Genomic DNA, 72,089 nt, shown 5'->3' on the forward strand with positions numbered 1-72,089 from the left:
TTTGCCTTTGACCAAAGATTGTCTACGAGTGTGTTATAAGAGCTACTCCAACGCATACTCCATCCCAGTTGCATCTCCTCCTAACTGTCATTTTGGATCGCCAGATCCACTTGAATGGTCTCCAATGCTGTTTCCATCTCCTTTTTGGAGAATCAAGCTTTTGTCCTCCAAAGTGAAGGATATGTTCAGGTTCTCCATTTTTTGGCTCCAAAAGATTTCATCCCCCAACCACTATTTTGGAGAATCATTTTGAATGTTTTAGGGTTTCCAACGCAGTCGTCATCTACATCTTCATTTTGGGTTGAATTAAAAAAGTATTACAAATATTTAATTGATAAAGCATTTTGGATTGCATGGCAGAAATGTAAATCCCTTGAATCTAAAATGGATATCATAATGAGATTGGTCAGCCATTATGGAATATTATTATGTAGTTTCCCCTTAGAGTTGCCTTAAGGGCAATTGTTCATGTCCATTGGCCTTCTTTGCCTCTAGGTTCATCCATTTTGCACTCCTAATCCCTATCGGACATCACCTAAAGACAGAGGATTAGTCAAGCACCCAAAGGCTTTACATACCATCTCATGCATTACGCGAGTTATGGGAGCTTAAAGCCATAGCTCCGTTTTGGTTGACACATTGCTATGCAACTTTGAGGTTATGGATTCAAATCTCCCGCCTCAATTATCGAAAAAAGAAGGAAAAAAAAAAAAAGAGTAATGGTCCAAACTATTGGCAGTGCCAGTTGTCTATTTTCAAGCAAAGCTCAGCCTCTCTTTTTTAGGTTGGCATAACAAAGAAAGTGCCAAGAAGTACACATACCCAGCTCTAAAAATGTCTACTCTAAATGGACGCTCCTGCACACATAAGCCAGAACATGACTACACTGCCTATATAATGTCTTCGCTCCTGACGGAACTCCACTACAAATAAGGAGGCTGAAAAGCGCCTACACACGCTTAGTAGCAAGCTCCGGCCCAACAAGGTAACTTTCAATAAGGTGAACTTGTGCCCCTCAAGTTGTAATGTGTTGGAGTCATCTTTTCGTAGGTACCAATTGTTCATTTTTGACCCATTAAATCAAGATGATGATGAATTAGGTTAGGTTGTGTTGGTTTATGGATCATTATCGAAATGCTATCTGTGGGTGTGCGTGTGGGTTATCCTGACCTTGGGTCTGAAGCCAAGCCCGAAGTTCCCAAACCTATCAGTCCTGAGCATAGCCCGACCAGCAACCATGCTTGCCCTTGTATATGTTGGCTGGTAACATTTGATATTTACTATTACCTGACCAACTTTTACTAATGCCACACTAATTGTTTTTACTAGGTTCTTCACAGTCAAAGACCCTTGAGAGAACAATCGAAACACCAAAACTTACAGAACTACCAAGAAAGAACTAAAACACTAGTAAAAATAAGAGACGCTTGGAACATTTGACAAAACAAAACCAACACAAGATTTTTCATACACCTATCAAATTGAACTATGAAGTACAAAACCGACAATTACACAACTGTGGATATAACAAATCTGCAATCCTCCTCAAGATCTGAACTCCTTTGATAGTAACCTTGAACTGAGTTAAATTGCACCAGGGTGTACCGACACCAAAACTCTCCAATGCCCAAGTCAAATTCCCAATGAAGTGAGTTAATGAAAATTGGTCCCTCATTCCATTGTTTTTTCCCTTAATTTTAGTTACTCACAGAGCTTTGGGATATTCCCTAGACATCTCTGATTCCAAGCTTTGGTCTGGTTCACCGACTCTGAGCATTTGATTCATTACCCAACCCCGAGTCCAACCACTCCTCAATACTTAACCAAGAATACCACTATTGTATTTCGGGAGCGAATTTCAAATCCCCTTGACCCCCCTTAACTAAGATAGTCCCACACTCTACCGTAGGGCCCTCGAACAAATGAGCGGTGATTTTTATTGACTCTTGGACATGATATAATGGGAATTGTTCGCTTTGATGTTGGACATCAAATCAACTTGGCCGATATGAGGGCACAATTTCAATTGAATAAGTGTCTTGGAAACGACCATCATTTTACTCTTACCAAATGGAGGGGGAAAGAGCCACTCTTCTGATTTGCCAACTTAGGCAAAAGACTGATTCCTATACCCGATCAAGCTTTGGGAATTTTCTCCTTTTCTCACGCAGTTCTTGAGAAATACAACCCCCAAGGGTTGGAGAGATGGCCAATACCACACCTTATAAAGCGGAGGTCAAATCCCCCCTTAGGGGCCATCCTCAGGGATTTATCCCAGAAATTACCAGGTGTGCGTGGTCTAAGGATTAGTCAGGTGCTCTAAGAGGACCGGATACCTCGGTTCCAAAGAAAATAAGTTCTTGAGAGAGATGATGACCCAAGGAACATTCTTTGAACCATTTATCACCAATAGATTGATTCCTTGAGAGTAATAAATGCATATCAGATGGTGAAAACAAAAGCAAATTTGAGTCAATGTGGCTTTCCAAGAAAGGATCCTTGATCAGAGGCGAGATCGATTGCTGACAACCATATTTGCTGAGTAGAACAAATTCTTTCACATTCTCCTCCACTATCCGTTAACTCCATACAAGAACTGCAAGAAACTACCATCCCATAGCTGTTATATAGAGTTAATTCCACAATCTAATGCTGCAAAAATCAAGTCTAAACAACTTGTGCAAATCATCATTGAAGCTTGGAAGGCTTGAGGTATACAAATGCCAAAAGTCAAGATAGATGGGATGCTTGTTTGTATATCTTAAGATAATAGAGGAAACCTGAGGAACAAAAATCTGCTTTGCCTTCCCCCAGTAGACGTACTACTATGTAGTAGCCATTTACATTTCAAATCCTAAAAACAAGTTTTCTCTCCCATCTGTGGGGATAATAAGGTATAACACCAACTATTTTCCTTCCTTCAAGTAACGGCAATTCATCGCTATTGGGGATCTTCTCGTGCCATACAAATTCATTTTCGTACTCAAGTTTCTTGAGCATCTCACCAACATTATCCATCTCATGCTTAAAAACCACACGCCATGACTCATCACCTGGAATTGTTCCCTTTGCATTGTCTAATGCATGGTGAAGAACTCCGGCTGCAATACCTACTTGGTCGACGGCCCTGAGACCTTCCGCTAGGTTCTTCCGGCTTTTCAACTCGTGCAAAGCTCTGAAAGAATATATGAATTCCTGTAGAAGTCACACCCACATCTGTAAGTATTTAGCTCCAAAAGAGAACTAAAACAAAGTCAAAAAAAAAAAATTGCGATCGCTATCCCCTCAATCAAACAAAGCATTGGAAGAGAAAAGAAAAGAAAAAGATGAACACTTTGAAGGCCTGGCTTAAATTTATTGAAGGATAGCAGTTCCAGTACTATAATAACTAAGTAGTTGCAAGCAAGTATTCACCGGATCCTTTGATGCATGAGAAGTGTTGATGTTGTTTAATGTTAACCAACCAACTACTCCAAAAGACCAAACTGTCGGACAGAGAGGGGGGGAACTATGAATATAAGAGGATCATGGGGCTTAACTGGTGTATTACACACCTGAGAGTGGAGGAAAATATACACTCAACACTCCCCCTTACCCTTAAGGGTGGAAATAATCGAACCTGTAACCTTTACCAACCTAACACTCTGATACCATGTTAACCAACCAACTACTCCAAAAGACCGATCATTTGGAGTAGTTGGTCAGTTAACATTTGATACAATGAAAGGCGGTTTTAGGGACTCGAACCAGCTAGTTAGAAGAACACCATGACAGATGGTTTTAGAAACTTCTTGGACCTAGAATAGCAAAGTTTAGAGGAATATCATAAGGGTGGTTTTACCACTTAATAAGCCCATACCAGTGAAATAGAAGAAATATCATGCAAGGAGGGGCAAAATTCAAGAAGCATTAGTGAAATGTGATTTTGACAACTTGCTGGACTTGAGAAAGAGCACCCCAAGCAAGTGACGTTAAGAAGAACACCATAAGAAGTGATTTTCCAACTTATTCAATCAACACTTCCAATTTTCACGTTTTTGCTGTGCCGACATGACATGACATTCTTGCTAAGACACTTCATTCCTCCCCGAACACTTGCCTTACTGATAGAAGCAGTTTTCCCTTTTTCTTTGTCAACTGAATTAAGATTAAATGTCTGAACCATGTACTCTAGAAATTTGGGAAGCTATCCAACCCCAAGTTTCCTTCACGTACCACAAATTACTAATGTACTACTTAGATGATTTATTGTACTTGTAACACGAGTTAATAATGTACAACCATGCCACTGTATTGAAAGTTTGGAGGTTGTCATGCCAAAAACCTACGTACACCTTGACACTTAGCACATGTGCCACATGTCATGGTAACACTGAATTTATTTAACCCAGACCGGTGAAGTCTAGGAAACCAAGTTAGAGGTGGTATTTTAGCAACTTGATGGATCCTGCCCAGTGAAGTTAAAGAAACATCGTGAGAGGTAGTTTTTAGTAACTTGTTGGACTGGGGGCAATGAAATTAAAGGAACGTCATGAGAGGTAGCTTCTTAGCAATTTACAGGACCCAAGTGGATGAAGTTGGGGGAAAAACCATGACATGTTTTTTTAGAAACTTGTTGGACCCAGCCTAGTAAAGTACAATCCCCAAGATCATTCAAATGGTGGATTGTTATTTCCCGGAATTTCACCATAATTCGATATGAAGCTTCTTTGAATCCAAACAAATCAGAGGAAAGCTACAATGCTCAACTAATCAAAATGGGGATGTTGTTGATTGCCTTCCAAAACAAACTTTACAGCTTCTAAACCACCTTGAGCTATCTCATTCATTGAGGAATTAATCGTTTTCTTCATATATCATAGGCTAATAGCTACTTACATTATGGATAAAAAGGGAAAGTACTCCAAAACTACAAAGAAAGCAAAAAATAACGAATCTTGTTTATCGAGGAATTAATTGTTTTCTTCAATGATTACACAGAAAGTATACATACCACAAATCGCGCTGAAATATGTTTGTACTCCCCTATTGATGATTGTAATATACAAGTGGCCTCATCAATAAATTGTTTGATGCCATAGTGCAATTTCGCCAAAAGACCACTAGTGCTTCCCTTCTCTTCAGCTTTTCTTAGAGTTACAACCTAAGCCATTTTTATAATTGTGGAATCAAATTCAATCAAAATGGTATGGTAAGCTTCACACACAAAAAAAAAAAAAAAAGAGAGAGAGAAATTAAGTGGTATCCATGTAAAAAGACGCTTCATTTTTCCAAGAATTTGTGTTTGACACCGTGCCTTATGTGTATGCTAACACACCTCAAACAAAATTTTAATTTACTTAAACATTTTGTTTTCAACTATTATTTATGTATTAGATATATAAATTTAATCAACATTATCCAATTTAAATACACTTTCTTACATTACATTTCAAAATGAATTGAATGGGTGCATTTGCATATTGAGTTTGTCAAGTCAAGAGAGTATGACACTTTGTACTAATACGGCATATGGGCACAGACACACATCTACGTCACTTTTACATAGCTTCCAAGAGACAACAAGACATTTGACGACATGGTGTAGTCAATGATTTTGATCAAAACCCTAAAAGGCCACAATTGTCAAAGAAGTAAAGCACTAACCTGTGCCTCAGCCAAACAAATAAGACTCATAATGGAGGAAATGGAGGAGGCAGCCTCTGGTGGCCTTTCATGAACCAATCTAGGCTCTATAGAAGGAAGTAACTCATGAGCCAAATACTGATAAACACCTGCTGCCTTCCTATAAAGAGTAGCAGATTCAACTAAATCTGCAAGGATGCATGAAAAAAACATAAACATCATCTTATATCAGTATAAATAACATGTGAATTGTATGAACAATAGTGCTATAGTACCTGTAGATAGAATTTCTAAGGCCCTCTCTCGTAAAATTGCACCATAAAGTGAGAGGGTCATCCCAAGCTCAAAGTGTAAATCATCAATGCGGAAGAACTTGGAACCCATAAGATTAATGATAGGTGTTGCAATGAGAGCACTAGACCACCTTATATTAAGGTTTGAAGTCCAACTGACGATCTTGGGATTGTTTTTAACCAACTCAAGATGAAACACTAAGTTTTCCAATAACGGCAAATACATTTCCAGCTTTTGCAGATCCTAGAGCATCATTTTAGCAACATAAGCAAAACTTGAAACATTTTGCTACAAAAAGAAAAAAAAAAAAAGAAATATAAACAAGGGCAATGAAAGGGAGGATTACTTGTTGATATCGAGAAGTCAACCCTCCCGACATTTCCCTTGCAATAGCCTCTGTGATAAAGCTGCTCTCATTAATGGACTCCTCAATCACTCTACGTCGGGAACTTAACTCTTTCAGCTGCTCTAGTGTGCCAGGATCAGGTGTCATGTAAATTTCTTCGAATACGACCTGTCAAGGTTGATTGTTGTAAAATCGATGCATTCGAAGACACTTAAAATCATCCACCCTAAAGAATATCTAGACGGATACAATAACAATTTCCAAGAAATATTAATTCCATGTGTTTGTGATTATGGTTTCAATGTTAACACACCAACTCAAAGGATAATTCATCTGTTATTACAATCAGAACTTTGGGATTTGCAAATAATGAAAAAAAAAAAAAAAAAATCAAAAGAAACAGGAACCTATGTATTTATGGATAGAAGAAAAAGTTAAGATCAATTTCAACTTTCCACAACTCATGACAAAGACAATCCTTTATATCAATCAACCCATAGAATGAGAAGCACAATAATTTTAATTTCTAACCATAATTCAAAATATCATAATGTATCGGTAAATCCGTATTCAATATCATCCTTTTAGTGGTATTCCGGCTCATCTCGGCCCCCATTGACACCAAGTCGACTCAACCGAGATAAACCTTTTAATGCGGGTTGTAATTATTTATTACTATATATTTATATGTAAATAATTATAATCTTTTTATAAGGTGGATGCTTAATCACAACATCATTTTTTTATTAAATTATTTTAATCAAAGTTTCGAAAATGTTTGGATCAATTCGGTATCAATTTTTCACTTGATCGAAACATTCTATCGAGACGAGATTTTTAAACCTTGATTACAACTACAGAATCATAAATTTCATAATTTACTACAAAACTAAATTCCCAAATTGACAAACCAAATCAAGATTACCCATAGAATGAGAAAAGCAATGATTTCAACTAAAGAATCACAAATTTCATAATTTATTACAAAACTTAATTCCCAAATAAACAAACCAAAAAAAAAAAAAACCCAAGATTAATCTATAATTAAGCCAGAACAAGATTGCTTACCCTCTTGGTTTTTAGTTTTGCAGGGTCACTGAAATGCAGCATCTTCAATAACAAATCCTTCAAATTTCTAAAAGAATTCTCCCTAAATTCTGTCTATATCTATCCAAGTAAAAAAAGAGACTGAAGAAAATTCAAATAAACTCAGAGGAATCTCTTAATTGTTTTCTTACTTAAATAATCTCTCTCTCTCTCTCTCTCTCTCCCTCTCCCTCTCCCCAATTATCAGCCTCGTTTCCTTCTCTCTTAAGGCTATCCGCCAATTCTTGATTGAGTCCCGTTCCTATAATAAAGTTAGGTGTCTACGTGGCATATTTCTGTTGGGCTTCAAACGCATCGGGCTACGTGCACGGCTTGATTAAGAGCTTAAGTATTTCAATCTCCAACAAAAACATGCCAGATAGACACTTTAACTTTATTGTAGGAAAGGGACACCGTATTGGATCTCTGTCTTCTTGATTTCGTATGAAAGTCGTACAGATTTCAAGACTTTGGGGGTGAGTGTGGAACCTTCCAAGTTCCAAGTCAAACTATTAATTATTTCGGTGGTTTAGAAATGAGAGTTGTTATTGCCACATCAACTTTTACCAACGCCACCCCAATTGTGTGCAATTCTTTCTTATTTTTGCATAGGAATTGGTGTGAAATTAGTAAAATTTGGTGTGGCAATAGCATCTCTCTTTAGACATATCCCTCAAATTTTTGGATAATATTTGAGATACTCTGATCAACGGATCATATCGTAAATCAAAACCCAAACTTGGGATCTTAATAGAGGATTTGGATTTTGGTAAGAATCTGATCCAATCACCTATGGATCGAATCCGGATCAACCTTCTGCCAATCTAATAAAACGTGAGAACTTCTATTGGCACCCCAACTTTTACTTGTTACACTCCAATTAAAATGAAAAATATAAATCACTGATCAAGAATAAGGGAAAGTTTGGGTGTCAATAAAAACTCTCTCTCTTTTAGATTTCTTTTTTGCTAGATTTAGGACTTTATCAATCTAATCCTAATTGTAAACAACTGCCGAAGTTGTTTAAATGTGTTACAAATACATTGTAATGTTGAGGTAATAACTTGAACCGTAATGTTGGAATGTTGTATTTTAATATTTAATTAGGGTTTGATTAAAAATTTAAGAAATTGGAGATGTCAAAGTAAAAGTTGGGGGGTGCAAATAGCAACTTTCTAAAATTTGATTAAGTATATATATTCTATTTCATGTATAAAGTTTATTTATATCTTATATAGCAAATTGGGTTTTGTTTCTTGAACCGTGTGGGGGTGTTTGGGGTTCGTTTATAATTTCCACCACTCTTCCCTTGAGATGGGTGTCAATGGCGAACTATAATCTTTACGAAAATGCTAAAATTCTCTTCTAATGATTCTGGAAAACCATTCTTCGCCTATAGATTCTAGGTAAGTGTTTTTGTTCAAAAATGAGAATATATTAAACACCCCTTTACTCTCTGTTTTACAACGGTTTATGAGATTTGGTACTTTTTCTCATATCTAAGTAACCCATTGCACGGGTCAGTCAGATAGAAACTTGACTATTTAATTGTGAGTGTGCAAAACTCAAACGAAATAAAAAAATGTTTATAGAAATTGTAATAATGTGGAAAAGTATAAGGTGGTGTGTGTGGGATGAGTTTAATTCACATGGGACAGATTGCTCAATAGTACCCTATCAATCACATTTTAACTCGAATAAGCTAATCGCCCAATTTTAGAACCATTTTTTCCAGACCCATTATTCATGTCAATGATGAGTAGGGCGGGTTGGTTGGGAATGGGTTGAATAATATCCACTCACCCAACTCATCTGACTAAAGTCATTAGGTGGGCACATTTTTTTATCTAATTAAGAACTCGGGTAAAATTACTTGTAATTATTTTACCCAAAATTTGTTTAGGGTATGATGCAAATATGTGTTATATCCAACTCGAATATCTTTTTATTCCAATTTAAAATAGTAAATTCATAATGAGATATGTATATAATGCAAAACTAAAGTTCTTCCATCCTTCTCCTAATGACTAATATATATCCAATGGATACTTACTTGAAATTCATGTATGAGTTAGATATGGTTATCCTTTGAAAAGTTTGGATAACCATTGCCAACTCTAACTGTAAGTACAAATTGTGAAAGGATAATGTCTAGATAATAAAATAGAATGATGGAGCCCACTCATTTTACAATTACGTGGGGTTATAAAGATTGCAATAAAGGAATGGAATCCTCACAACCATATTATTGTTTGTGAAGCTTGATGGTACTAGTTAGGAAAGAGTATTGTTCATCATTTAACATAGTGGAGACGTCGATCAAGCTTGGCGTTGAGCTTGCTAAGGGGTTGGAGAGGATCAATACCCTTATTCAGAAGTGGGGGTTCGAGGGCGGAGCCCTCAAAAGAAAATTTTCCAATGGTATTATAATAATTTTCACTATTATTATGTAAAACCTAAAACCTTAGTTAGGTTTTCCAAGGGTGTAATAAGTAACTGCGAATTTTCTCTTCACAGTGGAATCAATGTGATTCGTGGACGTACCTCAATCTTGAGGGAGTCACATAAAAATCTTTGTGTTTTGCATGTGATTACATCTTGATTCTTACTTTATTGTTCTTGGAACAATTTCTTTATAAACCCCGCTTTATTGCCTTTCTTCTCTTCCACCACTTTTTCAATAAAGAAGGTGTTTTGTCTGTCGGCATGGGCAAATTCTACTACCATTAAAATATTACTTACTCTAAAATAGAAAAATATTATTTAATTTCAAATATATTATTAAGGGATGTTCGTATTTATGTACTATAAACTTGAAAATCATGGTAGGCTCTTTAGCTTTAATATTTTTTTTTTACCATCACACTCTAAAATAACATAAATGAGATGAACATGGTTATGACCAACCTAATTGAAATATATATATATATATATATATATATATATATATATATATATATATATATATATATATATATGAAATGATGTTATCAAAAATTGAAAAATATTTTTAGGTGATTTTTTTGTTTATTATTTGTAATTCAGGAAAATCTAATTTTAAAAGAACTTGTCTTGATTTTGGACTATTAATATGCAGATGGTAGAATCTTAATAATGATAGGCATTTTTTGCCTCCAATATCAATGGACAATAATTGTCCATGTATTTCATCAACAAATTTTTTTTTGTACAAATGAGGTGGGACTGAGTTTGATGATAGTATACTTATAGACAACTAAGATGATAAATCGTTCAATTTTGCTGAAAGAGAAGAAAATGCCCAGATGTAAATGACATGTGATATGAGTCGACGATCTTTACAAGAAGACATTCAGTTTTAGAGATCCCCAATAGTTCTAAAGGCGAGGTTAAGAGATTTGGGATTGCATCTGGGACAACAAAGAAAAATGGAAGATTATTCCAAATTTTCAATATTAGGGATAATCATTAATTGCAAAAGGGAAAGAGAGAATTTAAAAATGTCAAACAAGAATTGAGATGAGCAGAAAAAAATGTAAATGATGTTTCAAACAAATGATTGGATCCTTACTTATATAAGTCAAAAGAAGTCATACAGAAAAAATTGAAAGGATCATAGAATGGGAAAATTTATTAAATAAGGTTGGCCGATTAATTATAAAGTTTTTTCTCTTCAACTCAGTCTCATTTCATGCAACCAAGAGTCTATATTTTCAGATTATGATGGATTTTATTGTAAAGGCAGGGAGTGGCATCAAGGGTTTTACACCATACAAGTTTAGAGAAAAATATTTGAATGTGGAAGTAGATGAGTTAAGAGATTATATCAGATCCCTTAAAAAGAAATGACCAATACATGGTTATACCGTAATGTGTGATGGGTAGATATCAAAAAATAAGATATCCATCATTAACTTTATGGTATATTCTGGTAGAAATATGATATTTCACAAATCAATTAATGTAATTACAATTACTAAGACATCAGAGTACTTACTTGGATTGATGGAGAAGGTAGTAGATGAAATTGGTGAAAATAATGTTATTTAGATTGTGACAGACAATGAAGTGTCATATCAGGTTGCAAGTTTGGATTTAATTTTAAGAAAACTTCATCTATATTAGACACCTTGCGCCTCACATACCATCGACCTAATTTTGGAAAATATGAGAAAATTATCATTATTTACTCGTGTTATTTCAAATAATTGACAAATAATAGGATTCATATATAATAATAACAAACTGATGAGTTTGATAAGAACATTTATTGAGGGACGTAAATTGTTACATCTTGGCATCATACGGTTTGCTACGCAATACATTACTTTTTAAAGTTTTATTTAACATTAATCGACTGTGAAAACCATGTTTGCATGTGATGAATGGTTGCGAATGAGACTTATGAGAGATATAAAGAAAGGAGAGTTAGCAAGCATGGTTTCAAATTTGATCATGCAACATGAATTCGAGGAGTAGGTAGAAGAGGTCTATAAAGTCATGAAATTTTTGGTTAAATTTTTGAAAATTGTTGACCAAGATAAAAAGCCCACTATGACTGTAATTTATAAAGGCATGAGAAGAGTCAAACAATTAATAATAGATTCGATATGATATCATCAATCGTATATCCAATTGATTGAAGAGAGGTGATCAGATCATCTTAAAACAGATTTCATATGACAAGTAATAATTATGTATTTTTAATATAATTTAAATATTAATATTTTATTAACATTGTGATATTAAAAAAATTGATATTGTCATTTATTGCAACGTACTATTTAAATCATCAATTTTAATATGATAACTTCTTAGTGGAAAGCAATGAATTTTTTCAAGCAATGAAAATGATTATTAAAACATTGAAACCAGATATGATTAATCAAAGGAAGGCGATAGACTAAGTATCAATACATACTATTGTTAAAAAATTCAAAGTTATTTTAAAATTTTTATATGTATAATTTAATTATAGTATATAAATTTTTTTATCGTTTTTGAATCATTCTTTGCATTTTAAATAGATTAAATTGTTTATTAATGTAACGGGGGAGTTCGGTGATATTCTAACTAAAAATGAGTAAAACTTCTTTACTAGGTAATATATAAATAATAATAATAATTTATACAATAACAAATACTAAAGTATTTAACATTTTTCTTTTCTTTTTATCAGCTAATTGGTGGTATAATTATGATCATGATGCACCTGACCTAAAAAAAATAGCGATTAAAGTCTTGAGTCAAGTTGCTCATGTTCAGATTGTGAAAGAAATTGGAGTACCTTTGCTTTAATACACACTTGTCATTGTAATAAATTAAAAATAGAAAAATTAGGGAACTTAGTGTTTGCACATTATAACATGAGCTCGCAATATAATGGACCATAGATCAAAATATAATTATTAAAATCCTATTGATATAGATTCCATATTTGAGTATGATGACGTATTAGACCAGTGGTTGAGAGAGACAAAAGATCATTTGATGGATAATAACGACTTGTCTTAGTTGGATAGGGAGATTGGTACCCAACCCGATAGATGTACGAATAGATCTCCATCTCTGAATGGTGGTAATGATGATGATGGAAGTGGTGAAGAGACACAAAATAGAGCATGAGATGTTTGTGAACCTGATAACATGATTACAACATAAGATACTGATCATAATGCTAGGCCATTTAATGAGAGACGTGAGAGATTGGCTAGATTGACAGAGTTTCATAGTAATGATGATGAAACTCAGACTCAATATTATGGTGGTGGTGATAGAGGTTATGATCAATATAGATACCTTCAAAAGATGTAAATGAGAATGATGCATCCAACAATTATGGTGTTGAGTTTGGACATGATAGTTTTTATTATGGTTATGACCAACCTACTGGTGTATATGGGTACGGACGTTCTTATTCATACTGTGGACAAATAAGGTCAAACTATAAACAAAGAAAGTATAGTCATACTAACACGAACGACACCACAACTGACGCTTTTACTTCTTTTTTCTTCCCTAGAGACTATCGATCTTATTCGCATTACGAGGAATAAGAACGGTACGTTGATTTAAAATTACTTTTATGTTATTGTATTTTGTATATGTGATTTTATTTTATTATCAAATATATCTAATTAATTATTTTTCATTTTATTTTTTTGTTCAAAATATCTTTTGTAGGTGAGTGGGTTACATGTTCTATCAGACATCGATACAAATTTCAACTCATGTCATTGTGATACTTCGCTTTCATGATTTTTATTTTTACAAGTCTTTCTTAGTTAATGTTTGCATTTGATTCCAATTACCCTAAACTCAAACTAAGTATTATATTAGTATTTAAATTATTTTTGCATGTATGAACCTACTTATTATCATATATTTGTATTTTATCGAATTGAAATTAGTGTTTTGATTGATATTTTTGATGGTAAATTTGGTGTTCTTTAAATGTTATGTTTGAAAAACAAGTTTGGTGTACTTATGCAATGAAAATGAAACATACGTAATAATGTAAATATTTAATTAATTAATTAATTTTGATGTGTATATTATACATTTTTTTAATTTTATATATTTTTTACTTCATTTTTAATAAGAATCATTTCTAAAAATTTTCAAAATTTTTAAATAATTAAAAACCATTGTCTCAATGTTGAACAAGACAACTCGAACGAGACGAGGCATATCATCCAAGTCAACTTGGTATCGGAGTTGAGAGAGACGAGACGTGATACTAACTTTAAAAATCATAATCTAAACCGAAAAAATAATTATTCAAATTATGATAGAGGTTGGCTATAGAATTAGAAATTAATGGTAGGGTTCCACACAGGTGAAGTATTGGAATAATCGTATCTTAACTGAGATATTCACAACAATCATGACCCTCAACTCTTTATTATAGTATTCATTATTTAATGTTATATTATGAACAATTATTTTTCATATCTTTAATTGTATTTCAATTTCCTACAAAATTTGATGATATTGTTTTTCAATTATGTGTTGAATATTAAATATGCATGATTTATGAATTCTTAGAATGTTTAAACTGCATGTAGGATGCTATTATTTAGAATTATAAGATTCCTTTACAAGGTAACTTTTTTGTTACTCACCCTTACGACATCACAAATTTCAGGCACACCTGGTCTAGATAATCTTTTCGAAGAGACTCAATACCATACCTTTATAAATAATTAGTCCAAGTTAGTAAGAGAAGAACATAGGTAGTATTGATGAGTCTTGAACTAGAGTTAGACTTAAGTCTTTCGTTGTCGTTTTCTTTTGTAACTACGAACATAGTATTATGTTGTTACTATTTATTATGTCGAATGTGCTGATGATTGATGATACATATTTGTTTTGTTGGGTAAAGATCATGTATGACATAATTATTTATTTGTTGTTTACGTTTATATATTGATTATCATAATATGAATTATATATCATGCCTCTAGATCCAATTTAGGAATAATGGAGATTCAAGTAGAGTTTTTAGGACACGATATATATCGCCGAAGTTAACTCGGTATCTAGGCTAAACGATACAAACTCATAAACCTGTTTGATATGTCCACATATCGCGAGATAAACAAGACATCTCATCCGAGTTAAACGATACATAACAATATTGTAAAAATTGCGAGACGTATCAGATTAGGTTTTTAAAATCTAGTTTGAGTTAAATGAGACTAACGATATAAACCCTTTCACCCAAATATTCTTTTACACAAATCGATTTTACTTTATGTTATCAACAAAGTGAATTAAAAAATAAGATTTTGGGAAAAAACTTCATTTACTTCATTCGATTTAAGACGAAATCGAAGTGAATTTGCTTCATTTTCCTCCAAATCAAGTAAGTTTCATCTTTTTTCTTTTTTTTCTTCTTAAGATTTTTTTTCTTTATTTTTTTAATATTATGTGTAATGTGTATTTTAATTTTTAATTTCTAATAGTTAAGATATGAAAAAGTATTCTATTTTAATGGATTTTAACTTTGAAAATGATATGTGAAGTAGATGAATATGTGAGATGGGTTAGGGTTTAGGGTTTAGGGTATTTTTTTATGGATTAAAGTTCATTAATTTTTTTAAAATTATAATTTGAAGTGTTTAATTGAGTTATATTTTAATTTGATAATTGAAATAACATATTTAGTTGAGAAATTGATTTTGTTAGGAAATAATATTTTCAATAATAATGGATAATCCTTATTTAAAAAATGATTATTCCAAATAAAATATCATTATTGAATAATGTATTGGAAATTCTAATTTTTTATTATACGTGGCATTATGTTGTTGCATTTTACTTATATTGATTAATTTTACAATATATTTTATCTATATATTTGTTTATAAATTATAAGATGCCTAGGAAAGATGACATTGGTTGGCAGCATGGTACTCCATTTGAGAGGAATAAAAAGAAAGTAAAATGCAATTATTGTGATAATGAGTAAGGGCATTATACGTCTTAAAGAACATTTATCTTTTAAAATAAGAAAAGTGATGGTTTGTTCAAAATGTCCAAAAAAGACTTGATTATTAATGATGAAGTAAATGATAATAAAATCGAAATTATAAACAATGAAAAAATAAAAAAAAAGAAACATCAATGAAAAGATTACATGAAATGTCTAAAAGTGGGAATGCGTTTAATAATAGTATACCTATAAATGATTTAGATGACAAGTTGCTCGATTTTATTGAAAGAAAAGAAAATGCCTAGATGAGAATGACATGTGATATGAGTCTATGATTTTTATAAAAAGACGATCATTAAAGAAGACATTCCATTTCAAAGATCAATAATAATTTTAAAGGTGGAGGTAGAGGACTTGACATTTCATCTGAGACAATGAAGAAAAATGGCGAAATATTAACCAGATTGATAAAGTTTCATAGTGATGATGATGATGAAACTCATACTCAATATTATGTTGGCGATGTTAGAGATTATGATCATTATGGATACCTCTAAGAGATGAGTATAAACGAGAATGACACATCCAACAATTATGGTGTTGAATTTGGACATGATGGTTCTTATTATGGTTATGGTCCACTTACTAGTATGTATAAGTACGGGCTTTCTTATTCATACGATGGACAAACAAACTCAAGTTATGAACAAAGGGAATATAGTCATATCAACATGAGCAACACCACAACTGACACATTTACTTGTTTTTTTCTTCCATGGAGACTATGGATCTCATCCGTACTACGAGGAAGAACAATACGTTGATTTAAAATTATTTTTATGTGATTGTATTTTATATATGTGATTTTAATTTATTATCAAATATATTTAATTAATCATTTCCTGATTTACTTTTTTGTTTAAAATATCTTTTGTAGGTGAGTGAGTTACATGCTTTATCGGACATTGGTGCAAATTTCAATTCATGTCATTGTGACGTTTCATTTCTATGATTTTTATTTTTACAAGTCTTTCTTAGTTAATGTTAGTCTTGGATTCGAATTAAGCTAAACTCAAATTGAATGTTATATTAGTATTTAATTTATTTTTGCATACATGAACTTACTCGTTATCGTGCATTTGTATTTTTTCGAATTGTAATTAGTGTTTTAATTGATTCCTAACGATTCAATGTTTCCTTATGTTTACATGAAAGTCTAGAATGATTTATTTGAATGTTTGATAGTGCCTGTGTGTTATTTTGAGAAAGTTTAAATGGATCAATGTTCTAGCATAACTTATTTGATGGTAGTGCTTTGATATTTTTAATGATAAGTTTGGTACTCTTTAAATATTGTGTTTGAAAAATAAGTTTAGTGTACTTGTGCAATGAAAATAAAATATATGTAATAATATAAGTATTTAATTTATTTATTTTAATAGAAATATTATGATTTTTTTTTTAATTTTAAATTATTTGACTTAATTTTTAATACGAATCATTTTTAAAATTTTTTAGATGGTTAAAAATCATTCTCTCAATGCCGAACGAGACAACTCAAACGAGACAGACGTATCGCCCGAGTTAAAGCCGAGTTTTAAAAGCATGATTAGATAATACAGAGATAGATAAAGTGGTTTTGCTGGAGAGAGAGAGAGAGATAGATGGGGTCTGGAGAGAGAGGAGGGTCTCGTTGGAGCGTCTTTGATGGTGTGAAGGCTTTCCCTTCGACACCAGAAACCCTAATGTCTCAAATCGATTCCTCCATCTCTGCTCTCGAGTTCGCCCACGCCACCACTCTCCTTCACTCCTACATCTCTTCTTCTTCTTCTTCGTCATCATCGTTCGTCATCGTCATCTTCATCCATAAAAATCTCAGATGTAGAAGAATCTCAGACCCAATACGACGCTCGACTAGCAGACGAAGCCTACAAGGCTGGCTGTGCTGCGTTAGCTTCTCGAAAACTCGATGAGGCTCTTCATTCTCTGCAGATCTCTCTCTCTAAATGCCCACCTGACAAGACTTCTGCTATTGCCAAGCTTCAATCTCTTATCTCATTAACATCGAAGCAACTTCAGAAACCACCCGGATGACTTTAATTAAAATGGTGAGCGAGATCCTGCGTTGAATTGAGTTTTTTATTTTATTTTAATAATTTACTTTTGTTTTGATGTTTTGGCAAATTTCTTTTTGAAATAATATTTTGATTTTGTTGATTAGATTGCATATTCTTATTAGTAAGAAATAATTGTATTTTGACGGCTGTTTTTATTTACTACTTTGTCGAATTTAATTCAAGAGAATGTGGAATTAAGGAGAATGTATAAAGCTAATGACATAGAACTTGAAACTTGGGGAATGCTTTATAGTAATGGGTTTGAGAATAAGTAGGGTTATGACAAGGTATATGGTGTAAAACTTTACTAATGAAACTCATTGAGAAGAAGGATTAGCAAAGATCGATGGTCGGAAAATGCCCAGAAGAAAGGGTTATACTAATTTGCTTTTATTATTGCTTACTTAGGATGGAGAGATTGAGGATCACTACCAGTGTTGTTAAATAGCATATGCGACCTACATAGGCTACGTGCATATGACAAATCACATATGGCATATGTGGTTGCATATTGGTCAGCATTTTTTTTTTTTTTTTGAAAAATCAGAAAAAAAAGAAGAAGAAATAAATCATAAAAAATCACAATAGTTTATGTAAGGCTCATAAACATGTATATAACATAAAATATCAACAAAAATTTATGAAATTCAAGTAAAAAACTTTGAATCTTTATTAAAAATGTAAGTTAAAAATTTAAATTAAAAGCATAGTTTTTACCATATTTGATTTACATCATATTCCACACAACCATCATTAATCCATTGGGGAACAACATCTGCATTAGGGCCGCCGCCTTCGCTATCATCGCTTCCATTCCCATCATCATTTGAATCGTCACCTTCTTCTACATGCATCTCTTCCTCTTTTGTTTCTTTATCATCTGATCTCACTAACATCACATCTACTCCCAATGGTTCTTCAACTTCCTTTTCATCCTCTTCCTTTTATATCTCTTCTTCATCTTGTTATCTTCAGCGTCCTCCCTTCTTCTTTGGCTTGAGCTTTCTTAGGTGCCGGTGCAAAAGCTACTTGCTCAATTTGGGCCCAAGTTAAGTCTCTCCTTTAAACATTGGCTCTTCTCTTGCATTGGGGAGCTATGGATGATCTCTACTCAAGTCTTCAGTGGAGATAGGGTCGTAAAATCCTGGATTCTTGATGCAATTTTTAATTGTATTGTATGAAAACCAAACCATTGAGCTTCTTCTGCTCAGGTTTATTTCTCTTCTTGATATGAATCTATTCAAAGCATAACAAATTTTAACTTAAGTTAGTAACTACTAACTACTAACTAAAACAAGTAACAAGATGTGCTCTAAATACGTTCGCATCCTGATGCCGAACATGTTAGGCCAAGTATTCTAATAGCCAATCTCTTCAAGGTCAGATCCTTTGTAATTGGATCAACTCCATAAGTGGATCACCAATTGGCTGTATGAAGGTATGTTGTTGGTAACTTATAAGTTATAAGTATTTTAATTTTAAAATACAAAGTACAAACATGGACAAAATATATATTTAATTTTTTCTAATTATTTACACTTATTTGGAGTCTTCGTAGTTCTTTGTCTCCTTACAATCTCCCTTTCGATAATACCTTCGTAGTTCTTGTATCGATCTAGTTGCAACGAGATCCTATTTTGTTCTTCCTAGGTTGGAATCATCTTTTCCAAGACATCAAGGAATCTAACCATATGCGTTGAATCTGCTTCATCACGATTGGAGGATTGAAAGTAATACGGTTGGATTAAGGATGTAGGCAGTCGAATATAAGGTAGATGACATTTGGTTTCCCCATCTCTTTTGTATAATATCAACTACTTTATTATAATTTCTTTCTTTATATTGATTATTTTCGTTAATTTGTCAATTGCTTTTTTCATAGAGTTATAAATATAACCCATGGGTGGCTTTTTATTGTCATTTACTAATCTAATCACAAATTAAATACATGAAATCTCTAAGTGCATTAACAACACCTGTCCAAAAGTTTTAGGACAGGATAATTTGGGCAACTAATTTGCCTTCAGGCTTTTTAAACCAAGGCCCATTGTTCCAATTAGCTGACACTACAAAGCTTCTAAGTTCTACTTTTTTCCTATGAAGGCTTTGTAGTGTCAGAAAGACAGTAGCAAAATGTGTTATTGCAGGTCTAAGTAAATTATCATTTATATGAACATGCATTCTTTGTAAAATAAAGCATGTTTATACATAAAAACAATTACTTTTCTAGCTTTAGCTACATTACGAATATGCAATTTACCTCTATCTCCTAATATGAGATCTATGCAATTTGCTGCACATGACGACCAATATAAGTGAGATCTCTTAGCTATTAAGAGGGGGCGACATTGTTCGTTACAACTTGGACAAAATGTTTATCAGTTGTTTTATCTAACAATTGAAATAAATACTTGGTCATATGAGAATGGGCTGAAAAATTCACAGATTTAAGGAACATTGTTCCTGTAGGACAGTTAACTAAAATGTTAATTATTGTTCGGCCGGTTCTATCTGTCCATCCGTTGACTATTACAGTACATCTATAGGTTTTTCAAGATTCTCGATATTAGTAATTAAACCTTGGGTAAATTCTACCTCCGTTCTTGGACATGACTATTGTATTTCATGGGATGAAGGTGGTTTGAGGTCAGGTCCAAATTGAGTTTTTTGGTTTAACGGCGTTGAAAAAAACAATACCCGCTTGTTATACCTATTTAGTCATGTATTGAATGGTAGTTTTCCTATCTTTAGTACTACGTTCTATGGTTGTTTGAACTGGACTTTTACTCTTTGTATTCTTTGCTCTTTGATTGACCACATCTTCTGGATGTGGTCTACACCACTTGTCAAGTGGATTACGTGCTCGAGCTCTTTTAGTATCTCTTCGTGGGGGAGAAACTGGTGGTCGCTATGTCCTGTCCACATAAGAGGAGTATGATATGCGATGATGTCATCGTCATTATCATCAATCCCACCACCTTCAATGTAACTTTCTAAGTTCATTGTATCAACTTATTTTTTCCTAGAACTATTATCCATGTATTCTATGATCTCTTTTCGGATCTCGAGTGTAGACTTGTCACATGCCTTTGCATTTGATCTCGACATATGTACTAGATGTTTGTGGCGTGCAATGCTACCTTGGCTTATGTAGCCGCATAACTCATACACAACTTGATTTTTTTCATTTGCACTAAGATAATGCTCGTATTTCAAACTAGGGTCATTAGACTTTGGCCTTAAGGAAGAGTTGGCCGACGAGGAAGACTTGGTGGTCGTATTAGTCATAGTGAATGTGTTATGTAAATATGTAATGTTTTTCTAAATTCTAATTTGTGACTTTGTTCTAATTTGAAACTTCTAAGTTCAAAGCTCTTAGTAATTCCAATGTGAGTCAAAGTATGTTCTAATACAACAAGTTAACTAACTATCATAACAAAGTAACAATAACAAATTAACAATAAAAAAAAAATATAAATACCTCAAGAGTGAAGAGTTGAGATTGAGAAAATGTGATTTGATTTTGGAATGAAAAATGAAGATGATGGTGAGTTGACTTGAGAGTTGAGAATTGGGACTTGGGACTTGGGACTTGAGAAGATGATGATATTGATTGCTTTGAATGCTTGATGAATGATGAAAATTGATGATGTATTGAATCTTGATCTTGACTTCTTGTATTGTAGTACACTTGCATACTTGTATTCTTGTTTCTTGAGTTTTGATCTTGAATGCTTGATGATGAATGATGATATTGATTGCTTTGAAATTTGAATCTTGATCTTGGCTTTGGGAGTTGATAGTCTTGAATCAAGACTATTGATCTTGAATCTTAGAGAAGGTAGTAGAGACAAGAGAGTATTAGAGAGTAGAGACTAGAGAAGAGAGTAGAGAATATATTTTAGAAGTATTGAGGGGTAGGAGGGGGTATTTATAGGAAAAAGTAGAGTTTAAAGCAGAAAAACCAAAAAAAATTGTGTCCAACGGTCATATTTTTGATTGTTGGACATCATGCTATCTAATAGTACAATATGCATCGCATATTGTAGAATGCGATAGCATATACCATCGCATATTGTACAAAACAACAAATTTTCACATATGTGAAAATATGTTTAGAAATCGCACATGCGATCGCATTTGACAACATTGATCACAACGTTATTAAAAAAAAACATGAAATCGTTTTAAGCCTTTCAAATGGAGAGGTGGTGATTTTAATAAAATTGGGAAGAAAGGAGGGTTAATAATAGGTTTGGACTTTGGAGAATGTTGGTTAATTAAAGAACATATATAGGGGAAGTATTGGTTGATGTTCGAGCTGTAGATGATGATAAAATAATAAACAAAAGAAAACCTTGGCAAGCAAGGGTCGAACCACAGAGACAACGTTAATCCAAAGAATTTTTTTACTTCCAATCCAATTTACGTTTATGGAAACGATTTAAAAATAATTTTCAAGAGATGATTTATCTAAAATAAACTACTAAAATAAAATAAACTTAGAAATATGAGAGAGAAGTATAAATCAATTGGATCCACCTTCACAAGCTTTATCAGTGAATTTTGGTTCTCTATTTATCTCGATCCACTAAACAAAACTAATGTTTGTGGATCGGAAAATCAAGCAGTTAAAATAGAAACGAGATTGAAAGTATGTAATAATTTAGGCCGAGATTATTAGGTAAACATTAACCATTCTCTGTAGATCATGGTTTTTCTTGAACTTATCAAAGAAAAAGATTATCAAAACTTTGAAAATAATTAATATTCAACCTAATAATAAATACGTACGCTATCACAATAAAATTATTAAATCATTATTAGAGCAGTAAAACACAGACAAATTTTGTTTAGGCTTCCTCAACCGATTTACCGGAGATTTAGTCAATAGTCATCGCAAGAATAATAAAGCAAAAAATAAAATAAAGAAAACATGGAGAGAAAAGAGAGATGAGAGAAATAAGTTATCTTTATTGCTTGACTTGAAACCGGTAGAGCCTCCTTTCAACTTTCATAAAACTCAGAAAGAAAAAAGAAAATAAAAACTAAACTAATTCTCTAGAATCTAGCCTCTTTAACTCTTGGTCTGGTCTTCTATTTATAGAGAGACCGGATTAGGGTTTTTTTATGAAAATTAGGATTTCAGAGACATTTTGTGTTTACAAAAAAATACTAGAAATAGTCTATTGCGAATAGTATCCAACTGCCAAGCTTCAATACGAAATTGAGGCTTGACCTTCTTAGATGACCACGCTGCCGCCGTAGATCTCGGTGTTGCGGTAAAGTTTTGGTCAATTGACTTGAATTTTGGTCCACGGTCTTGTTTTGGATCCTGAATCACAGTGGTAACTTCGGATTTTCTCGATTCGCTTTGAAATTTCGCGAATAATTCCTGTTACACATAAATAACAGTAATTAGTTCCGAAATGCATAATTAAATTGAAAACAAAAATTATTATGGACTAACCATGAGCTATACCTAATGAGGGGATTTAATGTGCAATTTATTGATAAAGTCTATGTAATTAGAGCTCTAGAAACGACTTTCTAGACCCTGATCACACCTCCAAATCTAGATTTTGCTAATCCCGAGCAAAAATAAAGTAAAACTAAGTTTCAAACCACTTTCGTAGGTTTCACGACTGCATTTGGCGTATGTAGCAAGCCCTTAAACTCCTAGGTTACCCCTAGTGGACGAGTCTGACTTGTGAGGGTTTGCAGTCTACAAAATTCTTACACTTTATAAAAATATCAAAGTCAAACTCAATGGATGTAAGGCAAACATAACGATATTTCACAAATCAGGCAAAAGTCCATACATTTGAATAAAGTTATAGTTTTCACTCTTCAATTGAGAAAATTTCAAATATAATTTGAGTATTCGTGCAATTTTTCTGATTTTTCTTTTAAAAACATCTTTTGTATGAACAAGATTTCACCTCCTAATTGCTAAGAATGGTCAGTTCTTCCTCAGTTCTATCTCGAAACTAAGCATACTGTTTGGGATTATAAGAAGTGTGGATGTTTACTTTAATATCTTTAAGGGGCTTTATCTATGATATTCCAGCTTACTCATATATTTACCATTGACGGCTTTCACTCTACTGAAACTATTTGGTCTCATTGGACTTTTTTCTTTTTGCATTTTTTCAGCTCAAGTAGATCTGCTTTGATTTGGTCTATTTCACATATTTTTGCTTTTTTTTTTCTCAACTTCACCACTTTTCTGGTTTATTTTTCAACTTCTGCACACATCACCATTTTATTGGTGTTCTTATTTTTGTTACAAAAAATAGGTAGTCCTTTTCAAGGTACCCAGTCTAATCTTATGGTTGTTGTCCAAGTCATATTATCTCTAGTTTTGTTTTTCTTCTAACTAGCCAACCAAAGGACAAGGAAGTCATAGTTCATTAAATTCAGTTTTCCCTAACATTCTAGACAGAGAAGAAGGTCAACACTTGTTCCATAAAATCTTATTTTTATTCAATCAGAAGTGTCGTGAATTTTTTTCAAAATATTCTTTTGATTTTCTTTATAAGGAATACCATCAATAGCTTATGATAAAAAATTAGGACATGAGCTTGAAATTTGAAATTCATATGTAAACAACACATAGAAAGGGTTTGAAGAAAATATTTTAAAAGTGTTAAATATTTTTGATTTTTTTTTTTCAATTCTCTTTTTTTTTTTGAAAACATGAAACTAAACTAACAATGAAATGCAATGCAATTATGAGCTAACCTAATACTCCCAAACCTAAATGACATGTTGTCCTCAATATGCAAACAGTAAGGAAAGAAAGAGAAGGGTTAGATCACACTTGAATCGATTTTAGCATTAATTGGCAAACTCTTGTTACAACTAATCTGAAAAGAGAGAGTTATAATAATGATAATTTTTGAAACAGGGTTGCATAAAATCCTATTTAAGAATTGAAAAACAACCTAACTAAGAAATTAAAAACATCCTAACCGAAATAAAACTCATCCTAATTTGAATTCTCAGCGGCCCGTGCAGTTGCACGTGCCTTTTCCGCAATGTAGGCCAGAATATGTTGCTGACCAGTTTGCAGATCTTTGCAACGCTGGTTGACCTTGAGTCCTTGAAATTTTTTCCCAAAGGCATAGTGGTGCCCTATGTGTGGTATTTGTTTTAGACATGAATTGTTATCAAAATCTGGACTTGGAGTGTGATCCTCCTGTGGTTGATCTTTGTCAAATTCTATCCCTGGGGGTCCATAACTTTGTGGGCCATCATGCTCTTCTTTATTGATGCTTGGGGACTAGAGGCCTTGCACATAGGTCTTGAAGACTCGTTTTCCCTTACAGGGTGAGAGATGTTCTAGACTGCCTCGTTTGAGTAAGTTGGCTATTGGAATCCCCATCCTTCGTTGGAGAATTCGACAGACGAGATGAGGTAATGCAAATGAACGACTAGGACTGGTCATCACCGCAACTACTATTTCTAAAAGGAGACGAACCACACAAAAGGTATGACCACGAGTCTGGATAGCATGAAGAAAGTATAGATGTTTAGTGTACATCTTAGTGGAGTGTGAAGTCCCAATCACATTAGTCGTAATCCATTGCCAACACAGATATTGATTTTCGTACAGGCATTTGGATTTCAACACAGTATCCGTGATGGAAATGTTTTGTTTGGACAGTCCTAGCTGCGTGATGTAGTAATCAAACCCAAAATTGGGCTCACAAACACCATTTTCCACCGGTGCGATTCCCAATATTGCATGGAGATCAAAGGCATCAATTGTGAATGTAATGCCTCGAAACTTAATGGTGATCGATGGAGTGGATGAATCAATGGATATATACAAACCATAAAACTTCCTAACTAATTCATCGCTATTTTGCTCATCGCCTTCGTAAAACAAACAGCTCCACCCGCAGGCAAAGAACGAGTTGTGGAACCACGATCCTTGAGAGGTAAGAAATGTGTAATGATAAATCTCATCCGAAAAAATGGATTGATGCTTGGGTGCCATGGATGAAGAGAGGATGACGAGGGGAAGAAGATGTCGAAAATTTGAGTGTGTGGGTCCCACTATCACCGAGGCACCGAGAATGGGTATGGCGACGCAGTTTGATGGTGGCGAATGGTGGTGCGTAAAGAGTATGTGAATCGTGATGCCCGGGGGAACACAATGGATCAATCAGATCGATATTCTAACGATTGGATGTCTATCAGTGAAATCGTTTGTAAATTAAAGAAATATGGAGATGAAGTCTAGTTGGAGGAGATGAGAAGAGATAAGGATTAGGGTTTTCCTTTTATAGATGGTGCTTAATTTTCCAGGAAAATAAATTTTCCACGTTGAAAAATCCATGGAAAATAAATTTTCTCAGAAAAATTTCAAGTTGGAAAATAAATTTAATTGGAAAATTTTGCAATCACAATTCACACTTTCCTTACCACCATCCGCCACCATCAAATCGAGCCGCCATACCCATTCCTGGCGCCGCGGTGATTGTGGGGCCCACACGCTCAAATTTTCGACATCTTCCTTTCGTCATCCTCTTTTCATCCATGGCACCCAAGCATCGATCATTTTTTTTGGAGGAGGTTTATCATGACACATTTCTTACCCCTCAAGGATCGTGGTTCTGCAACGCGTGGCTTGCCCGCGGGTGGAGCCGTTTGTTTTACAAAGGTGATGAGCAATATAACGATGAATTAGTTAGGGAGTTTTATGGTTCGTATGTATCCGATGATTCATTCGCTCCATCAATCACCATTAAGTTTTGAGGCATTGCATTCACAATTGATGCCTCCGATCTCCATGCAATATTGGGAATCGCACCGGTGGAAAATGGTGTTTGCGAGCCCGATTTTGGGTTTGATTACTACATCACATGGCTAGGACTGTCCAAACAAAACATTTCCATCATGGATATCGGGTTGAAATCCAAATGTCTGTACGAAAATCAATATTTGTGTGGTGATGGATTACGATTAATGTGATTGGGACTTCACACTCCACTGAGATGTATGCTAAACATCTATACTTTCTTCATGCTATCCAAACACGTGAGCATATCTTTTGTGTGGTTCGTCTCCTTTTAGAAACAATAGTTGCAGTGATGACCAGTCCCAGTTGTTCATTTGCACTACCTCATCTTGTCTGTCGAATTCTCCAACGAAGGTTTTAATAGCCGGCTTACTCATACGAGGCAGTCTAGAACGTTTCTCACCCTGTAAGGGAAAACGAGTCTTCAAGACCTGTGTGTAAGGCCTCTAGTCCCCAGGCATTAACGAAGAAGAGCATGATGGCCCACAAGGCTATGGATCCCCAGGGACAGAATTTGACGAAGATCAACCAGAGGAGGATCGCACTCCAAGTTCAGATTTTGAGGACAATTCCTGGCTAGAACATATACCACATAGGGCACCACTATGCCTTTGGAAAAATTTTCCAAGGACTCAAGAAGGTCAACCAGCGTTGCAAAGATTTGCAAACTGGTCAACAGTAGATTTTGGCCTACATTGCAGAGAAGAAGGCACGTGCAAGTGCACGGGTCGCTGAGAGTTTAGATTTAGATTAGGATGAGTTTTATTTCGATTAGGATGTTTTTAATTTCTTAGTTAGGTTGTTTTTCAATTCTTAGGTAGGATTTTATACAACCCTGTTTCAAAAATTATCATTTTTATAACTCACTCTTTTCAGATTAGTTGTAATAAGAGTTTGCCAATTAATGCCAAAATCGATTAAGGTGTGATCTAACCCTTCTATTTCTTTCCTTACTGTTTGCATATTGAGGACAATATGTTATTTAGGTTTGAGGGTATTAGGTTAGCTCATAATTGCATTGCATTTCATTGCTAGTTTAGTTTCATGTTTTCAAAAAAAAAAAAAATATTTAGCACTTTAAAATTTTTTTCTTCATTCTTTCTATGTACTGTTTACATATGAATTTCAAATTTCAGGCTCATGTCCTAATTTTTGATCATAAGTTCTTTTTGGTTATTCCTCATAAAGAAAATCAAAAAAATATTTTGAAAAAAATTCACGACACTTCTGATTGAATAAAAATAAGATTTTATGGAACAAGTGTTGACCCTCTTCTTTGTCTAGAGTGTTAGGGGACACCGAGTCTAGTGAACTATGACTTCCTTGTCTTTTGGTTGACTGGTTAGAAGAAAAACAGAACTGGAGATAATATGACTTGGACAACAACCATAGGATTAGATTGGGTACCTTGAAAAGGGCTACCTGCTTTTTGTAAAAAAAAAATAAGAACACCAGAAAAATGGTGATGTGTGCAGAAGTTGAAAAATAAACCAGAAAAATGGTGAAGTTGAGAAAAGAAAAAGCAGAAATATGTGAAGTAGATCAAATCAAAGTACTAGAGCTGAAAAAGTGTAAAAAAAAAAGAGTCCAATAAGACCAAATAGTTTCAGTAGGGTGAAAGCTGTCAATGGTAAAAACGTGAGTAAGTTGGAATATCACAGATAAAGCCCTTTAGAGGTATTAAAGTGAACATCCACACTTTTTACAATCCCAGACAAGATGGTTAGTTTCGAGTTAGAACTAAGGAAAAACCAATCATTCTTAGCAGTTAGGAGGTGAAATCTTGTTCCTACAAAAGATGTTGCTTTTAAAAGAAAAATCAGAAAAATTGCACGAGCACTTAAGTTATATTTGAAAATTTCTAAACTAAGGAGTGAAAATTAGAACTTTACTCAAACGTATGGACTTTTGACTGATTTGTGAAATACCGTTATGTTTGCCTTACATCCATTGAGTTTGACTTTGACTTTGATATTTTTATAAAGTGTTAGAATTTTGTGGGTATATTCACTATAAACCCTCACGAGTCAAACTTGTCCACTAGGGGTAATCTAGGGGGTTTAAGGGCTTGCTGCATTCGCTAAATGCAGTCGTGTAACTTACGAAAGTGGTTTGTAATTTAGTTTTTATTTTATTTTTACTCGGGACTAGCAAAATCTAAGTTTGGGGGTGTGATCAGGGTCTAGAAAGTCGTTTCTAGAGCCTAATTACATAGACTTTATCAATAAATTGCTCATTAAATCCACTCATTAGATATAGTTTATGGTTAGTCCATAATAATTTTTGTTTTCAATTTAATTATGCATTTCAGAATTAATTATTGTTATTTACGTGTAACAAGAATTATTCGTGAAGTTTCAAAGCGAATCGGCAAAATCCGAAGTTACCACTGCGATCAATGATCCAAAATAAGATTGTGGACCAAAATTCAAGTCAATTGACCAAAACTTTACCGCAGCGGCACGGTCAATTAAGAAGGTCAAGTCTCAAATTTCATACTGAAACTTGGCGGCTTGATACCATTCGCAATAGACTATTTTTAGTATTGTTTTGTAAACACGGAATTTATCTGAAACCTTAATTTTCATAGAAAATCCTAATCTGGTCTCTTTATAAATAGAAGACCATAACAAGAGTTGAGGAGGCTGGATTTTAGAGAATTAGTTTAGTTATTATTTTTCTTTCTTTCTGAGTTTTATGAAAGTTGTAAGGAGGCTTTGTCGGTTTCAAGTCAAGCAATAAAGATAACTTCTTTCTCTCATATCAATTTTCTCTCTATGTTTATTTTATTTTATTTTTTGCTTTATTGTTCTTGTGATTACTATTGGTTAACTCTCCGGTAGATCGTTTGAAGAAGCCTGAGTAAGATTTATCAGTATTTTACTGTTCTTGTAATGATTTAATAGTTTTATTGTGATAATGTAGGTATTTATTATTAGGTTGAATATTAATTGTTTTCAAAGTTTTGATGGTCTCTTTCTTTGATAAGTTTAAGAAGAATCATGTTTTACAGAGAATAGTTAATATTTACTTAATAATCTCGGCCTAAATTATTACATACTTTCGATCTCGTTTATATTTTAATTGCTTTATTTTCCAATCTACAAACTTTAGTTTTGTTTAGTGGATCGAGATAAATAGAGAATCAGAATTCACTGATAAAGTTTGTGAAGGTGGATCCAATTGATCTACACTTCTCTCTCATATTTCTAAGTTTATTTTATTTTAATAGTTTATTTTAGATAAATCATCTCTTGCAAACTGTTTTTAAATCGTTTTCATAAATTTGAATTGGATTGGAAGTAAAAAAAATTCTTTAGATTAACGTTGTCTTTGTGGTTCGACCCTTGCTTGCCAAGGTTTTCTTTAGTTCATTATTTTATTATTATCTATTTCTTAGAGATTGGGAGGGAGTCAGAACTTGTTTCAACTACCAGTCTGGATATGTGGTCGGCAACCACATTCTCGTATCCTTTCTTATCTTGGATTTTTAGATTAAATCCTTGTAGTAAAAGAACCTATCAGATTAACCTTGCTTTTGCATCCTTCTTGGAAAGAAGGTATTTTAGCGCTGCATGATCAATGAAGATTATAACCTTGGATCCTATTAAGTAGGAGCATAATTTTTTCAGGGCAAAGACTTTGGCTAATAGATCTTTCTTAGTTGTTGAGTAGTTGAATTGGGCATCGTTCATCGTTTTGCTCGCATACTGGATAACATGGGGGAGTTTGTCAACTCGTTGCCCCAGTACAGCACCTATTACGTAGTCTGAAGCATCACACATCATCTCAAAGGGCAAATTCCAGTTTGGTGGTTGGATGATAGGTGCTGTTGTCAACTCAGTTTTGAGTATGTCAAATACGTGTAAACAGGTGATAGAGAGTTCAAAGTTTGCGTCTTTGGATAATAAGTCGCATAGAGGTTTGGAAATCTTTCCAAAATCCTTAATGAAACGCTTGTAAAAGCCTGCATGCCCTAATAAAGAACAGACTTCCTTCACAGTTTTAAGGGGAGGTAGATTAGCGATAAGGTCAATTTTTGCCTTATCTACCTTAATTCTCTTGTGGGATATGATGTATCCCAACACAATTTCGGAAGTGACCATGAAATGACACTTCTCCCAATTTAACATTAAATTCTTTTCGCGGCATCTAGCTAAGACTAACTTTAAGTAATGTAGGCAATTGTCAAAGCTAGATCCAAAGACTGAAAAGTCATCCATGATTGCAAGAAATTTTTCTACCATATCGGAGAAAATGCTCAACATATATCGTTGAAAAATTGCAGGAGCATTGCAAAACCCAAATGGCATGCGTCGATAGGCAAAAGTCCTGAAGGAACACGTGAAAGTTGTTTTTTCTTGATCTTCAGGGGCGATCGGGATCTGATTATACCTTGAATATCCATCAAGAAAGCAGTAGTAGGCGTGTCCAGCTAGGCGTTCGAGCATTTGATCTAAGAATGGGAGAGGGAAGTGATCTTTTCGTGTCATAGAGTTCAACTTCCTGTAGTCTATACAAACTCGCCACCCAGTTTGGATACGAGTTGGTACTAGTTCATTGTCCTTGTTGGTCACAACGGTGATACTGGATTTTTTTGGGATCACTTGAACATGACTTACCCATTTACTATCTGAGACGGGATATATAATACCCGAATCTAGCAATTTGAGGACTTCTCTTCGGACCACCTCTTGTAAGATTGGATTCAATCTCCTTTGTGGTTCTCTCGATGGTTTATAGTTATCTTCAAGGTGTATTTGATGCATAATCACAGAGGGACTGATGCCCTTGGTATCAGTTATGTTCCAACCAATAGCTTCCTTATGTTCTCGTAGGACCTCTAATAACTGCTTTTCTTGAGACTTTTCTAAGTTAGGTGATATGATTACAGAGAAGGTTTCGACCTTCCCTAAGAACGCATATTTCAGCGTGTAGGCAACTGTTTGAGTTCAGGTTTAGGAGTTTCTTCAACTGAAGGTGGGGATGAAGATGGGAGACTCTATTTTAAGTTGCCAATTTGCAAAGTCCATCTCAGGGACGGATTCTAGGAGGGCATTTACCTCCTTGATGGACTGTTCTTCATCAAACTCGAGGTGAAATTGACCTAAGTATTCTTCTAATGGGTCAATGTTCTCCGCTTCCTGAAATGTTCTGCTGACCAATATATCAATTATATTGACCTCCTCCATATCATCCATGTCAATGGATTGACACTTATTGTGGATGACATTCAATTTTACTTTCATGTCTCCAAAGGTTAAGGTCATAATTTTGTTTTTACATCTGATCACAGCATCAGATGTGATTAAGAATGGTCGACCCAAGTTTACCGGAACATGATTGTCTGGGTTCATGACAAGTTCAATGTCAAGTACCACAAAATCAGTAGGGAAATAGAAGTCTTTGACCTTGATTATTACATCTTCCACTACTCCTCTGAGAATCTTGACTGATCTGTCTGCTAAACTGAGAGTGATATCTATAGGTTTGAGTTCCCCCAAACCTAGTTGTTTGTAGACAGAAAAGGGCAGAAGATTCACACTGGCCCCTATATCTAGCAGACATTTCTCAATCATTATTTCTCTTATATGCACAGAGATTGTTGGACAGCCTGGATCCTTGAATTTAGGCGCAATTGTTTGTTGAATTAGACAAGATGATTGGGCTGTCATTGTAGCCTCTTTAGGCAGAAGTTTCTTTTCACCGTAGTGAGATCTTTAAGAAATTTAGCATATGAAGGGATTTGACGAATAGCGTCTAGAAAAGGGATGTTAATTTGAACATTCTTGAAGACTTGAAGAACACCTTCTAATTGCTTTCCCTTTTTATTATTTTCTAATCTATGTGGAAATGGGACCTTGGGAATAGTAATTTCCTTTTCCATTTGTGGAGGAGTTTTTTTTTTTGTTGGTTCTCTTTCTCTGTTGAAGGTGCACTTTGGATGTCCTCTTGTTGGGACTTCATTGGGCATGTGCACTTGGTTATCCACTAACTTACCAGAACGTAGTGTGTGGACTGCTTGAACAGAGTCATTAGAGGAACCAGGTTGACTTACTATTTCATACTGTCCTTTTCGGGTAGTTTCTATTGGGTTAGGCATAGTTTGACTTGGAAATTGTTCTTTGTTTCTCTCCCCGAGAGATAGAGATAATTGTCCTAGCTAAACCTCAAGATTTTTAATTTATTGCTCATGACTTTGATTTCTTTGATGTTGGTCTTTCATGAATTTTTGTATTTATTGAGCTATAAGCTGTTGTTACTTGAACATCTCTATCACCATTGTTTCTAATGCAGAGTTTGTTTGTGTAACTGGGGGAGAATAGTTGGTCATAGAGTCGACAACAATTGCCTTTTGATAAGATGTATGGGGTGAAGAGTAAGATACTTGTGGAACCAAAGAAAAGTTCACATTGGATTGAGACGACTGCCTATTATAACTTTTTTGAAAACCAGGAGCACCACCCTGTTGGATAGGTTCGTTCTAACGATAGGAGAAGTTGGGATGAAATCTATTGTCAGGGTGGTAAGTTTGATTATATGAATTTGGAGTGGATTTTCTAAAAGTGCTATATGACCCAATAATATTGGCTTGTTCTGTGTTGGCCATAGGACAGTTCTTTGTGAGGTGGTTAAAAGTTTCGCATATGTTACATGCGAAAGACATCTTTGAATTTACTTGAAGTGCAGGATGTACCTCTTGGTGGTTAATTTTGATGCTAAAAACATCAAATTTCTTATTTAAGTTTTGCATAGTACTAACCAGAGTAGTCATTACATTTTTGAGATCATGATCACTTTTGATCTCGTACATTCCTGGTTTATTGGTTCCAAAGTGACTCCTATTAAGTCCCAGGCGGAAACGGTGGATCACTTATTCATTCACTGTCGGGTGGCTCATTATGTTTGGTCGCACTTTACTTCTCTCTTTGGGATAGTGGGCTGTCTTCCTAGATCAGTCAAGTTGATTATGGAATCTTGGTTGGCGTGGGGAAACTCTTTCTTGTCTTCTAAACGGATCTTTGGTTTTTGGCCCCTTTTGCAATCTGTTGTGGTATCTGGAAAGACCGTAATCGTTGTATCTTTGAGGGAAAAATTTCTACATTGGAAGGACTAGTTCTATCAATTTTGGAGATCTTGTTCTCCTGGAGTAAGCTCTATAAGGATTTCAAGGGGGTATTCTTTGAAGACTTTGTATTGCGTTGGGATCGGGTGTGTTCGTTATAGCCGGTCTAGATAGGTGGTCGAGTTTTTTTGTTTTGCCTCTTGTTTTATCTTATCTGTTAGTCTGTTTGGTTATCTTTGTTTTTGGGTTGGTCATCTCGACCCCTGTTTTCTCTTTTCAATAAATTATTTTTATCGATAAAAAAAAAAAAAGTCACTCCTATTAGAGTATCCTAAATTGGTGCTCCAGTTTCGAGCATTTTCAACGAGTTCAACGAGGAAATCATAAGCTTGATTTGGAGTCTGATTCATAAATTTTCCTTTGTGCATAGATTCCAAAAGGATACGTTGGGTTGTCGTAAGACCATGATAGAAGAAATTGACCAGTTGGGCTTTATCAATCCCATGATTTGGGCATTTTACAAGTAGGTCATTAAATTTTTCCCAGGTTTGGGAAAATTCTTCATCAGGTTTGCTCTTAAAGTTCTTAATGGCATTTTTGATTTGTTCTGTTTTTGCCATTGGAAAGAACTTGGCTATGAATTTACGGGATAACTCGTCCCAAGTAGTGATCAAGTTAGAGGGCATCGAGTTCAACCATGCTGCTGCATGATTTTCTAGAGATAGAGGGAACAACCTTAACTTGACATTTTCATCATCGAGGTGACAATTTCGAAAGGTTTAACATATGGTCAGAAATTTGTTCAAATGGTTATAGGGTTGTTCACTCTCGAACCCATGAAACATAGGGAGTACATTGATGATGGTTGCCTTAATTTCGAATTGTACGACATTAGTTGCTAGCAAGGAAATACATGAAGGGGGAGTGGCTGTAGTGGGTGCGAATAACTCGTTTAGAGTTCGTTGATCTTCTTGGATCATTTGAGGTGGGACAATCGGTTGAGCCATCTCGGGTGGCTGAGAGATAGGTGAGGAATCAAATTCTCTTCTAATCCTTTGAAGTGGATGAGATTTTGTGATCTCGAGATTGAATGGTTCAAGTGGATTCTTTTGAAATCTCCTACCTAACATGTACTAATGATGAACACAAATAGTAGGGAGGAACTTCACAGATGCTTGATGGGTTCCTATTAGATTAGACAACTCCTAACTATTTCAAACGGATAGCTTGAGCCTCAACTTCAGTTATCTGAAACCAAAATTAGTTAGTTTAATCCCTAGATGAGAGGTGGCGCACGATGCTGAGCAAGGGTACTCTTAAATCACTTCTTCGTCTAGAATAGATGTAGTCTATCCCTTTCGTACAGTTGGGTACAACGGGGCAGGATTTCGCTTAGGTACTGACTTCGATTAAGAAGTGCAATTGGTGCAACTCAGGCTAGCTTTGCCTATTGAGCTCGATGGGATGTATGGTAAAGTTTAATCAAATTTTAATTAAATTTGGACTTGTGTGAATTAATTTCCTAATAGGGCAAGAATGCGGTGATGAAATCCGATTCTTATCTTGTTTGTGCCATCCTCGTAAGGATGCCCTTTTTATTATTGTGCAATCGGAAGTGTGCAGTTAATTCACTCAAATTCAATACAGAAATCCACTTGCAAGGGATGCGTGGGGTTTAGATTTTACTTCCCGTTCTAGACGGGCGTTGATTGAGTTGAGTCGACTCGGGCCATCGACATCAAACTTAGTGTACGAACCCGAGGTGCCGAGACAGTTACATCCCACTGTCGTCCTCCCTTAATTCTATTACAATCCGAGTCTTCTCGGCATAATTAAAATTAAATTATGAAAATAAATTAAAAACTTCTAAAAAGAAATTCCTACTGTAGTTTTACTTAAAAAAAAAAAATTCATGTTTCTTCGTCAAAGATTCAGATCCGGGTGTTGGAATAAAATTTCCTAACCACGTTGCTCCTCGTTGAATCCTTCGGCTGAAAACATAAGACAAATCAAAGTTAGAATTCCAAAAAAATTATATGTTCATTGAAATCCAGAAGTTCGAAGAAATATTCTGCAAAAATTTGAAGTGCAAATCTTGAGGTTTGATCGTGGCGCCACAGTTGACCTAGGCAGCGTGAAATTTTTTTGATGAAATTGTCTCAAATTTTAGGGTTTTGTTCGTACTGACTTTAGGAATCTAGCAGTATTTTTTTCGGATTTTTCTGAAATAAAAATTTTGATTGACAGAAAGTCGAATAAGATTTTGGGATAAAAAAAAAAAATTGGATTACACCATTTTCCTCGGCAGTGACGCCAATTTGTTCGAGCTGTAGATAATGATAAAATAATGAACAAAAGAAAACCTTGGCAAGCAAGGGTAGAACCACAGAGACAACGTTAATCCAAAGAATTTTTTTTACTTTCAATCCATTTATGTTTTATGGAAACCATTTAAAAATAGTTTGCAAGAGATGATTTATCTAAAATAAACTATTAAAATAAAATAAACTTAGAAATATGAGAGAGAAGTGTAGATCAATTGGATTCACTTTCACAAGTTGTATCAGTGAATTCTGGTTCTCTATTTATCTCGATCCACTAAACAAAATTAATGTTTGTGGGTTGGAAAATCAAGCAGTTAAAATATAAACGAGATCGAAAGTATGTAATAATTTAAGCTGAGATTATTAGGTAAACATTAACTATTCTCTGTAGAGCATGGTTCTTCTTGAACTTATTAAAGAAAGAGACTATCAAAACTTTGAAAACAATTAATATTCAACCTAATAATAAATACCTATGCTATCACAATAAAATTATTAAATCATTACGAGACTAGTAAAACACTGGCAAATCTTGCTCAGGCTTCTTCAACCGATCTACTGGAGATTTAGCCAATAGTCATCGCAAGAATAATAAAGTAGAAATAAAATAAAGAAAACATGGAGAGAAAAGAGAGATGATTGAAATAAGTTATCTATCTTTATTGCTTGACTTGAAACCGACAGAGCCTCCTTACAACTTTCATAAAACTCAGAAAGAAAGAAAGAAAATAAAAACTAAACTAATTCTCTAAAATCTAGCCTCTTCAATTCTTGGTCTGGTCTTCTCTTCTATTTATAGAGAGACAAGATTAGGGTTTTCTATGAAAATTAGGGTTTAAGAGTCATTCCGTGTTTACAAAAAAATACTAAAAATAGTCTATTGCGAATGGTATCCAGCAGCCAAGCTTCAGTACGAAATTCGAGGTTTGACCTTTTTAGTTGACCACGCTGCTGCCATTGACCCTGGCACCGCGGTAAAGTTTTGGTTAATTGACTTGAATTTTGGTCTACAGTCCTGTTTTGGATCCTGGATCACCGTGGTAATTTCGAATTTTTCTGATTCGCTTTGAAATTTCGTGAATAATTCCTGTTAAACGTAAATAACAATAATTAGTTCCGAAATGAATAATTAAATTGAAAACAAGAATTATTATGGACTAACCATGAACTATATCTAATGAGGGGATTTAATGTGCAATTTATTGATAAAGTCTATGTAATTAGATCTCTAGAAACAACTTTCTAGACTCTTATTAGTTGAGGAATTTACATCTTATTTCGTGCTTGAAACATTATTCTCATTTAACATCAATGCCAATATTAAATAGCATGAACAATAGACAAAGGCTCAAATTGACGAAACAAAGAACTTTTTTAAGGCAAGGTATATTAAAAGGCTAAAGTCTAAAGGCGTGAGGCTTACGCCTCAAGGAAAAGTGCCGATACCATGCTTCAAGGCTTAAACCTTTTCAAAATTATTTGAGGATTAAGCTCCAATCCAAATAGTCTTTAGCCTCAACCCAAAAAGGTTTACGCCTTGCGGTTAATTGAGGCTTAAGCCTCGATCTTGGCTCGAAAAATCCGAACTGAAACTCCATTAATTTTTTTCTTTGTTTTACTTATTTACCCCTTCTAATGTTATTTATTTATTAAAACCTCTTAAGTTGGGTTGTTTGAAGGTTAAGAAACAAAAGATTTAAAGAGAAATCACAAAATCTCTCTTAAACCCTATTTTCTCCTTTTGCTCTTTCAATATTTATCTTAGTTTGATTCTATCAAGGTTTACGAGTTTCTTACAAACATTGGTAATTAGAACTATCAAACTAATACTTTACAAGGTATTTAAGTTATGTGGTTATTATATGCCCTTTACTTTAAAGTTTTTTTTTTTTTTTCTTTTTTTATTTATAAATTTGGGTCATATTTTTCTTGTTTTTTGCTTAATTCTTCCTATTATTGATGGTGGATGCTGGTAGGGGTGCAATTGGGTTTAGTTTGGGGCCAAATCAGAAACGAACCAACATAGCTAGTCTTTTGTTCCTTCTTTCCTTCTTTCCCTCATTTTCTATTTTTCCATGAGGAGAGAGTCCTAGCTACAATCTTTTTTTTTTTCCAAAGTGAAATTCCATTGTTCACAAAAGCTTTCTTGTTGTTCAAGGTTATGCTCTTGATCTAGGTCTAACAGTATTAGTACGTTTTTACTGTTAGGTCCTTTTATATGGTCACAAGGGAGAAGGGTTGGTCATGATGGTTAACCTTAGCAGGTTTTGTGTTGCTTTACAGGACTATTGAAAAATGTAAGGTTATTGTCGTTTGTCTTAGAAAGGGATTATCTCATTTAGCAATGGTTGAAGTGAATTAGGTGTTTTCTTGTGATTGCTACTTGTAAACATGATTGTGGCAAATGAACCCCCCCTGCCCTCTCTGTCCTTTTTCTTATTTTCACCTTTTCGATCCGCTTTTCTTGTGATTGCTACTTGTATGTTTGTTAGTGAAATGCAGGTTCCTCCAAAGACCCCTTAAACATGTCACAATGGTTTATTTTGCAATGGTCATGCCAATTGCAAAGACATTTGTTTTTGTATCTTTGGACATTATTTTCATCAGATTTATCTTTAACATACTCTTTGTATATCAATGGTTTTAAAGGTATGTGAGACTTACGACTTAGAGCCCACCTGAGGTTGACACTTCTTAAAACTACCCTGAGGTACAAGGAAGAAATGTAAAAACAAATGCGGTGTATGCTTAAAACCAAGAGATGCCCAAAAGGTGTACGCCTCTGTGAGGTGCGAGTGAGGTATATGTCTCACAATTTTTTTTATTCTTTAAGTTTAAATTATATTTTGACATTATTTTCAATTTTATTCCTCTATCCTCTTCTTTCATTTTTCTATTTCTTTGTTACTATTGGTATGCAACATAATTCTTGGATATAGAAATAAATTCAAACATAAAATCTATATAATTAAACAAGACGGTTGTCCCCCATCCTTTGCTCAATCTGTATATCCTATAAAGAAAGTATCTTGTGGAGAACTTTTCTCTTTATTGCTTTTTTTTCTTTCTCCAATACCCTCAACTTTATTGTCTTTCCTCCTTTACTCCTTTTCCAAGAATACCCTTTCAATTTTGTGTTCCTCTTCCTCCCTTTTTCAATAATATCCGTGCAACTTTATTATTTTTTCTCTTTTACCCTCTTATTCCCAAAGAGGATGCTTGTGTTGTAGGCATGGGCAAATTCTAGTAGTAATATACATAACGAAAGTTGATGAGTTGATTTGATTCATAAATAAATTTTTGTAATAATATTAAGTATTTTGTAATAAAATAATTATTTTGTAGAGAAAGTCATTGAAAAAATAATTTTATTTGTATTTTTTGCAACAAATATAGAATCGTTATTTACCCATAACCTTTTAATTAAAACTTGGAGTTCAATTGCGTGGATTTGAAACTTGAAATTAAGAAATGTGTTTTGGCTACTTGAATTTGGAGTATAGCCTGTACAACAACAACAACAACAAAGATTTGGGGTCAGCTAAGCGAATCCTATTCCTCAATTTCACTTTGTTAGATCCAAGTCTTGTTATTAAAAGTCGTTCATATCTGCATTCCCTATTTCTATTCACATTCTTTTGGGTCTTCGGTTGTTTTTTTAGGACCTTCAACTAGAACATTTCTTTAAACTGGGGCTGTAATCGGCCTTCTTTGAACATGCCCCCCACAATCGACTTTCTCTTAGTTTATCACCTATTAAAGTTTCCCTATATGTTTCCTAACATGTTTGTCTTCAATTTTATCTTTCCTCTTTCCATTCATTCTTCTCAACATCCTCATCTCTACTATGCTCTATTTATTAACTTGATGGTTTTTTGACGGCTCAACATTCAGCTCCATTCGGCTCAACGTTTTTATGAAGTTTTACTTTTGATTTGATTGGTTTGCATTTGCCACATAACAGTCCAGAAGCACATCTCCATCATGTGAAACTCTATGATGTTATCTTAAAATGGCCTTAACTTGATTCTCTACTTCCATTATTGGAAAGTAATTTGTTTGTGGTAATTTAAAATAAGTTTAAAACATTGATTTTTCTGTAGATCATTAGTTTTATCTATCTATGGATTACCCCACTCAGGGAAATGTAGGGGGCAGCTCCAATTGGTGATAAACTAAGAGAAAGTCGGCTGAGGAGATGGTTTGTGCATATTCAATGTAGACCATAAAAATGTAAAGAGGAAAACCCAAAAGAACTTGATTGAGATGGTGAAGGCATACATGAACTCCCTTTCAATGACAAAAGACTTTGCTTTGGGCATAATGGAATGGAGGGGCAGTATGCATTTCGCCACCCCAAATATTTGTGATAAAGCTTTGCTTTTGTTGTTAATGCTGTTGGGAGAACTCCACTAGTATTGAGCTTTAGCATGGATTGCTGGTCCCATGACTGGGTGATTGCAGGTTGCATCTGGTTGCAGCCGACAAAACTGTTAATAATATCCTTTTACATGAGTGTTGATGGTTAATTCTATGTTTGTGTTTGTGAAGCAGAACGTTTCTTGGGTTCTTTAATATACGTGTAACTCTTTATGTTTATTTATTTATTTGTTTTTGCAGCAAGCAGTTTGCAGGACTGTTTCTTAAAATCCCATGCACCAAACGTAATCCAATCCAAGGAAGCACATTATTGCTACTTGAGAAGCACCAAAGATTTGCTTAGTAGTTAAAGCACACAACCACCATTCGGCGATTTGACAAGATGGAGCAATTTTGGAAACTGAAGCTATGAGATATGTATTTTATAAGCTTGTTAATTGGTCTAGTTCACAGTTTGTGCTGGATCAAAACAAAGATTTTTAACCACGAAATCTTATGGGGATATTAGTTCAACAATGTACAAAGAATATTTCTGCAATTTCAATAAGGAAATATTATTTCTGATCATACACTTTAAGTCGCTATTGATTGTGTGGTTGATTTTCAATGTCTTTGAAGAGCATGAGCTTCTCTTCACGAAATCATTATTTCGATTTTATAATTTATTCATTTTCTTTTGGTGCAAATATTTTAAGGAATTTTTAGATATTTTCTTTGAGGACATCTACTGGGATTGGGTTTTGTAGAATTTCAGTTGATAGTGTGTTGTGTGGGATGTGTTGCTTGTCCATGTTGTAGAGGTGGGTTGGTCAACTCACCATCCCTTTTTTATCTTTTCCAAAAAAAGAAAAAAAAATGTTTATTATGTGTTAATCAGAATTTTCCTGATGTAAATCTCGAGGAAATTGAAAGTTGTTCAATTAGAGAATGGTACAGTACAGTCTTCCCTTATCATTATTTCTAAGGTTCAAAGCATCTGATTAAGACAGGTTCTTAAGTGTGAAGAAGTTGAGTTTGATCCGTCTCTTTGTGATCAAATTTTGATAAAGAAAAATATTCAACAATCAATAAACTTGTGCCATGTGTACTAAAAAAAACAGGTTCACCTTTCATTCTTTTAACCTTTTTATTTTCAAAAGGGAGAGCAGCTTGCATATGTAGCCTGTAATGTCTCTTCCCACATCTCATTGAATCCTTCCTTCATTTTCCCTTGCTAAGAAGCAGGGCTTATTCTTCATCATCATCTTTCTTCTTTCATGGAGTCAAACACAATAGAGGTAGATTATGAGATTCTTCCTAACCTTTGAATATACAAAGATGGGTGAATGGAGTGTTGTTGAGGCACTGAAGTTGTCCTTCCATCCCTAGTTACTCTTACAGTTGTTTCATCCAAAAATGTAGTTATCGTACCAAGAATGGGTGTATCCACCCGACTCTATCTCCCTAACATCACCAATCCACATTGAAAGCTTCCTCTAACGGGTATTTTCACATTCCAATGGGTTAGGCCACGAGCCTTGGTTAAGGAAATATGTGGATTTTGGACAAGTGTGCGTAGCTGGGGACAGTACCGTGGCAACATTACCCATAACATGGCAATGCGGGTCGGGTATGAAAAAACACCTGAGATGAAGCTTGATCGGGATGCTTTAATCCATCCTTACTTTTGGGGAGAAGAGCCCATTGGCTCCGAAGTGATCGATTTTGATAATAAGGAAAATGTAGACAGTGTGGCATTGCATTTGTCCATCTTCACCAAGTAATGATGATCCTCGGGTCAACCCGATTGCGGTTGGAGCCCCAAGTCTATTGATCTTGGGGTGCACTCGGGTGCTCGTTTGTGTCACGGAGAAAGACATTTTAAGAGAGAGAGGTTGGCTTTATTATGAAACATTGAGGAAGAGTGGTCGGGGAGGAGTGGTCGAGATTACAGAGACAGAAGGGGAGGAGCATGCCTTACATCTCTTCAATCCGACTTGTGAGAAGGCTTTGATCTTGGTGAAACGTTTGGCTTCTTTCCTTGGGGACCTTAATTGAGTTGTAAAAAAATTTAGGTGATCATAAGGTATCATATCTGGGTTATCTTTATCCCTACTTTCTTTTTCTAAACTGTCGATGTTATCAATCCTATTAAATTAAAGGAAGATCTTTCTAGTAGGGTACTATTTTTTTTTTTTTTCGAGTTAAAGCAGGGACAATTATCTCATGAATTTGGGTTCATTAAATATTCAATGATCAACTTTGCCTGACCCTTGAAGGAAGCGGATACTTCATAGCTCGTTTCTCCTGTAGTTCTTGTTCTACAATCCATAGAACATCACATTGAAGAAACATAACAACACGGCTCCCTTGGATTCATAGTTTAGATCAAATTAAAAAAAAAAAAAACTTATCAAAAAAACTTTGATATGATACCTTATGATATCAGTTTTATTATGTTATAACAAGTACACGATCCATGAATTGTTAGGTTTTTCTTTTTTCAGTAGAGAAAGCTTACGATCTGAATGAGTTGCTGGTTCTAAGTGAATAATTGTATGACTAGTTTAAACTCTCTTACAGCATTTTCTTTTACTTATTAGTGCTCTCTTATGAATTTCTTTTCTCATATTTTTATGTTGAATGGCTCTTGATGTGCAAATTGTTGATTAGTTTTAAAGAAATTGGAGAGAAATTTAACCAGTAGACACTTCTTGCTATCTAACACAGCTCCAAATTATAGGTTAATTGGCGATAACATATCTTGATCCAAGTCAAGTTGCAGGTTTTTTACATACATGTGTCTTCTCTATCTACTACATTTGGTTTCCTAATCAAATTATTTTGTGCTTTATTGTGATTAGAAAAAATAAAGTATTAAGTGCATGGAAATTGGAGTACTAATATAATTTTAATTTCATAAAAAGGTGAATTATTACATTTTGAAACAATCGATTTGAATATTTAGTTTCGATCTAATCAATGTTTTTCTTTGCTAATTAAGGTCATTATTTTGAAACAGATTCATATTTGCCTATCTAAATGCACAATATTGAAGAGAGAAGCTGCCAAAGACGCCCTACATCTCTATGGATGTTTGTAGCAACCCAGTTGTTATCGTACTTCCACGACTTGGATTTTGAAATTAGAAATCTGTTACTGCATGAACTTTTATCTCATTTGGATCATTGAGGATATTATTTTCCTTGTTCTTGTTTAATACCTTATGATATTTGTTACTATGTCTTCTACTGAGTGTATGATTAACTCTATTAAATGGGAGAATATCTTTCATGTATTACGTATTATGTGTGAGTTTTTTGTTCAACGTCTAAGCAAGAATATATTGCTTAAGTTAATGTATATGATTTTAAAGAAGTACGTTTTCTAACAAGTTTACCCGATTCTTCGATCCCTATCTAAGCAGTCCAAAGAATATCTGTAAGAACTGATTGATTGAAGAATGATCAAATTGGGTTGAGGCACGTACGAGTTCAATCTCTTTAAGGAAATTCGCACCTCTGCTGAAATTAAATTTGATGGCAGATTACTCGACACTTTGCCCAAATAAATAATAAAGAAAAAAAATAGAAGATTTAAAAAAAAAAAATTGTAATAAAAAAATAAAGAGGAGGAGAAAGAACTTAATTTGTTGTTGTTGTAAACAAAAGAGAGCGAAATGGCCTTTTTTAAATAGAGATTAAGGAATGGTGCATTAGAAATCCTTCCAAACAAATAAGCAAAGGTCAATTGTTTCCAATGAAACATCTCTCTTATGCTCTTGTTTATTTCTTGTTATTTCATCGAATACATAGATCCTCACTTACACGATTGAAGTAAACTTTACATTGAAAGATAGAATTGCAATTCCCCCGGGTTAATGTTTATGACATAAATCAAAATGGCTTCATTGGATCAAGTTTATGTTGGTTCAAGAAAGAAGCCAATCGTTTCACCATTGTCAACGCCTTATCACAAGTTGGGTTGAAGAGATGGAAGACATGATCCTCCCCTTCTGTCTCCATAATCTCCACCACTCCTTTCCATCCACTATTCTTCAATGTTTCATAGTACATCCATCCTCTATCCCTCAACACATCTTTCTCTGCAAGGCAAATGAGTGCTCGGGTGCACCCCAAGCCCGATAGGCTCAGCGCTCCAATTGCACACGGGTTAACCCGAGGATCATCGTATCCTGTTGTCGATGGACATGCATAGATCCATGTCTTTTCAGCAATCACATTCTTTTGTGGGTCGATTAACTCGCAACCAATTCGTTCTTTCCCCCAAAAGTAAGGTTGCACCAAAACAACACCAAGAAGATCTACACTGCTGCCCAATTCAGTGTCATGGGCCCGCATCGCCATGTTATGGGCGATATTAGCCCCAGCACTGTCACCACCCAAGAAAACTCGCCCAAAGTCCACGAAGTCCCTCAACCATGCCTCCGGGCCATCTCCATTGACATGTGAAACAGCCCATTGAATTGCTACCCATGAGTCGTCATAAGCAGTAGGGAGAGGGTGTTCAGGGACTAGTTTGTATTCCACCGATATAGCTACGACATTAGCCTCAGAAACTAGTGAATTGAGATGGTCGTGATAGGTGGAAGAGAAGGCTGAGCCAGCACAGAAACAACCACCATGGAAGTAAATAAGAAGTGGAAGTTTATGATGAGTTTTTTGTATGGTGTTGGGCAGGTACAGCCTTGCTGATACACCAGTTTCTGATGAGATGATGATATCTTTGGATGAAACATTGGTGTGGGGATCAATCGATGGAGGAACGATGTCTGTAAAAAGAATTCTTTCTACGTGTCCATCTTTGAAGACTCGAAGGAAGGGTAGAAACTCATGGTCTACTTCTCCCTTGCTTGGCTCCATTGCAGAGAGAGAGAGAGAGAGAGAGAGAGAGAGAGAGAGAGAGTGTTTGGTAGGGGTGGGTGGTGTGAGCTTGATGGAGGGTAGCTGCCACACTCTCTTATAGAGATATTTGGTGGAGGCCCACCACCCAGGATTAGTGAATGTGAGGCCCACCAAAAACTGAACTGATCATGTAAAGATTACAACCATTTGATCTGATGTATATTCTTTCTTGGCAATGTAAGTGCATCGTGTACTTTACGATGCACTCTTTCGAATCTTATTGATGGTTTCTAAACATTGATTCAAGTTTTTTCATTATGGATTTTATAAAAGAAAGGGCCAAATATTTAGGGTCTGTAGGCAGAAAAGAATGTGGCATGAGTCACAAAATAAAGATCTGGAGTTGCATAGCTAACCAAGTCCCTAATGTACATTAACCAGACTTACAATTAGTCAATGCATTGCGCAACAATCTTGTCAAAAGCAATAAGCAAATATACCTATATTTAAAGATAGAAAAGATTGACCGTTGATATTTAATAGGATTATTATAAGAGAAAGAAAATGAAAGAGAATTGAATGGATGTATAACAAATTAACCATAGCTGCCCACACTTAAGAAAATAACAAAGAAATAAATAAATAAAGGAAAATACCGGACTGACTTGGTTAAAATATTACACTGACGTGGCATTTCATAGATAACAATTGATTTTTTAACTTGTATCTCGAGGAAATAAATCTATGGTTATCTATGCACCTCCACGTCAACGCAGTGTAGCACCACTCATTAATAAAGGAGTTTGGAGATTCCGGACTCGGATCATATGAGTCGTCTTACACTTAGTTGGACACTGCGTTCAACAATGCGCTGATGTGGCATAGATAATCATAGACTTCTTTTTTCAAGATACAAGTTAAAAAATCGAATGGTTTGTATACATTATCACGTTAGCGCATTGTTGAACACAGTGTCCTTTCCTGATCATATGCACTTAGGATGGAGTGGCGTGAAACCCTCATCTCACACCACAAATCATGCCATCTAATTAAGAATCCAATTACTTAATGTCCTATATATGATTTCAGGCCTTAACGTATGGGATCTGAAGTCAAGGAAAATTAAAAATGCTAAAAGAGTAAATAATTATAAAAAATGTCATCCCACATGATCTGACCACGTAATATGGAGATTTCAATTAATAAAAATATACTTCCACATGGAAGTCTCAATAACACAAATAATAGCTTTGATAGCATACTCGGAATCACCACAGCTATTATTTTGTCCAATAGTCCACAAACTTGCGAATTTGAGAGCTTTAACGAACGCAAAAATATCTATGACAAACTATATATCATTTGAATTTAATCTTCCCATCACACCAAATAAGAATCAGTCCATCCTCCTACAGATACAAGAATTTTGGGTTGGGCTTCAAACTCGCTACAAAATTTTATGATTTAGGTACAAAAAGTTGATTATGAATAAGGATTTAGGTTGGTTTATAATAGAGATCTATGATCTTTGGATTGGGTTAGACAATAAAATTGGTCTATTATAATTCATTAATTTTTCTATGGTAAAAAATCTTCAAATTATGCCGTAGCTTTCATAGATCGTTCTAAGCTCGTTGAAGCTCTCAAATTCACAAGTTTGAGGAGTATTGGCTAAACAAATATTTGTGATGATTATGAGTTGGGGTGCAACTTAATTAGTCCCATTCCGACTAAGAATCAAAGTAAACTGATAGCTTTGGGCTGGTTTGGAGTAAGGGGCGGTTCAGTTCTAGGTTAAGAAAATGTAAAATTGATCAATTCGGTTCGGTTCTCGATTCAAGGATTATTTAAAAACTGAACTAAACCGAGAATTGAACCCTTGCTTATTTCAGACAATGAGCAAATGCGAGTAGTTTGCAGAAGGATGTCAAATCCAAGGGTTTCCTCTCACGAGCACGAAGACATGATTTTTAGGACCCCAAACACAAAAGGTTCATTCTCCTTCAAAAGAGCTTGGTAATTAGAGGGCAAAAGAGTAGTTGGAAAATGCTTTGGAACAAGAAAAAATCCCTCGACAATCCTTTTGTAACTTGGCTTGCGGTAAACAAAAGGCCCATTTGGGTGAAAAATTTGAAGAATGAGAGGAATGATGTTGTCTTCTCAGTGTTCCCTTTGTGAGGAAAATTTGGTAGACAATTATCATTTATTTCTTTAATGTCCATACTCCAAAACCCTGAATTTTTTTATTGTATTATTATTTAGGTAGATCTAGAAAGCTCAAAGTCACAGGACTCAAGGCCTATGTCCCATATTATTAATTGTTGGAAATTTCAAAATATAAAATGATTTATTTCTGATTTTTTGGTTTTCTTAAGTTGAAAAATTAATAATTTCTTTGGAAATGATTTAGTCCCACCTTACTCACAAGTAAGAGTGTGGGAGAACTTATAAGTAGGAATAATTAAGGACATTTATCTTTAATTTAGAGGATTGACTCGACACTTCAAGGTATTGCGAAGCACCACCCGTGCAAGCTTGGGCAAAAAGAGATTGGGCTTTTTGTGTTGCACTTCGCATTGTCGTGAGGAGATGGAGTCTTAAATTTTTTGAGATTTAAGGACATCCAACAGTTGTGGTTGATCCATCACATCTGATGGAGCGGGTCATGTTGGTATCTGAACATGAAAGATCAAGTGTGAGGGATCATGATTGATATTCAATTAGGAATGATCAGATACATTAGATCACTTGTGTCCGACCAAATGCGATCATGACCGTTAGATTATGTAGATCCAACCAATTGGTGTTGATGATATGACACAAGACACACATACCTTCGATATAGTGATGAGATTTAGATTGTTACATCTAATATCAGACAAGATCCAAAGACTCTTGAACCAAAAGTCATTCGTCATGACTCTTGGTCAACACACTCATAATTGGAATATATATAACCAACCAGAAACCATATCGACTTGCCGAAAAATCTTGTGCTTTCTTGATTTGAAGCTTAAGACTTTGGTATCATTAGTTCTTTAATTTATTGTGTGTTCTAGGTTGAAATTGGATCGTACATAATCATATTTAAAAACTTCAAGTATAGACTTCATTGTATCCTGAAGGAGATTTTTCTTTGGATCCGTTGAGTAATTGCAGTTCAATCCAGATGGGGAGATTAATTGTTTAAAAGAGATCGATCTTGATCGAGCCTTTAAGTCTGAACATGTCCTTCATCGAATTCTTCCAACTTCCATACACTTTATTCCAACATTAACCAGGGTTTTATTTCAATCTAAAAATAATCAATAAATAAAATGGATATTCTGAGTGTAAATAAAATAAAGTTTAAGGGTTAAAAATGACACCATAAAAAAAAATATTATCTCCCCTTATCCTTCCTTCTTTTAAATGAAATTCAAAGTTGAATTCATTCCAGTCCTATTCTTTGTGTAATTGTAAGTTCTTCAATAAATTTGCATATAAGAAAATTAATTCATTCTCCAAGGAATTGTTCCATCTTGGTGGCCATTTGGAAAGCTTAAAAGGGTAAAATAATTTAATTGATGAAGAATTATGAAAAGAGTATCGTGTGGCACTCTGCATGCTAAAAGATGTTGAGACAAATTGACCCAATTTGGAAATTCATAAGTTTCCTCTACTTTAACCTCACAAACCAACCACTCTTCCTCATCATCTCTTCATATCTTCATCTCCGTCACCAATATGTTGATACGAATCTCCACCAAAAGCTCAAAGTAAGGACGATCCAACTCGGAAAAGTCAAGGCTTAGACATCCATAATGAAAATACGTCAACCAAGGCTTGATAAGACCGTGAAAGGAAAAAAATAAAATAGATCTTCTATACACATAGATAGATCCAAATAAAATATGTTAGTACATTCATATAGTAGAAAATTATTTTAATAACAATGTTATTGATGAATGTAATGATGTACATGGTTTTGTATATTGATGATCAGGGGTGGAGCCAGGATTTTCTTGTAGTGGGGGCAAACTATGGTTAGTTGTATAGTTGAAGAACTTGAAGATGAATGGTTTTAAAGAGAAATTCAGAGATTTTTGATTAGAAATTGAGGAAAATGATATTTACGTCATTTCCAATTAATATATGTAAAGGCCCGGTCAAGAGGCAATGTCATCAACAAAAAATTGAAGAGGGGTGTGTGTGTGTGGAGGAAAATTGGGAGAGAGGTGAGGGAGTGGGGATAAATGGGACATGTAATTAGTTGAAAATATAGAGGTGTCTCAAATTCTGTGGGGGCAATTACCCCCACCAGCTCCTTACTAGCTCCACCCCTGTGATCTCTTGAAATGTTTTGTTTTGATAAAGAGATCTAAGTCCTTGAGTGTTGAATCCTAAAGCAAGTAGGACCTGGGTCGTTGGATGTAAATTCTGAATGCTTTTCAAGATGTTAGCTTGTATGGGATGTTGGACTTTGATTATGACATGGTTCTGCATGAGCATTAAAAGGACTGAAGCACAAAGCTGTTAAGCTCTTTATATTTCTTAATTCTAATATTAAGTGGTTACATATAAATAAAAAAATTATATCCTAATGGTATCCACACATTACGGACATGAATGATGATTTGCAATAGAAAATGAAAGGTTTCAATATTAAATTATTCTTGGTCGACAGGACTGAATGGGAAAGCAAGCACTAAAATATTATCGCTGAATAGAGGTTGATCTAGTGTTTTGCAAGGGATGATCTAGTGCTTTATGTAGTTGATCCTTAACATCCCCCCTCAAATTCAAGGTGCCTTGTCGCACATTGAGGTTGTTGCGAAGAATTATGAATCGTGATGATGCAAGGCCTTTGGTGAGTACATCAACAATTTGGTCTCTAGTGGATCTGAGCCAGACATCCAAATCACGATGAGCAACCTTGTCCTGGACAAAATGGAAGTCGATCTCAGTATATTTTGTTCAAGCATGAAAGATCAGGTTCGCAATGAGGTATGTAGCACCTATGCTGTCGCACCAAAAAGTGGGAGCACAAGAGATAAAAATATTCAACTCGTTGAGTAATGATTGTAGTCAAGTGAGTTTAGTGGCAATATTGGCCAGAGATCGATATTCAGACTCGGTATTAGAATGAGCAACAATGGCTCTCTTGTGAGAACTCTAAGATATCAAATTTGGTCCTAGGAATATGGCATAACCACCAGTTGATCTTTGATCATCTAGAAAACTAGCCCAGTCAACAACAGAGTAGGCTAGTAATTGACGAGATGGTGATTTGCGAAAGAACAACCCATAAGTAGGTGTTGGTTTTAGGTATCTAAGGATGCACTTGACGACAACCCAATGAGTTGAAGTTGGGCAAGGCATAAACTGACAAACCTTGTTGACAATAAATGTTATATCTGGACAGGCTAAAGTTGTTGTATCTAGCGTAGATCTTGAGTCCCAATAGGATATTGAAAATAGAAAGTAAAACAAGTTAGAAAGAACTTATCAGTTTGATTGGGTGATCGATGTATGTAGAAGCCGTTGTCCTTAAAATTAAATCCGCCCCCTTAGGATGATATCCACAGTGTGATCGATTTCAGGCGATTGGTTTTCAAGATTTAATAATCACAAATCTGTTAACCGCGCACTTGAAAATAATAGATCTTTGGCAAACTTGATCGAATTAATAGGTGTATGAGCAACAATAAAGAGAAGATTATAAAAAAGGAAGAGTGAGATTAGAACACTGCTTATGTGTTTCTATGTACAGAATTCTAAGACACATATCTCTTTTATAATAGTTAAAGCCCAATAGTACAAAGAAGCCCAACGATTCAATAGATTAAAGAGAGAGACGTTTGGACTTTAATTAGCCCATTTTCGAATGTTGGAGGATCCAAACGATCAACATACATTCATTCTAAAGGTTAGTTAGATTAACGGTTGAGATGAAAAAAGAAGCAATAATTTTTAAGTAAAATTAATCAAACAAATTTTAGCAAAAATGGGCATTTCATGCGCACCCATGTAAGACTTAAATCTAAGATTTGCACCCTCTGCTCGTGCATTGCATGCGCGCACACACACAAAGCTTTTTTCAACGGGTTAACCCCAAATACAATTGCATGCGAGGCAAACTCTCTTTCTCACTCACATTAAAGCAAGTAGGAGAGTGAGAACATTTATAAGTTAAGCAAAAATTTTATTTATCTGATATGGGACTAAAGATTTAGAGAGTTATCTCTACAACTCTCAAGAGAAAGTAAATCAAAGAATTTTTGACTTTTCAACTATGAAAAATAAAAAAAAGTACTTTTAACTAAGGTTTCACTTAAAATGGAAAACCCCTACACCAAACCACACTTTAGAAAAAAAGGTCTTAAATTCAAATCTTATTCCCAACAAAATCCAATAAATAATAGTAATTATGAATCTTACAACAAAGCCTCCACAGATTCATAGTAAGAAGATTTGTACAAAGTGGAATACAATATATCTAATGTCGATGTCTTTTGAACTTAATCAATACTTAGTTTAGATAGGTAGAACTTGCAGGGACTTGGTGTCACTAGGTTATTTAATCTTTTTCTTTTTGGAGTAAGTTAACAACTATATCATACATATCTTTCTTTCTTAGATTGATCGAGTTCTTATGGTTTGACATATTTCAACCGTGTCTTGAATCTTGGTTTCTTTCATGAATATTCTAGAATATTTCCTTACAATACTCATAGGGAACAACACTACCCCCACATTCACATAGGTAATTTCATCAAGTGTGTTCCATGACTATTACACAATACTAAAATATAGGCCATGGAATTTATTAAGAGCTTTTGCTTATCCTCATATCGTCATAGAACAACACTACTCAACACTATAGAAAAGGGACGAAGAGTTAAGACTCTTTTTCACTAGTGCTCACCCATTAGTTCAATGATTTGTTACTACCCATTAAATCTTTTTCCTAAGATCTTCATTCACATAGATTGGATTTTCATTGTAGATTACTTATTTACATAGGCTTAAGTCTCATTCCCTTTAATGCATTACTCACTAACCCTATAGTTAGTGGTTTTATTAACGAATCTACTAGGCTATTTTCTGACCTCACAAAATCAACAATAATCACACAATCCATCATAAACTTTCTTACTATATTATTTCTTAGATGAATGTGTCTACTCTTACCATTATATATATATTATTTTTGGACTTGACTATAGTTGTCTGGTTATCCTAATGCATAGATATTGAAGGCATTGGTTTTTTCAATAAAGGAATATCTAGTACAAGATTTCTCAACCACTTTGCTTTAGTTTTTTCCAACTCCAAAGTAATGGACTATAACTCCATTGTTGATTTGACCATACATGTTTACTTTGAAGATTTTCAAGAGATAATTCCTGCACTTAGTATAAAGACATAAATATTAGTGGACTTAACTTCATCAAATTCTGAGATCTAATTTGCGTCATTGTACTCTTTAAGTACATTTGAACTTTCATTAAAATATAAACTCAAATCCATGATTTTCCTAAAAAATCTAAGAATCCTCACTAAAGTTATCTAATGATTTCTATTAGGATTGCTCGTGTATCTACTTAACACCCCCACAACAAAAGCTATGACTAGGTGAGTACAGTTCATTAGATACAATATATTTTTTTATGATCATAGCATACTTCTATTGTGACATACTATCACCTCTATTATTTTTAATTTTATGTTAGGATCAAAATGAGTTAAAATGGGTACACTATCAAAATGTCCAAACTAAGAAAGTACTTTTTTTACATAATGGCTTTGAGATAGGACATACCTTTTTCTTTCTTTATGATTTTAATTCCTAGTATGATATCAACTTTTCCTATGTCTTTCATATAAAATTTTGAATTTAAAAAAGATTTGGTATCTCCAACAACTTTAAAATTAATTCCCATGATCAACATATCATCCACTAGATTTAAGAACAAAATTAAATTTTTGATGCCATTACTTAGGTGCTTATTTTAGTCTATATAAGGATTTTAAAGTCTATATTCTTTGTTCTCTTGATCATGTACCAGATACCCTTCTGGTTGGTCTATATAGATTTCTTTATCTAAATCATCATTTTAACATTCATTTTGTGACCAACTAGCTTATTTATAGAGACTAGGGCAACCGAGACTCTAACTGTAGTCATTCTAGAGACTAGAGAATAAGTATCAAAGAAATTTACTCTTTTTTAAAAAAACCTTTAGCTATTAACCTTGCTTTAAATTTGTCTATGGACCTATCTATTTTTACTTGTTTCTAAAAACCTATTTATAACGAATAGGTTTGATGTCTTTAGGTAAATCAACCAACTCCCAAGTATGGTTCAATATAATTGATTCTAGTTCATTATTGATAGCGTCTTTTCAAAAGATTATATTAGAAGAAGTCACAATCTCTTAGTAAGTCAAATGATCATAGATTTCTAGTGATTAGAATTGAAAATAATGTTATGAAACCTAATACAATTGTAGAATCTAAGAATGCAGATTTTTTTGAACATATATTTCCTTTGAAATCTAAATTAGAAAAACTATCTCGTGAACCTATTAATGAATCCAAAGAAAAATCTAGTGATAATCTAGATATAGAACTTAGAAAAAGTAAAAACGTAAGGAAATAAACTAACTTCGGAGATGATTTTTATACTTATCTTATAAATAATAATTCTCAAACCTATAGTGAAGCTATTACTTCTTTTGATGCACCTTTTTGGAAAGAAACTATTAATAATGAGTTAAAATCAATTAAGTATAATCATACTTGGGAATTAGTGGATTTACCTCTTGGAACCAAATCTATAGGTTGTAAGTAGATATTTAAAAAAAAGTTAAAACCTGATAGGTCAATTGATAAGTTTAAAGAAAGGTTGGTAGCTAAAGGCTATAAACAATGTAAATACATAGATTTCTTCGCATTCTAGTAAATAGAATTTTGATAGTTTTAGCTTCTATTAACAAATTAGTGATTGGCCAAATAGATGTCAAGATTGCATTCCTAAATGATGATCTAGATGAGAAAATTTATATGAATCAACCTGAAAGAAGTATTATTGTAGGTAATGAGCACAAAGTATGTAAGTTAGTAAAATCTTTGTATGGGCTTAAGCAAGCTCCCAAGAAATGGCATGAAAAGTTTGATAAAATGTTATTAACTAATGATTATATGATTAATGAATCAGATAAATATGTTTATAGTAAGTTGTTGATAATGTTGGTGTGCTTATTTGCTTTAAGTTGTTGATCATATTAATGCAATTAAATACAACATCTATATATATATATATATATATATATATATATATATAAAATACATTACAGTTTGCACTATCGACACCATAGGAAGGGACTCTCAATATTATAATTAGTAATAGTGCACTACCAGATCAACCAATGATTTGTTATTAACCATATGAACCTAATTCATGGGATCTCCAATCACATAGGTTGGGTTACTATTACTGTTGATCTTTTGTTATAAGCATGAGTCTCATTCCCCTCGATGTTTCATTCACTAGCTTTTTACCTAGTGGTTTTATCAGAAGATCGGCCAAGTTCAACTTTGACCTCACAAAATCAAGGGATATAATCCCTTCATCAATCAACTGACGTACAATATTATATATTAGGCGTATGTGCCTACTCTTCTCATTATAGGATTTGTTCTTAGCTCAAGCTATTGCAGATTTGTTATTACAGTGTAATGATATAAATGAAGTTGGTCTTATCTACAAAGGAATATCAACTAAGATATTTTTAAGACACTTAGCTTTGGAACTAGATTTCTTTAAAGCAATAAATTCTAACTCCATAATAGAAGGAGTTATACAAGTTTGCTTAGAAGATTTTCAAAACATTGCACCTCCTCTAAGGGTGAATATATAATTACTTGTGGATTTTGTTTCATTTAAATCAGAAATCCAGTTAGCATCGTTGTATCCTTCTAATAAAATAGGAAATCCACTATAAATCAAACCATAATCCATGATTCCATGGTTCCTCTTAAATATTTAATATAAAGCATTCCAATGGCCTTATTAAGACTATGTGTATAACGACTAAATCTTCCTACTGCATAAGCAATGTTAAGATGTGTGCATGTCATCAAATATATAAGGCTACCAATAATTTGATTATACTTTGGTTGTGCTACAACATGTTCTTTGTTTTTCTTTAATCTTGAGTTTGCATCATTAGGTATAGACATTGGTTTACAATCAAAATGTCTAAATTTTCTCAAAACATATTCTACATAATGCTTTTGTGAAAAGATTATGCTTTCAGATGTTCTAACAATTTTAAGACCTAATATAACATCTACTTCGTCCATGTTTTTCATATCAAAATTGGAAGATAAATTTTTATTAGTTTCAATCACAATGTCAAAATTAAATGCAGTACATACTTGATGGATCCAACTATATGAATGTGGGAGTGGGGCCACTACCTATAAGAGTTTAGGCAGACTCTTTAGAGCACTCATGAATATCCAGGTATGTTGCATGACCTATTTGTGCCAACTTGATTAGAATAGCTCAGATTTTGAGAAGTCAATGTGAACAGTGCGACAACTGATTCACACAAAAGAATTATGGTTTATAGAAACTATAAGTTTCAACAAATTCTTGTGGACCACTACTTACTTACTTTAGGTGTTGGTTCATAATCCAAAAGACACCAACTCATAAGCATTAGATTTTTATGCTCCTTATTTCCTTATTTGTATTTTGAAAATTGTGGTGGATTGTTGTAATTTTAACTAAAAAAATTAACTATTTTAGGCATTTTAAAATACAAAGTGGTTATAGCTATTTTGGTATACTAAATATAAAGTGAGTACCTTTAGCTTTTAACTATTTTGATGTTAACAAACATAAAAGTATATTTTTATCTTTTTAATTGTTTTGGGTGTATCCAACACATAAGTGATGAGTGTTTAAATTTGTTCTCTAAAAGTTTTAGTCTCACATCGATTATGAGAAGGACTTATTGTGCCCTTATATAGTATCTTGATTTACTTGTGTGATAAGTTAGGAAGAAAAGTGGAGGCCCACACATGCACGGGGGGCCCAATAGGAAAATACAAAGTTTTATTGGAATTTGGATCCAGTGATCCAAAAACCTTAATGCGTATATGCACGCACGACACGTGCGCAACGTTGGGGGGGGGGGGGGGTGCAAATCCTCCCTTTCTAACCTCGTGTGTGTGCGCGGGGACTAACCATATTTTTGCTAATTAAAGAATTGTTTTGAACTGAGTTTAATCAAATCTCGACTTGACCGTTAACCGTTGGTTGTTTTAATTAACCTAACGGTTGTGAATAGAATGTTTTAATTGACCGTTGTAATACCGTGTTTAATAAAATTAATTGGAAATGAGAACGTTAATCTAATGATCATGATTTTGGCTTTTTATAAACAAATCCTTTTTCCTTTCCAAAAGGGCACATAAACTTTTTGTTCTCTCCTTTTCTATCGCCCTAAAATTATTTTCTCTTTCTATTATTCAATAAGAAGCGATATGAGCTATTCAATATTCTCAACCATTGCGAGTACACGCTTGGTTCGGGATTGTGATTGTTTTACCTCGGAGGGTATTTTGCTGTAACCAGTTGCAATGAGATACAAACTTTGTGGGGCTTGATATACTCTTAAGGGCAGTGATTCATCACGCCTAGATCAAATTTTTAATTCTGTTCATTATATTGTTAGTTGCATCAACAATTTTACAACATGCATACCTTTAATGGTTTCATGACTTTGGAGGAGATGTATGACCTCATTGTAAGAGGGTGTGGGAGGCTTAAGCTAGTCGTAATAAATGGTTCATAACCTAGACCAAGTCTAGTGAGAAGAGAAAATACATTGTTTCTATCACTTATAGGCTTTCTAGGGTTGCAAGGTCATCATAGATGCTTTTGAATGTCTGAATATAATCGGACATGGAAGATGTTCCTTATACTGCATTCGAAGCTTCTGTTCTAAATAGAATCTCTATTCTTGGATTCTTGAGCAAAAATATTAAACAAGGATTTTCATACCTCCGCGGCAGTGTCAAGTCCGACAACCAGCCTAAGAACTTTCTCTGATAATGTACCTGTGATCCATTCGTGGAGGAGAAAATCTGACCTCCTCCATGTGATAAATTCATGATTTCACCAGTACCATCTTCTTTTGAGGTTGTGAGGGCCTGTGGTGGTGTTGGAAAGCAACCATCAAGGAAGCCAACCATATCCTATGACTCAATAAGTCCGATAAGTTGAATTTTCCAGAGAGGGAAATTTGATTGTGTCAGTTTAATAGACACAAAGTTTGCCACATTCAATTAAGGGGGATATGAATATTTTTTGGGTTAAAGATGATTCAGCTAAAGCCATCGAAAAAGTTCAGTTTTTGAAAGCAAGAGAGGGTCGATTTAGGAAGACGTTTTCAAAAAATCCACCTTGGATGCTCTGATACCATGTAGAAGCCCATGGGCCTAATTCATCCTCAAAAAACCAGCTTGTAAGGTGAGGATTACCTTAAGTTTATACATAACACAAGGTCATGATACCTAGATGACGCGGACTATCGCTCACACTCCTCATGTGTAAGGCATCTCCAACACCCCCATGGTTACCACTTACCTGCTCTATATGATAAAGGATTTTTGAAACACTGAAATTTGAATATTGATCTTCACCTTCTCAAGGTGAGTTTTACCGTTATGGTCTTCTACTATTTAAAGATGAGAATACAACTGTGTAGGTTATATAATATAAATAAGCTTTCTTATCACGTAGGATCCTTTGACTAATTAAAAGGATTGAATCTTGGCCGGAGCTGTAATATTTTGAGCCGTACAACAAGTATCCTTCTCCTTGCTAGAATTATCTTGTTGTGCCTCCTTAACATCATTATCTTGATATAGAGTTGACAAGTGGCGACTTGTAGAGTCAACATATGTGAGATTGTAATACTCATCGTGCCCCCTTTTCAAATTGGGTGATCCGTCAACAATGGATTTAGGATAGACAAAATATGAAATTTGAATCAAGATGGTGCTAATCTGTGGCCCTTTTCATAGGGGGTTTAACCATTGAATCATTGGCTTTAAAATGCTATTATCACTGTTTAAAAAATCGGACCGATAACCCAGCAAAAATACAGATCCAATGGTCAGATGGGCCATTTTGAGTTTACACAATTTCGAAACTCAGAAATGGGTGCATTTATTTTATATCATAATTTATGAATTTTGCTCATAGAAATCTAGGACCCACCAATAACATGTACCCACGTGTATTAAATGGCATTCCTATTGTTCAAAAGTACTCTTGTTAGTTACCAAACTACCCTTGTATGTTTTACGTGGCAAGCACCGAGGAGTTAGAGAAAAAAAATTTGTGAGCACAAAACGACTCATAATTTATGAAGGGTCTTGTTAACGTATGTCCTAAGGGCACATGTTAAAGTGTAATAAATACACATTGGAAATTAGATTTTGTACCGAAGTATCATTGAATTTTTTTATTTATTTTATTATCAAAATACCCTTAGATTCCAATTTCCAAAGTGTATTTATTGCACTTTAATGTGTGGGCTAAAACACCTATAAATTAAGTTTTAGACTCATCAAAATCAACTCACGAGTTGCCGGAATCTAAAATTTTGAAAAAGTGATAGGAGGAATTCTAAAATCTAACATATAGAAATCATCAACCTGTTTATCTTTAGTGTAAGAGTTAAGCAAAATTCATGCCGTCAATGGGCCCCATAGAACTTGTAAGATTGGCACTTTTGTGTTGGGTAATTCAATACTTAATGACCTCAAAATCATATTAGAATCATCCATTTCTTCATTTTGAAGATACCTCCATAACATAAAAGACATCCCTTTAATCCTATTAAGGACTTATAGCATCGATAATTTCTAAGATAAGATCATAAGACATCACAACCAACAAAAAGAAAAAGGGGAAAGGACGGGAAGAAAAAGATGGGTACTATTATTCATGATTTCTGCACATTCTAATTAAATACTAAAACATAATATAAATTTAATAAGGTTATGATCTTAACAAAAAATCAAATAGAAGATCAAGACAATTTTTATTTATGATAAATATCAATTTGAATTTTAAAATTATAAAAGTTATTAATCAACAATGATCTTCAAGATCATTCTAACTAGGCGGTTGATGTAATTTTTCCATGAAAATTTGTTGAGTTCATTTAATTGCTCAATAATAGAAGAATTTTAAAAAATAAAAAGAAAAACTTTATTGAAAAACTTTAATTTCATATTTTGGGTTGCTTATCTTCTAAGGAAAGATAAATCAATGGGCCCACATATGGCGGGCCTAGAAAGTGTGTCACAAGGGCACGTCTAGGGAATGGGACTTACATATTGTACGGCTGAGATGGGAGGAAAAGTATATGTTGGGAATCCCTAAGAATATTCTCCAATCTGGGTCTTACCTAGGAGAGAATAGAGACTAGAATTTCCTAGTTTTGTTGCCAAGTCCTTATCAAATGAAACTCAGAATGAGACCTATATAGGAACGTTTGGCGATACACTTCCTCCAAGCTCACACAGTAAAGAATTTATAAACATTCTCTCTCTCTCTCAACAATGGTTTCAAGCGAAGGTGACATAACCCATGATTTTTACCCCTTCTTTCGAGTCTACAAGGATGGGCTTATAGAAAGGTTCTTAGGCACCGATATAGTTCCTCCATCGATCCATCCCCAAACTGGTGTTTCATCCAAAGACATCATCATCATTCCTGAGACAGGTGTATCGGCACGTTTATATCTGCCCAACATCACCAACACTACTCGAAAACTTCCACTTTTGATCTACTTCCATGGTGGAGGATTCTGCATTGAATCAGCCTTCTCTCCCACCTACCATAATCATCTCAATTCACTAGCCGCCGAAGCTAATGTCATTGTTGTATCTGTCGACTACCGACTAGCACCTGAACACCCTCTTCCTACCGCTTACGATGATTCATGGGCCACACTCCAATGGGTGGTTTCACACTCCAATGGGGAGGGCCCTGAGACTTGGTTGAATGATTATGCGGATTTCGGGCGAGTTTTCTTGAGTGGGGATAGCGCCGGAGCCAATATCGTCCACAACATGGCAATGCGAGCTGCAGATACAAAGTGGGCTAGCAGTGTGAAGCTTCTTGGCGTTATCATAATCCATCCTTTTTTCTGTGGGGAAGAACAGATTGGTTCCGAGGCAATTGGCCCACATAAAGAAATGACTAGGAAGTTCTGGCTTTACATCTGTCCGTCATCGCCAGGATGTGATGACCCATTGATTAACCCTATTGCAGTTCAAGCACCGAGCCTGTCGGGCTTGGGATGCACCCGAGTGATTGTTTGGGTTGCGGAGAAAGATGTGTTGAGAGATAGAGGGTGGTCATATTATGAAACACTGAGGAAGAGTGGTTGGGGAGGAGAAGTGGAAATTATGGAGACAGAAGGGGAGGACCATGTTTTCCATCTCCGTAACCCAACCTGTGAGAAGGCTCTAAACATGATGAAACGCTTGGCTTCATTCCTTAACAAGGACTAAATTAAATTTTGATGAGAATTTTGTTAGAGTATATGATGTATTTTCATAAGATGTATGATGATGCACCTATTCTTCTCAGGAAGATTAGGATAAAGATTAGATTACATCCATTATAATTTTCTTTTGAATTAGAACTCATTCCATCATTTTCTATATGAACTCTGTTTGTGATCTTGTAATTTAGGATCGAATTAATAATCAAAGAGTAATTTCTTTATCATGCTGTGAGCCATGATAGGCTCCAATCATATGAGCCTAGTCATCTCAGAGCTCTTATCCCTAAAGATTTCGCTACCAGCAGATCACCTAGTAACAATTGCACTTCACCACTTAAAAAATCTCACTCATACTCATTATTAGAGTTGTGTTGGAGTCATTACGCAAGACACTACGTTTCACACTGGGCTGATGTGGAGGTGTGCACAAAACCATGGATGCTTTCACTCATATCTTGAGGAAAAGCATCTATGATTCAATTAGGGATGTACAAATTACCCATTACCTGAAAACCAAACCAAAAAATGGGAACTGAATCCAGGCCGAGACTTGAACAGTCGAATCCAAATGTTTTGTTTGGTTTCGGTTTCCACCCCTGGAAACCCCTGGAAACCGGACCAAACTTGAACTGAAAACCTAGAACCGAAATGAACCCCAACTAGTCTAGATCTGATTTTTCAACCAAAAAAAAAGAATCCCCCTCCTCAACGGTCTTATGGTCGTTCAACGTTCATAAGACTCTTGGGGGAGGGGAATATTTATTTTTATAAATATAATTAAATATTATGTAATTGAGAGAGAATTTGAGAGATTCGTATGAATTTAGTGTATTTTGGGTGGTATTTATAGACAAATAGGTACGTGTGTGTATATATATATATATATCTCACAAGTCTGATGTGGGATGTGCACATAATCATAGATGTGTTTCCTCACGATACGAGTGAAAACCATCGACAGTTATGTATGCATGTCCACGTCAGAATTGTGAGAATCACAGTAAATCCTGTGCCACCCAAGCATGACTCTTTCAAATAACTCAAAATTTTCAAATTACCTTTAAATTAGTTAATTTTCCTCCAAGTTCATCAAATTAGTCTCGATTTTTTTAAATTGAGACATTGAGTTTATCATCATCAAGCTCAAACACATGGCAACTGATCAAATTTGGCACGTGGTAAAGCAATTGATTAAATTTCAAGTCATTGAAGCTGTTGATCAAATTGGCAAGTTGCAATTCCAAATTTTGGATTTTCAGGTGTAGTCTTTCTAATTTTATTTACATACTTGTCATCTTTTCTTGTGAGCCTCTCATTTTTTAACCAACCATTTTATTAGATAATGGATAATTCTGATAATTACGATGTGAATGAAGATGATTTGAATCAATACAATCATCTAGTTGCCCTCCGAAACCCAAAGGACAACGGTCTAGGGTTTGGCAATATTTTATGTTAGTTGAGGGTTTAAATTTCGATGGATCCAAAATTGAAAAAGTAAAATGTAATTATTGTGGTAAATCTTTAGTTTATTCCAGTACCAGAACTGAAACTAGTTCAATGAAAAAACACTTTGAAAAAATGTATTTAAAAAGACATTAATCCGATCTTAGTCAAAATTTGATTAATTGATCAAGTACAGGTAATGTAAGCACGTGGTTTTATTTGAAAGACGTAGCACAATTTGATACTGTGAAATTTTTTATTAGGAAATAAATATTATTTTTAATTGTTAAAAAAAAAAGTTTTAAAAAAGTCATTCAAAAAGCTTAGTTTGCTAATCATGAAGGTATTTCCATAAATACTTTAAGAAAAGACGTAATGAACATATTTAAATCTCGAAAGTTAGAAATGAAAAGTATTTTACAAAATGTACCCAATAAAATTTGTTTAACTTTTGATTTATGGTCTTTTGATCAAAATGTACCATATACATAATTGGACCATAAATAATATTATAAGAGAATATAAATTTTTTATAATTACTTTAGATAATGCAAAAAATAACGATGTAGTTATATTTTTTCTTAAAGATTACTTATCGAATGAAGAACTATTAAAATAATATATTTCATGTACGCTGTGTCACACATATTTTAAATTTAATTATATAATCTGATGTTTCGTATATAGGTAAAATAATTGAGAATATTAGGGAAGCTATTAGTTTTATTAAATTTTCACATGTTAAAGAACAAAGATTTAATGAACTTTGTGAATTAAATCACTTAAAACCTATTGGATTAGCATTAGATTTACCACATAGGTGGAATGCAACCAATATTATGTTAAAAAATGTAATTCCTTATAAAAATTCAATTAATACTTTATTATTTGAACTATGTAGTGAAATAGAAATAAATGATGAAGATTGAAAATTTTCATCAAATATTTGTGAACTTTTTCATTAGTATGCTGGAGCTACTGTTGCTTTTTCGAGAGTAAAATATGTTGCATCCGTGAAATTATATTTACAATCAACTTCCATTAAAGTCTTTTAAATCATAATTCTTATAACCTAATAGTATTTAAAATGATTGAAAATTTTAATAAATATTAGGATACCATTTCTACGAACTTGGTATTTGTTTCAATTATTGACCCTAAGTATAAAATTAGAGTTTTACTAATTATTTTGAGTTTAAATTGATACTCAAAGAGAATTATATAAAATTAAAAAAAATAAAATTTAATCTTTATAAAATTTATGAAAACAAATTGGGTGTAACTAATTTACCACCACCACCATCATCATTTTGTGATTTCAAACATACTTTTCCATGATTATTAGCAAACACAACTATAGACCTTTCCCAAAATACTAAAATATAAGAATTATAATGCTATTTGGACTTCGATCTTGTTTAAATTTAGGATGATAGTACACATAACATATTAAATTGGTGAAAGGGCTATAATACGTTATATCGCATGCTATTTGTGATAGTATATGATTTATTAATGATTCATGTCCTTACAATTGCTTATGAATTGACTTTTAGTGTGGGAGGAAGAGTTTTAACTCTGTATAGAAGTTGTCTAATTCTGAAGATGGTGGAGACTCTAATTTATTTGAAAGATTGTGGGAGGTTGAGAGCGGGAAACAAAAAAAGGAATAACAAGCACAATTAGAAGAAATATTGATGAATTAGTTGTGCATATGATAGATAGATGGGTAAGTGTCAACCAAATTAAGATGTAATCATACTATTGTGATGCAGTACATCCCCATTTTTATAATTTAATTTTGCAAATAATGTTACACAATCAATGTAATGGATTTAGTCTTATTGTCATTTTACATTTCTATTAATAAAAGTATGATTGAAGTTTTAGTTATTCATTTTATGATGTCTTTTTAATTGTTTATAATTAGTTGTTTAAATTAAATTTTATGATAGAATTAAGTATTATATTATATAAGTTATTTTACTAATTTATATAAGTTATATAGTTTAATTTATACAAGTTATATAAATTTTTTTTTTTGGAAGTTATTTATAAATTTATACTAGTTATATACAAGTTTATTTAAGTTATAAATTTCAAAATTCAAGTTTATCTAACTTTTTAAATGATTTTTAAATATTTATTTAAAAAAAGTTCTAATATTCTCAATTTACTCGAACCCGAATTTTTTAGTTTGGTTTTAATTTCAGTTATATAAGGATGACATCAGGAAATTCAGATCAGTTCTACCGAAATGTACATCTGTAGATTCATCGCACATATCCACGCCATCATGGTGTGAAACACAATGTCCTATTTAGCCACTTCAACATTTTCCTTAATTCATATTGTAATTAATTTAAGTAAATTATATTTAATATGCAAAAAGCTAACGGTGGACTTTCATCAAAATAGTTAATTGAGCCAGGAAATCTTTGGAAGAAAGCTCATCAAAATTCAAATGGAGAATATATCAATGAACTCATGAGGATAAAAGAAAATAAAATTGTAAGTTATTTTATGTAATATTATCTATTTGTTTAAACTTCTAAAATTTATATCATTATTAAATCTATTGACATTTATTTTATAGAATGAGTTATTAAAACAAGTTGAAGAGGGTAGCTTATGCATCCAGTGATCTAATAATGTTTTGTCAATGGCATTAGAAACTTTAGAGCATCCCGGATGGGTCAAGAGGATAGAACGATATGTGATACATACCCAATACTTCTAGACCCCTTGTAAAAGATCACCGACATATGTGAAAGAACTCAAGTCACAAGTACTTACATAAGTAGAAGTATTTAATCATTATAAAGAATATAGTGAGAGGCGATGGAAAGAGATTGAAGTTGGAATGCAACATGTTTAGGTTAAAAATAACTAAATTCATGTGTCACATGTTGCACTGCATGGTTCGAAATACATTGATTATAATACCAAACAATCAAAAATGCATCATTTTTTCTCTTTTATAAAAGTTTTTTTCTGTTAATGTTACCTCAAGTATGATATTTAATGAATATTTTTATTTTTATTTAGGTTCAAAGTTATGAAGGAAAGCGAATCGATTTGATTCCATTGCTTGGGAGAAACCCCCTTATGATCCCTACCATCAGAATATTAGATCAGGAAAGAAATGTAAGATAACATTAGATCAGCTGAAGACCATCATTGTTGTTGAAGGAATCTATTTTGATAGATGTTGTCGGTAGTTACGTTGCTTGACCACGAGATCTACTTATAACAGAACAAGAGGTAAATTTGTTAAATTTTTTGTTTTAATAGTTAAATATATCTATGCACATATATCTCTAATAAATATTCAATATATTAAGATGAAAATGATTTTGATGATGACTACGAGGATAATATTGAGAAATTTTACGCCTTATTATTAAAGAGGAATATTGATGAAGTTTTTTAAATAAACTTCAGTCAAGGAGTTTTTGGTGAAGCTTACTAGTTAGTTCATTTTGTCGAGGTTATGTTGGTCATATGTAGAATGGAAGAACGGATGACTTCCATCTTAGCATTACATATAAGATAAGATATTTGTATTTGTAATGAACATTGATTTCATTACTGATATGTGTGATATATATCATTGTAATTGACATTAGATCTTAATTGTATTAGACTTATCGAATAAAAATATTTACAATCTTTATTCAATTGGAGAACCTGTTTCACCACATACAAAAATAGTTATTTTAAGGTATATATATTTCTTATTAAATATTAGTTAAATATCTATTATGTTATTAATATTATTTGATATATTCTTATAGTTCATTAAAACAATTTATAGATTTAGGTATCATAAAAAGGGGTACAATGACCTGGAAAAATATAACGTTAAGAATTAAAACATTTATTTAAAATTCAAACTTGACCATCACTTGTTTTAAATTTATTATTATATATACTGATTTCGTTGTTATATATGATTAATGTATCAAATTGATAATACAAATTGTGAGTATTTTGTGATGTGATTTATGAAAGAACTCATTGAAATTAATGAAAGCAACACCAAAATTATCTTCAACAAGGTAATATGATGACTTTTATTAATTTTAACCTTCGATGATTAGTACGACGCATATTCGAATTACTAATGATTTATAATACATATTTTAGTTTAACATTGATAAGAAGAAGACATATAGTCAGAAAGACATTGATGAGTGATTATATCAAGAAAGTTAAATAGTTAATTCAGATGATTATGTACTTAGATCCTTCCTTATATATTTAAATTCAAATTTATTTATGTATGTGTTTGTATATATGGATGACTTCATCGATTATGTTAATTAGTTTGATGTTTTTAAGTAAAGATATCTTATAATAATATTTTGGTTGTACGAATGATTTTTTTAAAATCGTACAAGGAAGTAAATCCAAACAAAAGTTGTGATTTTTAGTATATTGGTACAATTTGTTTGTATTTAAATTTTCAAATTTTTTTGCTTATTTGGTAAATATTTTTTATTATATATAATGTGGTAGTGACATATGGTAGTGGTAGTAGTGGCAATTTGGAGGTGGTAATGGTCGTGGCTTGGTGGTGATAGTGGTGGTGGTAGTGGTCGTTATGGCATGGTGGTGATGGTGGTCGTGGCATAGTAGTGATAGTGGTGGTGGTGGCGGTCATGACATGGTGGTCATGGTCGTGCCATCATGATGGTGGTTGTCGTGGTTTGAGATGGTGATTGGTGTATGGTGATGTTGATTGGTCATGGTGATGGTGGTGGTGTTGGTGTTGGTGTTGGTTGTGGCATGGTGGTGGTGGTTGTGGCATAGTGGTGGTGATGGTGGTGGTGGTCGTCATGGCGTAGTGATGGTTGTGGCATGGTGGTGGTCTTGGCATGGTGTCGGTGATTGGTCGTACTGGTGGTGGTGATCGTGGTATGCATGGTGGTGGTGATCATTGTTCGTGGTGGGGGTCGTGGTCGTGTTTTGTCATGATCGGTCGTGATGGCATGGTGGTGGTATTCATGGTTTGTCATGATTGGTCGTGATTGGCTAAGATGGACTACAATGGATTTTAATATTAATATTGGACTGTCGAAGACTTCCCACTCCCAAAGTTATTACTAGATACTGGATGACTTGATGGCGATGCACATCCTTTCGATCGTTTCATATGGAATGAGAAGTTGTCGGAGAGATACCGGGATAGAGTTAGGATTTATCCCTTAATACACGTGTAAAGTCTTATGAGCTAGGTAACCCAATTATTTTCTTGTAAAACTCAAGTTAAGGCATGAGTAACTCTTTTTATACTCTTTATTTTGTTATAGTGATTTGTTGTTAGTTTGCCTCGTGATTTTTTTCCTTCTCATTGGAGGATTTTTTCACGTTAAAATTTCAGTGTCCCTTGTTTGTGCTTGTTACTTTAATTAAATTAGTTTTCCTTTATTTTTTATAAATTAGTTTCTATCAAACATATATGCATGCTTAAGAACCTATAAATAACTTGACTAAAAGCTATAAGAACATTTGGATTTTAGAAACAATTATTTTGGAACCAATATATATACACATAAATATAATTTTATAGCTTTCTATTTATTGCATATTGGTTTGTGGTGGTGGTGGTGTGTCATATATGCATGTTTTCGTTTCTGAGGTTATTTCTGTAGGATTGCATGCATATATGTTTATGTTTCTAGAGGTTGTTCTAAACATGTTACAATAGTAGGTTTTGATTCTATTTTGTACAGGGCACTGCATAGAGAAAAGAAATTATTGAAAAAAACAAACCTAGATATAATGTCGGTTATTTACTAAATCAACGTTATATCATAGTTATTATTACTAACTTATCTTTGACGATGGAACATTAAAAACTGTCGTTATAACTCAGCATTTAAGACATCAATCGATTTAACATTGATTTTCTAACCGACATTAGAGACGACGTTAAAAGATAATAACTTCGGTTATAAACTGATGTTAAAGGCCTTATTTTTACTAGTATTTCTTGAGGAAAAAACAATTAAGGGAGAGATTAATAGATAATTTTTCCAAGCAAATCTAGAGGATTCAATTGCACTTATCCCCAGCAAAACTGCCTAACCAAATAAATCTTGGGTGATTGAAGTTCTATGTAAAGTTATATGAGTCGATGAGTTACTTAAGCTTCAGAACAAACATTATTAGGGCCATAGGTGACCCACGGCTTGGGTCATGGGTAACCCACTCCAAACTTAGTTTTAAGCTTTGTTAAATTGTTTTGAAGATTTGGACTCCAGTAAGGTGGGCTCCACTTGATTAAATTGAAGTCTTTGAATTGGGCTTTACGTTACTTGATTTTGATAGCTCCTCAGGCCTGATTTGGACAAATTGGGGTGTCTACAGTTGGATTGTCCAACGAGTTACTAAATCACTGCATAGTCCGACAAGTTGAATTGCTTATTATCTTCTGCAAAACTCTAAAGTCATTCACTACGTGAAAACTGGAAAATTCTACAAAAAATATTGACGGGCCAAGGCCCACAAATTTTAAAAACTGAATTTTGACGGTTTAGGACCATTGAAATTCTATATATTCCTAGAAAATATTGACGGGCCAAGGCTCACAAATTTTAAAAACTGAATTTTGACGGTTTAGGACCATTGAAATTCTAGACATTCCCAGATTTGACGGCTTAGAACTGTAGAACTGCTTCCATTCTTCATTAATTTGATAGTTTTGACCCGTTGAAAAAAAAAATTGACAATGAAAAATTCGACGCCAATTCTACCTTTTTGTTTGTCAAATTTTATGAAATTTGTCTGCCAGGGCTGTCAAATTTGGGTTTTTTCACATTGTTATTGGACCGTCCAACAAATTATTAAAACACTTTTAATAATTTTTGAAAAAATAAAAATATTTTTTGTAATTAATAAAAAGAATTAGCCTCTTTGGTAAGTATATATTATAGATTAGAGAACGGAATTGTTGCCAACTGATTTATCTGGTCAAGCTGATTAACCAATGGCATGACACAAAAGCAAGTGTGATTGGTAGAGTTCCCATTTTAAGTAATTTTTCAATACACTTGGCGTCGTGCTATTCGTTCATCAACCTAGCACAAAAATTTGTTAACACCAAATGCTTAGTCTCTCTAAACTCCATTGGAACATCCCTTTAGAATCCTTAAAAAGAAGTAGATTGGATTACGTGATGCATTTTTTTAATTTCCTTAATTACTTTTAGAATCTAGTGCTTCCAAAATACTTAAAAATTAAAATCTTCGAGGTCTATGGGCTATTCAAAATCCTAGCTCCAACATATGCATCGTTGTTCCATGTTTCACTAAAAATCAACCTCATTGGTTATTTCTATCATGAGCTATAGGCCCACCAAGAAACTTATTCATGGAGACTACAATGAGAAATGGCAGTCGCCTATGACTACAATTTACCTAAAACGATCATCTCATTGGGTCATCATTGGTTTGTAGATTATTGAAGTTAAGTCAAGCCAAACATTAATTGGTCTGTGAATCTAAGCAGAAGATTTTAAACTTACTTGGTGAATCTCTTCAATCCGTAACTGTAGTGTGTGTAACTTGGTCTAGTTAAATATTTTCTGAAGTTGTTTGAATGCGTTATAATGCTTAGTGATGCTGAAGTGACACCTTGACCAAGAGTTATGTAATGTTTTTAATGGTCTGTTTTAATCTATAATTAAGGTGCTAGAAATACTTTCTGAAAATGGGTTGTAATAACTAAAAGTTTGGGTACTAATAACAGCTCTTCAGAAAATATGAAGTATAAAACCAAATTTTCCGGGGAAAACCATTTTTCCACCTACTTTCCATGGGCAAATCATATAGAACAACAATAAAATTTGAAGGCAGAAGCTTGATTGCCAGACCACTGTTGATAAGGGGCGAAAGTGGGCCTTCAGTTATGGTACCCAGCCCAAGGTACATTATCTTTTTCTTCACTGGACACAAAATATGGTCTTATTCTAATATTTTGCAAATCCAAATTTCTGGATTAAGGTTTTTATAGTGATGATGATTATGTGTAAGTTACAATTCTTACATGGACATTCTTTGGGGCATCGAATTGGAGAAGGTGGTTGTCTTTTTCCCTTCTTATGTTGTATTCCCCAAAGATTGGTGTAACCATGGCATGGATGTTCTCTCTAACAATTTATTTGAACTCCCAATGTATCTGTCCACTTCCCTTTAAATGGCGGGAATGGATCCTCTGTAGCCTATAATTCTTGTAGTTCTATGTGGCTCTTGTTTTACAGTCCAAACAATCAGGGGCGGATTCAGAAAATTTCACTTGGGGGACCAAACAAGTAATATAAAATAATTAAAAAAAATTATATAATAATAATAATAATAATAATAATAATAAGGATGATCTCTATAGTAAAAAGATCATTCTCACTAAAAATCAGTCCAATTTCAAACTTCTAAGTCCATCAAAAGTGGTTTACAATTTTTTAGTTAAAATTCAATAGTTCACAATTCTAAAATAATATTAACTGGGTAAGAAGTTTCATATTGGGCTGATTTTTGGTGAGGATAATCTCCTCACCATAGAGATCGTCCTTATAAAATATCAGCTTATTCCAAAATTTTTAACCCACTTAGGACAAAAGTTTTGGCTCCATTTTGTCAACCTAAGTTTGTTAGCCGAACGCTCCCCTATATATATATATATAGGGTCCCTTTCAGCAACAAACATTTTGGCAAAACATTTTTCAAAACATGGGTTATAGGTTTTGGAATGGGCTGATTTTTGGTGAGGATGATCTCTACGGTGAGGAGATCATCCTCATCAAAAATCAGCTCATTCCAAAACTTCTAGCCCCATGTTTACAAGTTGGAAAATTGTGGACCATCCATTTTTTGTAACCATTTTTTATGGGTTAGAAGTTTTGGAATGGGCTGATTTTTGGTGATGATGATCTCCTCCCCGTAGAGATCATTTTCACCAAAAATCAGCCCATTCAAAAACTTGTAACCCATATTTTGAAAAATGTTTTGCCAAAATGTTTGTTGCTGAACATTTCCCATATATATATATATATATATATATATATATATATATATAGGGTCCCTTTCAGCAACAAACATTTTGACAAACATTTTGGCAAAACATTTTTCAAAACATGGGTTATAGGTTTTGGAATGGGCTGATTTTTGGTGAGGATGATCTCTACGGTGAGGAGATCATCCTCATCAAAAATCAGCCCATTCCAAAACTTCTAGCCCCATGTTAACAGGTTGAAAAATTGTGAACCGTCCATTTTTTGTAAACCATTTTTGATGGTTAGAAGTTTGGGAATGGGCTGATTTTTGGTGATGATGATCTATTCCCTGTAGAGATCATCCTCACCAAAAATCAGCCCATTCCAAAACCTGTAACCCATATTTTCAAAAATGTTTTGCCAAAATGTTTGTCAAAATGTTTGTTGCTGAACATTTCCCATATATATATATATATATATATATATAATATATATATATATGGGAAATGTTCAGCAACAAACATTTTGACAACATTTTGGCAAAACATTTTTCAAAACATGGGTTAGAGGTTTTGGAATGGGCTGATTTTTGGTGAGGATGATCTCTATGGTGAGGAGATCATCATCACCAAAAATCAGCCCATTCCAAAACCTCTAACCCCATCAAAAATGGTTTACAAAAAATGGACGGTCCACAATTTTTCAACTTGTAAACTGGAGCTAGAAGTTTTGGAATGGGCTGATTTTTGGTGAG

At 33.9% G+C, this 72,089-nt stretch overlaps 2 protein-coding genes, 1 long non-coding RNA gene and 2 pseudogenes across 5 annotated transcripts; 3 read left to right on the forward strand and 2 right to left on the reverse strand.

Moving 5' to 3' along the window:
- Window positions 1-2,666: 2,666 nt before the first annotated feature.
- LOC147404941 (Endosomal targeting BRO1-like domain-containing protein) lies at window positions 2,667-7,557 on the reverse strand. Of its 2 annotated transcripts, XM_086441062.1 has the most exons (6): window positions 7,334-7,554; window positions 6,266-6,433; window positions 5,901-6,162; window positions 5,647-5,813; window positions 4,994-5,143; window positions 2,667-3,195 (listed from the first exon to the last, which is right to left on the reverse strand). In XM_086441062.1, exons 1-6 carry the CDS (start codon window positions 7,373-7,375, stop codon window positions 2,848-2,850), a joined length of 1,137 nt encoding a protein of 378 aa, XP_086297188.1. In that variant the 5' UTR covers window positions 7,376-7,554; the 3' UTR covers window positions 2,667-2,847. The 2 variants fall into 2 exon arrangements, with proteins under 2 accessions (XP_086297188.1, XP_086297189.1); XM_086441063.1 differs by lacking the exon at window positions 4,994-5,143 and having other exon boundaries at window positions 7,334-7,557.
- Window positions 7,558-17,399: 9,842 nt separating this feature from the next.
- On the forward strand, window positions 17,400-41,030 carry LOC147404942 (uncharacterized). The gene is made up of 2 exons (XR_015177997.1): window positions 17,400-17,875; window positions 40,704-41,030. It is a non-coding gene; the product is annotated as an uncharacterized LOC147404942 (long non-coding RNA).
- Window positions 41,031-41,954: 924 nt separating this feature from the next.
- LOC147404943 (putative carboxylesterase 2 pseudogene) lies at window positions 41,955-43,833 on the forward strand (annotated as a pseudogene). The gene is made up of 2 exons (XR_015177996.1): window positions 41,955-43,369; window positions 43,465-43,833. The product of XR_015177996.1 is annotated as a putative carboxylesterase 2 pseudogene (transcript).
- Window positions 43,834-44,223: 390 nt separating this feature from the next.
- Window positions 44,224-45,352, reverse strand: LOC147404944 (putative carboxylesterase 2). Its single transcript, XM_086437783.1, has one exon. It carries the CDS (start codon window positions 45,323-45,325, stop codon window positions 44,339-44,341), a length of 987 nt encoding a protein of 328 aa, XP_086293909.1. The 5' UTR covers window positions 45,326-45,352; the 3' UTR covers window positions 44,224-44,338.
- A 14,532-nt stretch (window positions 45,353-59,884) lies between these two features.
- LOC147404945 (putative carboxylesterase 2 pseudogene) lies at window positions 59,885-61,057 on the forward strand (annotated as a pseudogene).
- Window positions 61,058-72,089: the final 11,032 nt, after the last annotated feature.

The sequence above is a fragment of the Akebia trifoliata genome, chromosome 4, assembly GCF_017979445.1.
Source record: "Akebia trifoliata isolate Shusen 1 chromosome 4, ASM1797944v1, whole genome shotgun sequence".
Classification (NCBI taxonomy): Eukaryota; Viridiplantae; Streptophyta; class Magnoliopsida; order Ranunculales; family Lardizabalaceae; genus Akebia; species Akebia trifoliata.

Coding starts and splice junctions, on each gene's coding strand:
- LOC147404941 (XM_086441062.1), bottom strand. CDS start 7,375: ATGCTGCATTTCAGTGACCCTGCAAAACTAAAAACCAAGAGG. Junction 6,163..6,265: donor TGACTTCTCGATATCAACAA/GTAATCCTCCCT, acceptor ATGATGCTCTAG/GATCTGCAAAAGCTGGAAAT. Junction 3,196..4,993: donor ATATTTCAGCGCGATTTGTG/GTATGTATACTT, acceptor TGACTTCTACAG/GAATTCATATATTCTTTCAG.
- LOC147404944 (XM_086437783.1), bottom strand. CDS start 45,325: ATGGAGCCAAGCAAGGGAGAAGTAGACCATGAGTTTCTACCCTTCCTT.